The sequence below is a fragment of the Pseudochaenichthys georgianus genome, chromosome 22, assembly GCF_902827115.2.
Source record: "Pseudochaenichthys georgianus chromosome 22, fPseGeo1.2, whole genome shotgun sequence".
NCBI classification, from domain to species: Eukaryota; Metazoa; Chordata; class Actinopteri; order Perciformes; family Channichthyidae; genus Pseudochaenichthys; species Pseudochaenichthys georgianus.
Genome location: NC_047524.1, coordinates 12,695,442 through 12,753,218, shown reverse-complemented (window position 1 = coordinate 12,753,218; position 57,777 = coordinate 12,695,442). Strand labels below are relative to the sequence as shown.

General features: G+C 39.6%; 2 protein-coding genes and 1 long non-coding RNA gene across 4 annotated transcripts; 2 read left to right on the top strand and 1 right to left on the bottom strand.

Annotated features, from left to right (window-relative positions):
• Window positions 1-1,094: 1,094 nt before the first annotated feature.
• LOC117467538 (uncharacterized) lies at window positions 1,095-22,684 on the top strand. The gene is made up of 3 exons (XR_004554395.2): window positions 1,095-1,274; window positions 8,777-8,852; window positions 22,604-22,684. It is a non-coding gene; the product is annotated as an uncharacterized lncRNA (long non-coding RNA).
• An 11,631-nt stretch (window positions 22,685-34,315) lies between these two features.
• On the top strand, window positions 34,316-35,810 carry dio3a (iodothyronine deiodinase 3a). Its single transcript, XM_034111942.1, has one exon. The coding sequence runs from the start codon at window positions 34,356-34,358 to the stop codon at window positions 35,139-35,141; it is 786 nt and encodes a 261-aa protein (XP_033967833.1). The 5' UTR covers window positions 34,316-34,355; the 3' UTR covers window positions 35,142-35,810.
• A 4,229-nt stretch (window positions 35,811-40,039) lies between these two features.
• On the bottom strand, window positions 40,040-57,082 carry LOC117467358 (protein delta homolog 1). 2 transcript variants are annotated; one of them, XM_034110927.2, is made up of 7 exons: window positions 56,835-57,082; window positions 56,691-56,705; window positions 56,308-56,388; window positions 56,064-56,124; window positions 55,360-55,490; window positions 54,545-54,686; window positions 40,040-44,224 (listed from the first exon to the last, which is right to left on the bottom strand). In XM_034110927.2, exons 3-7 carry the CDS (start codon window positions 56,357-56,359, stop codon window positions 43,435-43,437), a joined length of 1,176 nt encoding a protein of 391 aa, XP_033966818.1. In that variant the 5' UTR covers window positions 56,360-56,388; window positions 56,691-56,705; window positions 56,835-57,082; the 3' UTR covers window positions 40,040-43,434. The 2 variants fall into 2 exon arrangements, with proteins under 2 accessions (XP_033966818.1, XP_033966819.1); XM_034110928.2 differs by lacking the exon at window positions 56,691-56,705.
• Window positions 57,083-57,777: the final 695 nt, after the last annotated feature.

The window sequence follows — 57,777 nt, the reverse complement described above, 5'->3', positions numbered from 1 at the left end:
AGGGTTCTCTCATAAAGAGTCTTTCTATTGCTATGCAAAGGGGAGCAATTCAGTGAAACTGGAAGGATACCAAGGTTACAAGGCTACATCAAATGTAAAGGTTAGCCAACCTTAAAACCAGAATGGAAAGTGCTAACTTTTTCTGAATATCTGACCCTGATTTAGGACAGTTTTGACTGCAGAGTTCAATAGACCAGGATCAGTAGACAAAGGTAAAGCCAATGGCTGTAGTTGATTAGTTAAAGAAAATACGTCATATTATTGCTAAAGGCTTTTCCTGGACTTTGACAGAACAATGTCCTTATTCAAGAAAGATAAAGACTGTGCAAATACAATCCAACCATCAATTTATAATAAGCTACACATGTGACAGGAGGGAAGAGATAAGGAAGGAATCAATAAAGCACCTTTACTTTGCTTCAAGATAATTAAACCAGCTCTTATCATGGCTGCCACTTCCATACTTCCACTAAAATGTAGGCCTATGTTATATTTTACGAAAAAGAAACAACACACAATTCTCACATGTGGATATTGCTATTGGCCTCAAAACCAGCAGGGAACCAGATGGAGTTAAAAGCTCCAGAAAATCAAAAAAGGACGAAAGCACAAGCATCTGAGAGGCATATTTGGAATATTGGGAATTATAGTAGCAAAAGCAGCTGTTACAAATCTATTTCTGAATAGCCTTTATAGAAATCAGAACCTTGACAGAATCATCTCATTAAGCTCTAATCATTTATGTAAACATCTGATTGGCTGCTAGACCAAATGTCACATTGCACTTGATCAGTTTTTGTTAAAACAATGTTAGAGGTTTGTAAAGTCTGTTAAACTGTATTCTCATATTGTATCAATCTTATTGGCGAAAAAACAGAAACACTACAAACTAAATCCTTCAGATATGACTGTGATCATAAGCTTTTCACTACAGAAATGTTGCATTTCACTGGTTTATTGCGTTATTGTATGCGTAAAATATCTTTGCATACTTTTCAATCTCGCGGGTTATTGACTCTCCGCACGACAACATACTATTTTCCGTTGCTAGGGTACTGCTGCGCACATTGTCATAATGAAGCACACCTGTGATCAGTTGGACGTCGGCAAATGTGGATACAGTGGGCCTGCTGTCACTATTCTGTAAAAATGTACTTCCTAACATTGTCCCTGGACCTCAAACGCCACTTCAAGCCCAGAGTAAGGCTTTCCTTTCCGGGTGCATGTGGACTGCTTGAGACGACGGATGGTAGCTTCACCTGAACAAGCTAAAGGTAAGTGTTTGCTGCTTTTGCTAGTGTGTGATTGTGGGCTATTGTTTGGGCTGTGTACCGTGTGGGCATGCGTCAATGGTAATACGAATCTGCTGTGGATTGTTTGGTTTGTTTGGTTTGTTTATTTGTGATTTTGGCCTCTACTTATTGGCTGAGTTATTTGTGTTGTTGTTTGGCACTCTTGCTGATTTTGTGGTTCCTATTTTCTGTCGGAGAAGCTTGGCCTTAATTCACAACATTGGCTTCAATCACTGATTTCTTGCTGATTTTTAAGATTGGCCACATGGGAAGTCTGCTTGTATTTTGGTATAGGACAGTAGCTAGCAGAACAATTGGGTTCATGGTCAGCTTGCTTAATATTTCTTCATGTCAGAAAGTGCTGACTGTGCCCCTGTTCGGTGGTTAGATTATGGTGGCTGCACTCATATTATTGCCATTCTTAATGTCATTATCATCACTTCCAAATGTTTGCTGTGTGCTGACTGTGTGCTTGTTGAGTTTGTCTTGGGCCCTGGGATCTAGGTGGATTATCACCTCAATTAAACGGTTTATTTGAGGAAGCCCTGTTGTACATTGACAGGCTTGTGTAGTTCGTTGACTGTTGAATGTTATTTTAGCTTCAAATTGTGACCCTGAAAAATATCAGAACTGATAGATATTTCCAAGTATGCTTCTGTTTATATATGTTTATCGATGCCACCATGGTTTGAGGCAAAAGTGCTATGAAATGTCTCGACTATGTCTGGTTTAGCTGAGAAACAAGGATTACTATTGAAACACAGAGATGTGTTTTGAACAAACTGTTTGTTTTGCCTTTTGCTAAGGGGTCATGCACTAGCAGCTAACAGGATATGGAGCATTTAAATCCGAGCGGAACAAATAATCACAAATTGGGAACACATTTCTGGATGTCTTTGTACTGTGTCCACGAGCACTGTGAATTATGTTTTATTTCTTTAATTTTGGGAACACGGGGCACTGGGTAGATAATCTACACGACCTCAACAAAAATAGTGTGGGTGGATGTTTGGAGTGGTGTTGAGTGTAACTCGGAGCACATAATAACAACGCATTAAAGAGTAATCTTACTAATTAACTTCAGACTTGTTCGTCAACAAAGCCCATTGAAAATGTGCTCTTTCTTCATTCTGTAAACATTTCATAGATTCTTATCGGTATATGATATCAATACAGGAGTTTGCTCATTTACTGTTCACAGGCTTGTTCTTTCAAAGTTTTCTAAAGCAGCATATTTAAAATAGAGAATATCTCCCTGGCCATTTTCACAATTGTATGGCTTCTCATGTACTACCTAGTTATTGCATTAGGTAAAGTCTGTTGACAAACCGTCTCTGATAAACACGTCTCCGATAAACACCGTTCAGCTTGGCTGATATGAATGATTGTTTACAGTGTTTTTAGTGCTCTACACACTTCAGAGCAAAGATTCCTGGAGGCACCAACCCGCAATGTATTCATCGTGGTTAAGAATCATGTCTTCTCATGAAAATATTTAGATTATACACTTATGTTTGTCTTTTCAACATGCTACATGTAACCTATGCCTGAATAGTTTATACGTCACCATAATATATAGTGTGTGGGATGCATTTGAAATATAAATTAAGAACATATCAGTATACACTTAAATACTTGTACCGCCATTAAAGCTTCCTGTTGAGTAAGATAATTAATGGCAATGAGTTAGTCACAGGTCTACTTTAAATAATTTACAGAATTTGAGTGCTATGTGAATTTAGTGGGAATATATTTTCTTTTTAGAAAATCCCTCGCTTTTTTCTTTCACATATTGTGGGGACTACCTTTTTGATGGCTCCTAACATACTGTTTACTGAAGTAAGATTAAACTCTTTATTTATACGTTTTGATTAAAAAAACACTGGAGCTTTCTGCATGTCTGATAGCATTTTTCTGACTTTTACTTGACTAATGACTACCTGGCATGCAGTCTTATGCAAATGTTTTTTCTGGCATTCTCTTTTTTTATTGCATTCATGTCTCCTGCCGGTTTCTCCATACGCTTATTTGTTTAAACTACTGCATGTGTTTTGTACTTGGCCCCTGATACATCTTGCATTGTATCAATCCATCACTTTCCAGTCTGAGATGATGGTGTTATGTATTTGTTTGTATTTTTTGCACACCGGGACAGAGTTGCACTCTGAATCTCATTATACTCTGTGTATAGTGACAATAAAAGGCTTTAACTTTAACTTTAAACGGAGAGTTAAAGGAAAGCATGTTTTGAAAGTTACTGACACCCACTGAATAAGAATTGTTGAAGTCTGTAATCATATAAAAGCCTGAAGGTATGCAATGTTAATGAATACTGCTTTATGAATATAGCTTAAATGTGGGAGGATAACGGCCTTAGCTATAATTATCACCTCCAATGAGAAGGCAAGATGTTCATACCGACACCTCAGTAATGACCATGTTTGTTGAATTATATCCACATCCTACATGGCACGATATACCGTGTCGTAAGTTAAGATGTGAAAGTTGAAATGAATGCTAGAGTTGTTCAAGTAATTAGCTGCCCTCTCATAACCTACAGTTTCTCCTGAAATATAAGGATGCGGGTTAATCCGGTCTTTTATTAGGTGCTAAAGAGGTGCAAATTTCTTTTATGAGCCAAATATCCTGTAGATTTTAATCAGATTTAAGGGAGCTAATGATGTGAAAGATGGAAAGTTCACTCATCACTAACTGTCTTTATATCGTGTACGGTTATTAAATGTTTATATACCTCTTGTCAGAAAATGTTAGATAGCTAACATTCTTTACTGTAATTGCTGGTGCGTTGGCAATGAACTGCCATATCCATAATAACAGAGGACGTACGTATATCTTCAATATTTGTATGGGGAAGTCTTGCCCCAATGCAAGAACATACTGAATGCTTTTATGTCTAAGTGTGACTGGGGGCTTACATCCGGAAAAGAAAATGGCTGCATGATACAAACAAGAATCATGGGTGGTATAGAGACTATTGATATCCATGGGAGTATTTCCTCCATTGCATAACATGAAGTCATTCCTGTTTTCTATGTTGATTTCAAAGTAATGAGCACAACTGGCAGTATACTCCTAATAAAAGCAAATGCCTAACAGGTGTATTCATTTAATGTCGAAACAATCATCTGGTGTTCTATACATTCCTGACTTTCTCTACCATGTTGTTCTGAGTGTTTTTAATTAACCCTTTGTAGCATAACATCTTAATTTAAGATATATTTCATTTTGAACACTACTGCAGATAATTGGCTCACTTTTCTAAATTCTACTTTTAGAGTATAAAATGTGACATTTTGATAATATCTATGATGGAGGGGTGCCATCTAAAAGCAGGAATAGTGCAAACAATGGAAAAAGTGGCTTAGGTGTTTCAAGGTTCTTTATTTGTCATACGAACATAGCTACAGAGTAGTTATGTTGATGAAAATGTTAGGTCACAGGCTTCTCCAACAGTGCAACACAATAATACAGAAAAATGTAAATACAAAAAGAAAATACAGTTTAGTTGCTGTCTGCTGTAGGCCTACTTTGAATTCCTTGAAGAACTTTTAAGACTACCAAATAACAAGTTAATCATGGCAGCAGTCACTCCAACCGACTGCTTTCTGTGTACCATTCCAAACAAAAAAATTCAGATTTTTGCTCATAATTACCAAAAAGACATAATATTATGTGTCACAGTGTGAAACCTTTAATCAATTCCAAATGGTTCTCATTGTTTCTCGAGTGTCTATTTTTGTGACACAAGGATGTCTGGTGAATTCGATGGTTTTTAGATGTCATGGAATAAGGAATATATAAGAGGTATCTAAAAATCATGAACTGGAGTATCAAGTGTGTCAATGCCAATACTTTTTGTACCTTGTTTTGATACATTACATTTTTTCCACCTAAAATATTAGATTTAACATTGTTGCATGTGCGATTTGTAGGGTTAGGGTTAGGGTTTTTCTCTTGAATCTGTGGTTAAATCTATGTCTGATACAAAATTGAAATCTTAATATATTCGATGTGACTGTCACAACAAGTCTTCATTATCCCGGACATGCGAGGCAGTCTAAATGCTGAAAGATGTATGGTGCTTCAGAATCCCAATGAAGTTCCCAGCAGCAATGCTTCATCAGATGCAATGGAGCCATCACGAGAACAGCAGGGGTAGTGAACAGACATTCACTCTAATTATAAACAACCTCTCGCTGCTCAGGCTGCTCAGATTGTCTCTCTCTCTCTCTCTCTCTCTCTCTCTCTCTCTCTCTCTCTCTCTCTCTCTCTCTCTCGCCCACGTCTTCCTGCAGCCAAATAGTCTGGTTCATCCGAGGTAAATCTGCACTGGGCAAACAATCACCTTCATAGGGATGCAATTTAGCTAGTTGGAACAAACCAGTATGCTCCTCTAAAGATGGAGAATTTATAATGTATTTGCCACTTAATAAATATAACCTTAAAGGTAAAATTACGGCTGACACTTTGCCAAATTTGAATACTAAGAGACTTACCTCCTGGAGGACAAAGAAGTGTAAAGTATTGCCTAAGGAGGATGCCACAGAAGTGGATATCTCCGAGCCAGCATGTTCAGCTCTGTCAGAAATGTCTTTCATCATATCGGTTTGTACTCGGTTACGATACGATACGATACGATATACTTTATTGTCCCCGTAAGGAAATTTGTTCTGGGCTCCGTCCAGCAGTTCCGCATACATGTACATAATATACAAACATAGTGGACATTCATACACATATCATCAATCATACACCGTTTGAACAAACACAATACACACAGACGCACATACTGACAATGGCGACCTATTGCACAACCCTTATGGCCAACATTTAAAAAGTACATTTGACTTTTGACCTGTGAATGTTAAGAAGCTTAACGGACATTGGTTGGTCTCAGATAAAATGTCTTTACATTGAGGTTGTTTGTATCAAGAGGAGTCTCTATTTAAAGCTGTTGTTTGGTTAATGAGTTGTTCACAATATTTGTTTTTTTTTCATAGGCTACATATGTCATACTCTAACAATACAGCTGAGGCTTGCTGGAGTTTGGTTAAGTTGGTATGATTAACTGAAATATGGTGGACATTTAAACCTGTTGGTGGCCCTAGATGAAAACTCAGGGCATCAACACATAGACCCAAAATTCATCTTTTGCGTCATTTATGTGAAATGTCAAACCAATCCATCTGATAGTTGTTAAGAGATTTCAATTTAGACCAAATTGTCAGACCAACTGACCAAAAAATCAACAATGCCATAGATGCCCATGCTATGGAAAATAATAGTGGGTCATAAAGTAATCCCTGTTGTTCTGAACATTAGTTTATCTATACAATCAAAGTAATATAGGAAGCACTTTATCGAGCTTTACCTTAATTTCATCTCCTCCATTTGAGATGGTATTAACAGGTCACCATGTCGCGTGATTTCTAATAATGCACTGCGACCAGTGTTGGGAAAGTTCACTTTCTACATGAACTAGTTCAGTTCACAGTTCACATATTTTAAAATGAACTAGTTCAGTTCATAGTTCATAATTCAACATTTTGAACTAAAGTTCATGGTTTCAAAAATGAACTAATTTATAGTTCATAGTTCTTTTTTCAATACGTTGCTGCGAGCTATTATTTGTCTCCTGTACGATGTTAATGGGCCATTTCAATTTTTACAATATCCTCAGAGGGCCGTACAAGTTATTGACCTCTGCTTAAAAAAACTAAAATCACAGCTCATTCATTTCATTCTGTGCAAAGAAAAAGCAACCTCCTAATCCAGATATCTCACCATGACTCGCGTATGCATGCACGTGCAAGGTGTGGCGTGACCACCTAAACAGAAAGATAATTTATGGACACAAGATGTGTGCAAATGTATTTAGTTTCCTATCCATGTGAACATGGTTTAAGTGGGGGGGACCTAACCTCCTCTAGGGGGGTCCGGGGGGCATGCTCCCCTGGCAAGATGTGTTGCACTTTGAGAGCAACATTAGGAGATCTATGGACACATCTCTCAACACCCAAACACAACTGTAAGCAGATTTTCTTTTAATTTATGGATATTTGACAAATCACTACCCTTTCAAACTGTATTCTTCTTTATTAATAACTGTCTTATAGTATTTTATACCTGTTTACTTTATTCTCTTATTTTTTTTATAACTATAATGATCATATAAAGATGTGCCTTTACCTCACTGGTTGTAGACAAAGCTTCTTATATTCGTTAGCATAGCTAGCTAACCAGATGCTAATGACAACAACACAGTTATTATAGTATGACAGATGAGCAGATCGCCACTGGGCTTACAACTAAAGACACAGACACGCAGAAACTGTGGCATGTGTACGGACTTATCGGTACTGCAATTTCTGAAGTGCTGGAGTGGCGTTCTGGTGCTCTCCGTCAGAACTGCACCCCTGTCAGTCGAGACATATACCACGTGATGACACGTTAGGCTCGTGTTGTGTTCAAGGACCCTGACCTTGGCCAGGAAAAACAGGTACTCGCTTGTTTAATTTTTTTGCGGTCTAGATTTCTTTCATTTTTTTATTTTTTGCGTGTGTTTATAAATTACCTCGAGGGCCGTACCAAATTGTCTCGCGGGCCGTATACGGCCGGAGGCCGGAGGTTCCCCACCCCTGCCGTAGAGTCTCACTCTGAGCGAGTGCTGCTGCAGCTGCTCTCGGCTTCGTCCATACTAATTCATTCATTCATTCATTCAATGCTCGCCGGTTCCGCGGTTCCACATTGTTTGTTGTGAGGAGTCTGATATATTTAGTATATTTATATTTTAGTGCGACAGCCAGGGGTGACAGGCGCGTACGCGTCACAGGCAGCTTGCTGTTGCCAGATTGGGTGGTTTTCCGCATTATTTTGAAGCCTGTTTACGGTGTGTTTTAACTGGGTTTTCGGCTGAAAGGCATATGAAATCTGGCACACTTTTGAACGCCGTTATAATACAGTGCTGAGAATGAACGCACGTTTGAACGCCGTTATACAGTGCTGAGAATGAACGCACGTTTGAACGCCGTTATAATACAGTGCTGAGAATGAACGCACGTTTGAACGCCGTTATACAGCGCTGAGAATGAACGCGTTCTCAATTACGTTCATCTAGCGGAAATACAGTACGTTCAGTTCACGTTCGCCCAAAATATGAACGCGTTCATTGAACGCGTTCAGGTACATCACTGACTGCGACTATACTCTGACCTGAAAGTGCAGCTTCGTAACTAGGCCACCATCCTAGCCTCAATGATCTTCCTGTCATGGCAGAAGCCAATGTCTAATGAAATTTGCAAGCTGTCCTTATTTACAACATACATCAGCTGTGCAATGTAGCACAGGGATCTTTTTTTAATGTCTATGTTAATGTTGGGCTAATGTGTAGCAGATATGCTTTGGTAATGCACAACTATTAAAACAAAATCTCCAACATTCTTTTTGTTTTTATCCAACTTTAGACAAAGAAGGATCAGACTAAAACCAGGAAGAGACCTTCAGGAGTCATCAGTGACACACAGCAGATAGAAAAGTCAGGTTAGCCATTGATACATTTAAGCCCTTTGAGTCTGCGTAACCTAGGATGACCCTTAAAACTACAACTAGTAAACAAGCGTGGCTAGACATTTAATTCCAAACCAAAGCACCAACACTAAACCAACCAAACTCAGTGTGCAAGGGTTGTCTACATCATTTCATTTATACTAGAGAATCCTATGGGAAATACTGGCTGGTGCCTGCATCGGCCATAACTTTTCCCTGTTGCCTTTCCAGTTTTACAGACTACAACCTGAGGTGAAATGAGTCCAGAGGAGTGTGGGGGTGGGGGGGGGGGGGGGGGGGGGGGGCCTGCATTGTGGTGGCTGAGTTTAGGAAGGATTTAAACACTACTACTTAGCGGCTCTTAACCTTACGGACCCTTTTGGGACTAATACAATCCTGTTGTGCTAGAGCTCCCTAATTTGTTAAGCTAGCACTTTATTACCTCACCACTACTATGGGCTACTCTGGCTTTTCAAGTCAACATACTGCCAGTTACCACTCACTCAAATGCCTCCGATCTGTTGAGTTAAACCCCAGAACAGATTTGAACATAAAAATACAAATATAACGAGTACATTATGAAACCATGGAGTTCTTAGACTTTAGGTTATTACTGTAATAGATTCCTGATGCTTTCCGATCTTCCTCACCAGGACTTGGTGTAGAAAATCATGTGTGCTTATCACACCTCTGTGTCACTAAATAATGTTTACATGCCACTTTATAATTTTTCTTAACTGACTGACTATTAGTCACCCTGCTAAACATGATGTAGAGCTGAGTCACAACACAGTCAAATTGGGGAAGGTGGGACATCAACAGGCCAATTTTGGAACAACACTTCCCCCTCTTGGATCCTGGCATGAGCTCACATACTCAATGTTCTTCTTCACTAAGGAACGTTTTTTGGGTTCATTTGAATATTAAGCCTTTACTCTTCATGTGTTTAGAGTTTTAGACAAAAGGGCTCTTTTTGCTACAGGCTAAACGTGTCAAGGTCTCTGTAAATCTGAGGGTAAGACGTGACGGAAGCTTTAAGCCTGCATTGCACATTACAGAGAATTGTAGCTGACAGAATCAAGTGGTTTATCTTTTTGAAATGGAAAATATATGCTTATTCACAGATTTGTCATTGAGGGAGAATCTTGAACAAGGCAACTCAACTTTTGTGTGTCAGGCACAACAACCTATTCCGTAGAAGTACTTTGTATGTTTTGAGGGGATCTTTAACAACTGCATACTCCTTGCATTCATTCAATCAAGCACTGTTGTATAGCTTATCTAACTTATACCACACTACCAGAATTAGTCACTTGGTATCCATGGAGAGTGCTGAACAGTATTTAACATTGGTAGCTGGGGATGTAGTCACGTCTCATACCTGACTCAGTGCATAATGTCACTGTAGTATTTACAGTAGCGCATCTTTGATAAATGATGTAATCTTATCCCTGGTTAACCTTAACTTAGCCCCGACGGGACCCTCTTATAACAGTAATCCCCATCTAAGGATTTAACATAGCCTGGACATTCATAATCTGCTTCTCACACATTTACAAGCAGTCTGGTGGATTGTTTGTTACACATAAACCTTTTTGTGTGCCAGCCAATGTATTATTGATAGAAGGTTTATACAATTGGAATACTTAAATAATAAAAGCAAGGAAATTACGAAGAAGTGAGAGGATAAATTCTATACTGCAGCCTGCAAAGGAAATGCACACCAGGTTGTAACTAATTTCTACCAGAATGTAACGGAGGTGATCTCTGGGCCCATCGATCTCGGCCTCCGTTACGGGTAATATAGCACTAAAAACATTGCATGGGAATATATGTAATTTATGTAACTAGTTTGTCTGTCTCTGTTTCCTGGTTTCATGTTAAAAGTGTTCCCCTTCCCCCATGTCTGTGGCTGTTGATTGTGTGCACCTGGTGCCCTGTGTTGTCTCCTCCTCCCCCCCCCCCCCTTGTGTCGAATTGCTGATTAGTGTGTGTATTTAGGGTCTGTTGCCCTGTCTGTTTTGAGGCTGGTAGTGTGTGTGAGATCCCGGTGGCTGCAGGCTGTGCCCACGTGAACAGCAGCAGGATTGAGGCTGTGTGTATTGTGTTCATGCTGTAATAAATGCCCACACCACATATTTGGGACGTGCTGCCTCTGCCTCCTTGCTTGGTCTGGGCCGCTAAATTGTCGGCTTCACACAGAACCAGTGTTATTTCAGCTGAAACTGAGTGAGTCAATGTGTCTTCCAGTAAAAGCATCTTGACTAGTCCAAAGCCCCTACTGGAAACTCGTCCCTTCTACAAGGTATGAGACATGACTGATGCAACAGGAAATCAAAAAGGCATGCCTCCAAGTTTTTTTAATCCTTACAGTAAAAAGCACTAAGAGTCCTTTATCACACAAGTTAGCTTAAGATAAGAAAGAAAGATGCCCATCTAGCTTTTATTTTTGTTTAGCACCAAATGATTCCTTATGTCTGTGTAATCTCTTCTATCAAGTAGGTCAGTGTATCCTTGGCACAGGTTGTCTGTTGCAAATCAATTTGCATACGTCTTTATTTGGCCTTTGTCTCATTTGACAGCATCTAACGCCTATCAGAAAAGCTTAAAAACAATTTCACCTAAGTACTTAAAAACGCAATACTTTTGGTACTGTTGTTGTTGTTTTCTAAACTCACCTCACAAATGAAAACCTGAGCATTTTTGGGTGAAAGGCTAATGTGGAAATTAACCACGGGCTCTTTACTGGTTATTTCAAGGGCAAGCTGTTGGGCTGACATTCAAAAGTTCTTGTTTTGGCAACGGAAGGCTGTTTTTGGTTAACAGCCCCCAGGATTCTTGGAGAGGCCCATACTGTAGGCTTTAGAAAAGAGGGCCTCACTGCATAGTTTATGGAAACCTCAGGGAGCAATTCACACCAAATGCAAGAGACATAACGGAGAACATACGCTGAAACAGAAGGAAACATTTCTCTGTCTATATGCATCAAGCCCGAACATCTGGGAGTATATTCAGTAGAACGATAAGGGCTTTTTTAGCATTATCTGATAAACAAAATATGAGCAGAGACAATATGCTGGCCCTCACACATGCAGAGCACGTAGGACCCCTCCCGCATATGTTCTGCTTCGCATTATGCTAACTTACATGCTTTTCATTATGTCCAGGCCATCCTTCCTCCGGGTCTATACCCTTTTAGCTATTTATGTGTCAACAGAATTACCACGGAGAATCGTCAGTGTCTCCAATGAACGTTCTCTCCTTCCTTAGCCCTTTGTTCTGCTCTGATGTGTAACTCTGTATGTGATCCTTGCCTAATTCCTGATGAGTTCTAAAGGTCCCTATTGGGCCTACATATTCATTGTACACCTTGAATATGTGACAGGAAGGAGCTGTCTGACAAGATTGAGATGTTTTGGCTTTTGTATCATCACACAAACACATCTCAATTTGTTTCATATTAGAGATGGGATGCATTTTGTACTGTCGAATGTCACTCCTTCCCCGCTGTCTGCTGCCTTCCAAAAGACTAATCTCAAGGCAGCGAATGTACGAGCGTGTCCTCGTCTGAACTTTGGGTGGATGAAACTGCAAATACACGGAGTACTGCCGCTGCCTCTCTCTCTCTCTCTTTCTCTGTCTACGTATCTCTCCCTCTGCTCAGCATAAGCTCGCTTTGCTTCATTGCCTCCTGCCTGCACACAGCATGATGTAAACAAGTAAGATCAGAGATATGACTGTGTCAAGTTGGACTCATGTCAGGTCTCAATATGTTAAAGGAATGTCATTTTGAAATCACAGCAGACAATGGAGAGGCAGAGCTGCAGACGGATACAGTCCAACAAGAGACACACATGCATGTGCACACACTGACACTGACGTAAACCCAGGTTGTATAAACGGTAGGCAAAAGCTATCCGGTCATCTCTCTCCTAATGAAAAGTGCACCGATGACATGGATGTAAAAAGGGGCTTTATTTCCCCGGCAACCAGTGCAACGGAAGCAGGAGGAAAACCAAGAATACTGCATTGCGTCATAGCGTCAAATCCCAGTGACTTTGTGTTTGAATGACCACAACCACGTTATATCTTCACACCAGCCCTGATTTAAGACCAAAACAAGGATGATTATGATGATGACGATGATAATGCTGACAATCCACAAAACTAATATAGTCAGCAGCTTCATAAACCAGCAGCAAAGTTGAAATAATCTGTGCAACCACCCCAGTGCATGAGGACATCGTCATACATTACAGAACAGGATGTTGAGGCTTTCCTCAGTGATTTGTGGTATTTTCCGAGTAATTCTTGAGGAACAAACTGATTAAGGTCCAGATGTTCTTTACGTATGACATGAGAGGTCACAAAGTGTTTTTCTGCGCCATCTGCCATACAGCACAGTTTGAACAAAGACATGGTACACTTACAACGTCACATCTTTACTCATCATGGATTGGACCAGATGTTGTCCAATCTAGTGGGATGGATAAGTATATGTTGTTTTAGGTAAATGCATAGGCTACACTTATATTACTAGAATCGAAACGAGTGCATTCAAAATATGGTAATTTATAGAACTAAGGTTTCATGAAATATTTGCATATAAATATAATTCAGGAAGAAAGGAACTGTCAATTTAGGTTGCTTCAATACAGCATCTCATAACTCAACTGGTCCCGTTGTGAATTCAATGATCATATAAGCTGTTGATATTAAAATTACATTACATGTCACTTGTTAGACGCTTTTATCCAAAGCGACTTGCATACTCAATACTGTGGGAAATCCCCACTGGAGCAGTGGAGTTTGAACCTGTTTTTTTCTGAACACCAACGCTCAACCCACTGCACCACACGCCCCCTTATCAGTTAACTACTTCCGAAAACCATCTCTACTGTCTCTAGCTGTCATTTATTTGTAAGAGCTCCCTAATTTATCAATTTACTTATAACTAGGAGGGTGACCTTTTTTTGCCTTGCTTGTACTGTCCAGACAATATATTATAAACGGCTGCCGGCATATTATACACATGGTCTACAACCCTTGGTGATAAATGGCGGCCAGATGATTGCCAGAACAGGCTCACATTTGGTTGCCAATAGCAGATGTTGAATCCTCGAGGGTGTTCACATGATACTGTATACTCTGTATTTGCTTTCCATGTGCAGAAAGGCTCAGATTTTATGAGTCTAAGCAGGAGGCAACAAAACCGATAAAGTGACCGTGTTTGCAGCTGTCACTGCTTCTCTATGAATAGGAAATATAAGGTAGTGGATACAAGAAAAACCTCAGAATGAGTTATGACGAACTTTCTAAGAAATGTCAAACACACTGTGTTGGTTTCATGAAATAACACCTGGGAGATTCTGACTGAGATCTGATAACAGCGGGAGCCAGACTACCTCTGGAGGTCTGGCCGGCCTGATTGCACTTTAGTTTCAGATTCAAAAAGCACTTCAGGACCAGGTGTAAAGTGGTGGAGCCAGGTTTTATATGTTCTTATTTTTGCGATAATGAACTAGATGTACTTTGGTTTTTGTTTTATGTTCCCTCTGAAACATAAATAGTAGGGATGTCCCGATCACCTTTTTTTGCTTCCGATCATTTGATTTTGACAATCTGCCGATACCGATTTTTCCCGATCTTTATGCAATGCATTAAGAGAAAAAAAGGAACAGATAACGGCTGGTCATCCAACGCGATGAATTCAGCTATCTTGGCTGTTATTGTTTGGCATTTTCACTGTTCTGGGGCAGTTGCTCTTTCCTTTTAGAAGTCTCTGAAAGTGTCGGTTGTTTCAGTGCCGTTACCTGAGTGGCCGCTGTGTACTCGTTGTGTTGTTGTTTGTGTTTGTTTCTCAGGTAGCGTATTAGATTGGTCGTGTTGAACGTAGCTCTGTTCTTTCCACCACGCGGAACCTCCGCCTTGCAAACATTGCATCTGGCTGTTACACTGCCTTCACTTTAAATTTTATAATACTTCCAAACTCCTGAAATGTTCTCTGTCCCGACTCCCGAGTCACCAGCTGAACATAGCCTCTCGTTAGCTTACTGCTACTATTAGACACTGCGCCCACTCTTTTGCCAGATTTGAGAGAAATAAGCAACCAGGTCTGAAAACAAGCCCAAAAGAAGCAACACATACATGATATTGTGTCATTTTAAACCAAAACAAAGGCCTCAGGATGACTTTAAGACGTGAACATGGTCATTTTTGTTTTGTAACATTAAATATTAATCAAAAAATATTTTATAAAAAAATCCCGATCCCCGATTTTTTTCTTCCGATCTTTTGAAAATCACGTGATCGGCTCCGATCCCTGATCACGTGATCGGCTCCGATCCCTGATCACGTGATCGGATCGGGACATCTCTAATAAATAGTCAAGGTCTCTGGGGAAAAGTAGCAGGTATCAAATATTTATTTTGAGTTGTTGAAATGTGTTAAAAACTACTCTCAGATTTCTGATTCAAAATGGGGACCACTATCAACTCAGGAAAATGTACAATCTTATCACCACCTGCCTACTCGTCTAACATCTAAAATTACGTAATCGTAGAAGAAAATTCAAATTGTCTGGGTGAATGTAAATACAAAAAGATTGAATTACATGCTGTAAAGCTAAGATGAACTTGTGAGTACAACAAAAAAGGCTACTCAAGTGACAAGTTTTAACCAAAATCACTCAAATGCACACAGTTGGCCTGAAGATTGAATATAACCAATGGAATATCCTTTTTCTTCTTCCTCACAAAATCACTGATCTTGATTTTCTCCAATCTGATCAAAGTGGACGTAATGAGTTTCATGATTTTTGATTGTCTCTTTATAAACTCTTACTAAACCTACATTGTTCAGCACTGTCTTCAGCTCAAACTTCTGAGTTTGCATCTTTCCTTATGGCTCTCTTATTTCCCCTCCAGACAGCTCTAACGCATTGGCTGTTACGTAGGTAGGTGTTTACTAAAAGAAAAACTCCCACATCCCCCACAAACACTTTAAATATGGAATCACAAATTGAAAGTGGACTTGTGTATCCTTATGTAACTAGACTGTCAGGATGTGATTTTTTGAACAGAAAGTTTCTCAGTACTGTGTAGGAGGCAGAGGGCACTGACAACAGCTTTTGCAAGACTAAAACTCATATTTGGAGAAGTTGCTTTTCTTCTTGTAAGAGACACTGGAGTCAATTCTTGTTGAATAACTACTACCTATTCTTCAATCAGTACAGCTCATAAATTACGTTGGCCTTTGAGGCAATCACCTCTATTGGCTTATCTATCTAAACATAGTCTTAAAACTACCTACTGTGTTCTGACAAGCTTATGATTCTCTGAAAGATAAAAGTTCTTTCCTAGAAAAAGAAAAGCACAAGTTGTGTAATAATAGTGCAGCAAAAGCGGTTAGGGAGGAGGTGGGTGTTAAGGGTGTCAGTATGCTTGTAAAAAATGCTGTTGCCTCACACCTTTCCACAACAACAACACACGGCAACTTCACATTAGCCAGGTGTGCGGAAGGAGGAAGTAGGCGTGATTTGAATGACTCTCACTGAGTGTGGGATTGGTATTTCTGTCAGTGTTTCCCACAGATCTGAAATATACTTGGGAGGGGTGTGTGAGACGTGACGTGCAACAACAACATTAAAGTTTCTGTTGGTCGCTTGTGAGCAGACCCTTCACGCGATGGCAGAGCGAACAGGTACAGCCAGGGCCGGACCGAGACAATAAGTCAGGCCGGAAATTATACACCCATCCAGGCAACTACCAGTTTTTGTGCCATTTTGCTGGATTTATTTGTCAATATTTACAGCGTTGCTGTCCATAGTGATAGCCCTATAGTTTAAATCTACTACCCACAAATAAACATATGGACATGGGTTACTATTTAATTTTTTAATTTTTAATTTTAATTTTGGAGTTCAATGCATCAATCTGGTGCATTTTGAGGGGAACATAAAGAGACTAGATCTATGGAAACACCTATATGAAAAAGGACTGTATACATTTTAATAATCATAAAATCATGGCCATAACCAATAACATACCATATCCAATATGAAAAAATACTGAAACTTGTTTATTTATTTATTTTTGGTTCATTTATAGTTGTGAGTGTGTCTGTGCTCCTGAATCAGCCTCGCCTGTCTCCCTCCTCTCCTCTCTTCTCCTCTTTGAGGCAGCAGCAAAGACTAGTTTTAGCTCTCAACAAGTTTTAAAAGTGTATCTTACCTTTTTTCATCTAGTTAACCTTTTTTTTTTATTCATGCATATTTGACTAATCACTCCCCCTTCAAATGGATATATGTGTTTACATAAATGGTGACCAAACTGTTTGAGACCCACTGAGAACTTAGACTAAGTTAACTATCTAAACACTCAGAGAGTCCTTTACCTCACCTGAGCTGAGGTTATCCCGAGCTTGAATGACACAGAGTCAAGAGGCGCATTCACACTGCGGTACTTTTCCCACAAAGGTTCATGCGAACTCTTTAGTTCGCATCAGAGCCATATAATAGAAGAGTTATGACAACTCCGTTCACTCCAATGGACCACTTTTTTACAGCAATGGCGGATCGTGGAGCCTCTCAATCGTTCCCCGGAAGTTAGCGCCAAGGCTAGCAGAGCAGTAGAGTTGCAGGATAATAGACCGTTCGTGACGGACTTTTAAAGGTAAGAAGAAGTTTAAAGATTTATATTGCGGATATTATCAGTACATCTGATTCAAATTAACATGTGTATTAAAGGATGTCAGTGGATTATCCCTAAATTAGTAGATTTAGGGAACGTTTACAGATAACAGATCAAGCTAGGATACCGAAGCAAGTTAGCAACACACGTTGAACAGCCTTTTAATTGTAAATTCCGTTCTCTTAATGTCATTTCGTCCAACATGTTGAATTAGAGAAGAGGGGCTTCTAAACGGGATTGTATGCGGGGGTGGAGGGAGTTAAATATTAGATAAATATAACTGGTGCGTGTAAGAGTGAGTGTTTTTAGCAGAGCCATATTGTGTCCTTGTGATTATGTTGATTATTACCCGTCTGTATAATGTTGCAGCTCAGCTGATTTTGGATTGATGGCAAAGGGAGAGGGACTTAAAGGAGACCTATCATGCTATATTTAAATGATATAGTGTATGACCATACCTATATAAGGTATATTTATACATTTTATTTTTCAAAATACCAAACAGATCATTTTTCAGACATGCCTCGTTTCGCTCATTTTCGCTCTATTCCAAGCCTGTCTTTGAAAATTCTGAGCAGCAGCTGACCACGCCCCCCTGCAGAAGAGCGGGGCGTGAGCCGGCGAGAGTCACGTTACCATGCTTGCTGTGATTACGAGTGTGGAATAAACATGTCATCTCAGAGCAATGCATGTGTTCAAGCATATTATCAATTTGATCCAGAAACTGACCCTGAAGCAGCAGAGGTTTTGGTGGAGGTGCAAAAATCTCGGTTGCAGCAGGACGTTTCTGAATGGTTAGCTGACAAGCTGTTGTCCCTATTTATTTTACTCTGTTACGATGCTTGCTCCTTATTCCGTTCATATTTTGGCTGATTAGCAAGAATGCAATGTGTACAGTTTGTAACGCAAAAACAGCGATATATATATTTATAAAGGGAGACATTCATATTTTCAGCATATATACAATGGCCTCATTGCGTTTATTAATAGTTTACAGTCCTTTTCTTCCAACATCGTGCAACAACCGTTGGAAAGTTCAATAACTTAGGGTGATAAAAAGTATAACTCCAACAACACCTCAGTTGTCAGCAATGTGTGTAGTTTCATGTGTTTTTAAAAGCTCAGATATTGACTTCTTTGTGCAAATTGCGCCACGATGCCTTCTGAACGGAGAATGTGTGCTGCATGGAGATACCACAGGTAACATTTTTGATAGCTTCACTAAGTTGTCTGTTTAGAGAATACATTTTTCACATGTCATTCAATATATGTTTATCACACTAGGTATCAAGACGGATGCAGTAACTTGAGGACTCTGTAACCTGTATGGTGGACCATCCTGGATTGGAGCCTGTGTGCCTAAATATGTTCTCCCTGCAGAATGCGTTGAATATTTACAGAGCTGAACATGGTGGACTACAGTTGAGGCAAATAGAGCAGTGAGTGGTTTGTTTGTTTTGACTGAAATTGTAAAACGAATGCTAATATTGTTCATGGAAATAAATACTGGTGTATATGGCTTTATGCAATCTTTCATTCTGTCATTGTACATGTACTATTATATTATATACTACACAGCAATGGCATAACACACCCATGTGTATGACAAAAAAAGTCCACACGCAACCTTATGCTTTTGAAATCAGAATATTCTTTACCCATCCAAACATGAATAATCACGACACATTTGATATCAACTCGGAACTTTATTGTCAAAATCAACGGTTCTTTGAACCCATAAAAAAAAAAAAATGTAGCCTACTTGTATTTTGTATAAATGACACTAAATATTTGTACAGAAGCTTTGTGAGCTGGTGCTGGGGCTTCCTTGGACGCAGGATCAGAGTGGTGTTTCCGGCCTGCGTTGTCCTCAGGATACGCAGGGAGTTTCCTGATCCGTGAAATGTCGATGTTGGGTTCAGACAGCAGCCAAATTGAACCGGGTAACATACCCGGCGATGACCTCCTCCCCGTCAGGTCGCTCATAATGGTGCAGGGTCCACAAAGACTTGGTCGAAGATGAGGTCCATCAAGTTGGCCACGTAGCCTGTGCAATGTTAAAAAAAGCACAACAAAAAATGTGGTTTAGATTAGTATATGCATGTAAAAAACTGAAAGTTCTTTCTAATTTTTTTATTTTATATTTGTAAATAGTAGTATAATAAATATTTTAAACACTTACGGAATGTGGGGTCAGTCTTTACTGGTTTTGCTCTGCATTCTCCCTTGCTGGCCTTTGGGAACTGCAGTTTATACAGAGGGTTTCCAGTGGATGTAGTGGCTTGTGCACGCTCAGCGTTTTCATTGTAGTGCAGGGCTGCCAGGTACAGTCTTTCATTTCCGCCATGATAAAAACAATGTAAATAATAGCAAAGGATGTACAAATTGTCACTAATTAGTAAGTATGTGAGGTGCTGGCCTGTAAAGAAGAACACATAGTTAGAACAAAATCATCTCAACTTAGTATTCAGGATGAGAAAATACTATTTGGATAAATATAGTCTGAAATCCCAAAAGATGGGGCTAAAACTCTCTATTTAGCAAAGCTCTTTGCTTAGCCTTTTCCAATCTGAGTTAGTTTTGAACCGTAACGTGCATGCTGTGTTTCTGACTCAATGCAGGTGATGTGTTGGAGAGGGGCTGAGCTCAGTAGACTGACTGTAATGAGTGCTAGCCACTAATTAGCCTGTTGCTAGAGGTAAGGCCTTGTCAACAACAACAGACCAACGGGGCTTTAGCTCAGTTTTACTCGTGGTGTGTGTGTCCCCTCGCATACATACACAGTGTTGTATCCTAACACACTCCCATTTATATTCATGTGCGCAAACAAGTAAACACACAAAAGCTTTTACATATAACGCTGCAAAAAACGGCATGTCTCATTAGCGTAGCTTAGCTTACAGATCGATGATATCTGATCGTTCTTACAGACTACAATCACAAAAGCTTTTACATATAACGCTGGAAAAAACGGCACTTACCTACAGAAGATTACGTTTGTTATTATAACTTACTCAATATGATTTTAGAGGATACAAAATAGTAATAAATAGGAGAATAAATACTTGTGTTATCGGCTAGGGCGTGGCTTTACAGCCTTCACACAGATCGCCTTTACGGCAGTATGTCTGAACATGTTAGCAAATGCCTGATAATTCAAATAAAAGACAAAGCAAAGACTGCGGAGCGTACAAAATAAAATAAAATGTTACAAAAACATATAAACACCTAACAGATTACTATTTGGGTTTGAGGTGACATTGATACGGCGAAGCTACATATACAAGCTAGAGATAGCTTTATCAGGAAAAACACCGCTAAATAAAAACTTACAGCTTCAAAATTGGATGTGTCCTCACTGGCCTGTTCCCGGATGGTTGGTATTGATCCCGGGTTTAGCATTAGTTTGGAGGCATATCCGTGTTGGACTTGAGAGAAGTTCATAAACATGTCCGTGGTAAAATGTTTAGAACAACACAAACAGAAATCTGCCGGGGTCTTCTGGCACATGTCCCTTGAAAATGAAGTCTAGCCAGCCACAGATTATTTTCTTTTTCCACTGATGGCATTGCATGCAGTCCCCTGTCCCGAGTCTTGCAGCCAACAACAGCACAACGTTTAACTGGCTTAGACATCCTGGCAAGAGCAGGCAAAAATACAGATGTGACTGGGGTTGATTATTTAGCCTGCCGATAGCCTATATGCGAATGAGAGGTTTGGCAATGCACGTGGACGTGGCTCATTCCCATGATAGGTGGAGAGTTGACCAATTAGCGGAGCACCTCTTTGTGACGTAGAAAAGTGTTGAAATCTGGATCCGTTTTTTTCAGATCCGTTGCAGCCCCTTTTTTAGAGATTTGGCAAAGGAGGAAAATAGAGAGGGTTGTGTTTTCTGACACTTGGTGAGTTCCCTGGAACACCGGGGACACATATTCATGTATAAAGGACGTACAAAGGTGCATTTTGTATGATAGGTCCCCTTTAAGTGAGAGTGAAAACACAAGGTAAGTTTAATACTACTGTTTTATATAAGTAAGCATACTAAACATGTATTCTATCACTGTATTATATAAGTAATCTTGTTAGTAACCTACTGTATGGCAGGTGGAGGGGCAGTGATGTTACAGGTGGAGGAGCAAAACTGCAAGACTGCGAACTCACAAGACAGAGAAATCAAAGTTTGTTCTCCAGAGAAGAGGTTGATTTCACTTCAATTTTTTCATATTTTCTAAAGATGTGGAAATGGCACAGAGCTGTAACCAAGACAACTGTAACAACATGAGTAGAGAGCCACCAAGGTTTTTCAAGTCCCTCTCTTACTCCATTTTGCCAACCCAAACGTCCAGGTACATGACGGGACACCTTGCTTGTTTGTGTTGTTTGCGCTCCTCTGGCTGGGTGCTGGCAGGTGGAGGGCAGTGATCCCTTCCCTTCTTCCCTCAATCTTTGAGACTACTGTAAGTAGAAGACATGGCACTGTAAATGTTCGAACATTTAAAATATGATGCCACTTAAAAATAAGAAATATTACTTTTGTTACTAAGAGTTCATACTTATTATACCTGTGTCACCTTTCACACTATCGCTGTGATCATGAGCTATGGGCTTTGTAGATACAGGGGCCCTTCTCTTTTTGACCACAGGGCGATGCACGAAGATGGTGGGTATAGCCTCTGCTCTCAGTCTTGCCCTTTTTTGTCTTGACAAACGAGTGACTTGAGGTTACTTCACACACAGAACAACTCAGTTTTGTCTGCCCACATACATATTCCATAGTGGTTGAATACACAGTATTAGGAAACACTTTATACTTACTGGACATGTTATACTCATTACATACTGTATATAAAATATGACCAAGAATGTGAGACAACTTTATAGAAATTCATATCACATCTGTTACTGATGCCATTTGTCATACTTTGTTAAACTCACAAATAATAAAGTTCCATAACTTCAGTTGGGAACAAAGACCACACCTTATCTCCCCAAGGCAATATGTGTGCTATATAGGTGTGTATAACCCTTTCTCCTGTCTGTTACTCCCTCTTTCAGCACAAGAACCAGAGGGGGATTCAATGGAGCCTGACTACCTGCACTGAGACCCTCACCCTGCACCCTGAGTCTCAACTCTGTGTTTTTCAAGCCTTTCCCTGTTTTTTTTTGTATTAAACAAAACATTAAGCTTTCCCAATGGTGTGGTTTTCGTTTTGTGAAAAAGTGCAAATGCAGTGTTTGTATATAAATCACATATTTTTTTGCTGTTGGTCGTGAAATTGCTCCTGCTTCCTCCGCTCTGTGTCAGTGGGGAAGCCGTACATTCTTACTCCTTTCTCTGAGCGATTTGAGCATCCCCAGGCAGCACAGCAAACCATGGTGGCGACTAGGAGGCAGCACAGCAAACCAGGACAACACGGAGGAAAAGGCACCGACAAACTGCATGATATGCTATTCAATGTTTATTGAATTCCATGTATTTGCAATGGATGTTCCTAAAGCAACACATTTAACATCATCATCATGCTGCTGCTGCTGCTAGTCCTTTGATAGTCACCTGTCGGTCTCCTGTCCTTTCTGAAAGCCATAGAGATGACATTAGTCATTTAGATAGCTTGTGTCCTCAATTACCATGGGATTACTGAAACTACCATGAATTTAAGAAAATGGTAGAAATTAATCTAATCTGAATTTTAAAGCATTACTTTAGATCCCCTCCTTCTAAATGTATCAATAAACATTAGAAAGTGATGCTCCTGACTACCATACAAGTTTAAGAAGATAATATTGGTTTTAAAGAATTCAAAGCTATAAATAAACAGCAACAGGCTCTTTAACCAAGGCACTGTTAGCCTAACGTGTAAACTAGTTGTTCACACTAATCCTAATATTATCACTTAATATTAGCAAATTCTATTTAATTTTTTAAAACATATTGATGTAAATACATACACATATCGATTTGTTGTATAAATATTGCAAATCAAAACCTTTATTCACTAATAATTACCAAAAATCGTAGTTCCATCTCCTGTTATCATTGCATTCACATTGGCCGCCATGAACTTCCGGGGAACGATCCTCGTCTACATGAACCACGTGACGATAACCGCTTTTGGACTTCCGTTGTCGTAACTCTTCTATTATATGGCTCTGGTTCGCATGAACTAAGTACAGATCGCGTTCACACCGGAAAAAGTCCCTGGGGGTGGATTAGGCAAATGAGGCGAAATGAAGCTGCTGACGTCACTTCTTCTTCCTCTGCTTTGGGTTTACTGGCAGGCCGCAAACCACTTCACGGCGTATACTGCCGCCCAAAGTCCCTGGAGTTGGGGACTGGCTCAAAAAGTGCCACTTCCCTCCCTCCTGCCTATACAAGTGTCCTTTTTGTAGACACGGCTTGTTTCTTTCCAAGAGTTATATCTGCTTCAGCTAAACATGGGCCCTCTTAACCTTGCTGCAAAGCCCTTATCAAAACCACCTTCCCCTTTGCCTTATTGGCACTTTACAAAACAGACAAAATGAGCTCTACTGTTGCCTAGGGTCTTAAACCATATTGCTTACTTTAGGCGCTTGTTTAATGTTATTTCAACCCACCGTTGTGGAATTAGAGAAAAGGGGCTTCTTAACGTGCTTTTATCCGGGGTTGTTTCTGTTTCTATCCGCTTGTTTTTGTTACTTATTATGTAGGTTATAATTGTCCGGCTTATTTGCTTGTTGAGGGCATCGTGTTATGGAGGGCTCTAGGTTGAATAACCCAGTAGTTTTAAATTAGGGGTTAGGCCCACCATTCCCTCCCAATCTACTCCCTAAGACTTGTATACTGTAAATGCAGCACATACACTTAGTTTGGACAAAATCCAGGCAGTGATTACGTTTTTCACCACAATGTAATTGGAAAACTAGATGCATATGGGGAAAAGAGTTGCATACATCTTCTGGGCCATTCTCTGTGTTACCAATATTTTATTATACTTGGCTTCCCACTGTTTCTCCTAAGTGGTCAGTGTGGCTCCTTATCATGGCACACAGTGTTCTTAAAAACAAGGACACTAAAGCAACAAATGCTGTGCCCTCAAAAACACAGGCCACATGCCCTCTCTCTCTTCTGTCTCTTTCAAGTTATGTCTGTTGTCACTATCTCTTGCCCCTAATGCTCCCTCTAACTTGATCTCTCTCTCTCTGCCTGGCTCGTCTGAAACGGGACCTGAAATGACCAGCACACGTTCCCACTGGGGGGCTAAGACTGATTCATGTGGGAGCTGCTGCAGAGTTTTGCAATTCTTGGCTTAATATGTCCAGGCAGATGAAAGGGGGAATAGTGCAAACTGATGGCACAGACCAGTGCTGCATTTTCATTCCTTTGAAATTAGAGTGTGATGCCAGGATTCACCAGGGGGTCTTACAAAGCCAAGGCAATAATGAAGAGTAGGGTAGGGAGGGAGGAGGGGGATGTGTAGTTGCAGATTGGGGAGATGGGGTTAAATAAGGAAAACGAGGACGGATGAAATAAAAAATAAAAAAGCTTTCACTCTCAGCTGCCGATGACCTCAAATTACGAAATTTGGACGGTTTTCATAATGTTAACATCCTTTGAGTGCCTTGATTTATATCGTAATCCTTAAACGAATCATGAAATCTTCTAAAATAGCTGTTAAACCAATTAAAATCAAACCAATGGAAAACAGCTGGATTCGCTGTAAAACCCCCTAATTTACGATGAGTTGTTTGATGACTTTAAATGTTTGCAGTTCTCTCATCACTTGTAAAACACTTGAAACACACTTTTTTTGTTCCACTACTCACACGCTCATGTTATTGCAAGCCTTATTTGATGTAAATTTGAACCATATTATTATCTCCTGCTTGTTAATATTGTTCAGTTGAGCATTTTGGACAGCATTACGATGATTTTTATTGGACTATAAACAGCAAGCTAGACGTAGATACTTTGCATGACACACCAACTAGGGAATGTATAACGGGAAACATTTTACACTGTTTTGGAGATAAGAAAGCTCTTGTTTTGTTTTCTGGGTGTTTAAGTCTTAAATTAATAATACAAATAAGAAACACATGACATCATGCTTTTCAGTCATGTGTTTATGCCTGGATTTGAAGTGGTAAACCATTCGGGGAAAACGTATTTGAAGAGATCTAGTTGCATCCTGTTACTCAAGCACAGTATTAATCTGTGTTTAAGTTTTTAGCAAGTGTAATATAGATATGCATGTGGTCAAATATATATATATATATATATATATATATATACACCACAATGTTAAAATAATGTATTTAAAAACGGATTTAATATAAGATCGAATGAAGAGCCAATAATATGATCAACTTGCACTTAGAGCATGTTCAGTGGTGAAACAAATAATCATTTCCATCTTGAACTGGAAATATAAGACTCTGTTTGTCTACTGAAAACTCCAAAACAAGCTTACTGATCTTTTTCGTCTGTAATTACATAAATCAGGCCAGATTCCTAGAATTTCTTGTTTTTGGAATTCAAAATGTTTTAAAAATGAATGACTAAAAAGGTTTATTGAGATCTTTATAACAATTCCGTAGGTTTTGTAAGAAATGCAATATATATGATAGCCGTGTTTCATTATGAGTTTTTTTCTGCTATTTATTTTCCTTTGGGTTGTGGACTGTTGGTTGATAACACACATCATTTAAAGTTATCCTCTTTCACTCTACAAGATTACAACTGATAATAATGCCATTTCTTCTACATTTGACCTGATAAACGATGAATGAATCAATTGAGAAAAATTGAAAAACAATTGGATTTCAGTTAATGAACAAAGGCATGATTTTTCAAACTGCTCATCGAAGACAAACCCACACAACTAATCCCGTTTTACAGCGCATCTTACTTAAAGTTGTATCCGTTTGTTAACTTGCTCTGCCCTCCATTCGCCTGAAGATCTCAGCCTTCAGTGTTTGCTTCACCTTCCTCTCCAGCATCACAAATGCTGCCAGTTGATGTTTATCCCACTGCTTTAGCGGCATCCCGCAGAGACAACTCGGGGCAGAAAACACATCCTATTAAACACTGTTGAGTGCACAACAACCTCATGAGGACAGCAGAGCTTTGATTCACCTCCTAGGGATTTTGTTTTTGGTAAACTCCTAAACCGCACATTAACCGTTTTGAACATGCAGAAAAAAGGTTTGCAAAAGAAACGCACCTTGCTTCTGGCCGGTTAATATTATTAGCAAACAAACCAGGATAGATGTATTTCGACTTCACTGATGCTGCAGTGTTCCTGCAAACAGTTATTTATAAAGCATTTGCATTCCAGTAGAATATCTTACATAAACACACAGTCAAGGTTTGATAATTGTGTGTGTGTGTGTGTGTGTGTGTGTGTGTGTGTGTGTGTGTGTGTGTGTGTGTGTGTGTGTGTGTGTGTGTGTGTGGTGTGTGTGTGTGTGTGTGTGTGTGTGTGTGTGTGTGTGTGTGTGTGTGTGTGTGTGTGTGTGTGTGTGTGTGTGTGTGTGTGTGTGTGTGTGTGTGTGTGTGTGTGTGTGTGTGTGTGTGTGTGTGTGTGTGTGTGTGTGTGTGTGTGTGTGTGTGTGTGTGTGTGTGTGTGTGTGTGTGTGTGTGTGTGTGTGTGACCCCCCCACCCACCCTATCTTGCCACCATCTGTCCTGAGGACTGGCATCAATGTGTGTACAGACGGGCACTCGCTAATAAGCTCAAACAGGCAGCAGTGGAGAAGCCACATGAGGACATGCTCCTCATCATCATTACGCAGAGAGTGCAAATAAGGGCAAGACAACCGGAGTCATGAAACTGTGTCTCGACTTGCCATGAACACCCAAACTGCTGAGAGAATATCTCACCATATAAATAGCAAAACAAAAGCAATTGCACTACAGGTTTGAAGAGAGGTGTAGTCAAAGATCATCTGCATAGTTGAATCCAAAGGTACACTTAATGTCATTGTTTCTGCTTTCTCTGTATAGAGTTCACCCATAGAGGAAAGACAATCATCCATTTTATCGCCTTTAATATAAATATTTGTTGTAATATATACGAGATACACATTTGGGGTATTGTTTAGAACAAAAGGTTATCTGTGTCTTGAGCAACATTGTTAGGAAAAGGGATTACGCACACACACACAAAATAAACACACACACGTACACACACACACAAAGGATCTAGGCCAATCCAAAATATCTAACTTGAGCCGCAGCACCAGTAGATTTAGACAGTTACTCTCCGTCCTGTGCTATCTGCAAGCCTTTTTTCACGGCAGAAATGTTCACTAGTTGTAGCTGAAAAGGCACGTGTGTCACTGACAACAATAACAACAGCATGTTTCTTTCAAGTGTCCCAGTGACATGGCATTTCGCTGCATGCTTGCTCTCTTGTGCCTCTTGCAGGCAACAACATGAATATTAACCATGTGGTACTACACGACGATATACATTTTGTGCTGCCAATATAGAAGGTGTACAGACGGACTAGTTGTAGCTATCTAGCAATGTAGCCTGCACCCCAACCATGTGTGTTAACTCCAGAGTTGGCTCTTTCTGTTATTCTCTTCCAGTTCTTCAATTCTTTCATTTATCTCTGTACGAGAAAGATTTATGAAGCAAACAATTAATTGAAACTGATTTCAGTTATAACGTGGTGCACGCCGAGGCTAAATACAAATGATTAATGGTTCTGCGCTGGCATGGGGGGCTTGAAAATATGTGTGTATGTATATGTTGTATTATCTGCCAAAGGTGGACCCTGCAGAAAAGACCTGGAGAAAGTCTATTAGTGCCCACTTATGTCTTTGCTCTTGACTTTGTATTCCAATAAACCCACTCTAATATGTAGGCAGTTTCTTTCTTTAGCTTCTTTGTGTCTTTTTAGTATTTTAATCATTCTTTTGTTCCCTGAAAAAGTATTTTTATTACATTGTTTATACGAGGAAATCTTACCTACAACTGATCAGGTGTCAGTGTTTCTTTGAGATTTGGCTCAGACAGGTGTAGTTTTGTTTAGTAGCAGACAGGCAGGCAGACAGTCATCTTTAACGAGGTTCTATATCTGTAACATTACCATTTAACCTTAAGCTGCTGTTGAGACATCAATGCCATCAAAGTCACTAATGGTATAACATTACAATATCATTGACACTCAGAAAACAAGAAGGTGACAAACCATCTCCCTCTATCAGCCCACAATAAAAGGTTTAAAGACAACATTTATACACTTCTAAATCCTTTTATTCCCTTTTGAACTTCTCTTTTTTTAAATAGCTCTCTAGAGATTAGGTTAGTTTAACAGGTTCACACACTGCTGCTTGCCACTGGGATTTTTAATATTAATAGGTTGTTCTTGTTGGAAGAAATGTCCAGACTAAGATGATTATTTGAATGGCCTTGTGAGTGATGTGACTAGCAAGATGAAACTGATTATTATAACATTTTAGCCCGCTCCTCATTGGCTCACCAGTTGCTGAGATACAAACAGCCCACAGGGCAGGCAACAGCAGTTCATTCAAGTTGAGCGTGAACACTAGTGCTCTTTGATTTAGACGGGGTCGTGGAGGGTGAAGTGGATAGGAGAGCGCAACTAGAGAGATATCAGTGACTTGAAAGAGAAGAAGCCAGCATCGAAAACTTATCATAAATCTGTTTTGTGGTTCAGTCTTTATGATATTTCATCAGTTGCGGTTTCTGGAGCCCCGCCAGCACAATAAGTAAGCAGCAGTAAAAGGACTGTTTCCCAGATCTGCATTGTCCTCAGCTGAACCGGCAGCAGCTGCCAAGAATCCAGCAAAGTTTATAAGAGGTAAAAGGCATCTCTGGTTTTCTGCCGAAAACAACAAAAAAGTAATTCCTCAAAGCAAATCTAGGCACAGCAGGTGAGCCTTCCCCCCCCCCCCCCCCCCCCTCACTTCTGTTCTCTCGCTTTGAGAAAGTAAGGATGGTTTAGATAATCATGTGTTAATACATTTCCAAATGTGGGCAAGAAAGGAGGGGTGAGAGCGAGGGGGGCCTGCCTCAAAGGGAAAGAACTGAAGGACAAAAAGACGACGGATCCGTTAAAATGTCTACCAAAAAGGCAGTGAGGAATTATGAGTCAGCTGCTGAACTCATTACAACTACAACAGTCATCTCTCTTTCTCTCCCTGTCTAAATGAGCAGCAGTACTCTGCCATCACTTACAGCAAATAATAGTGAATACCACCAGACACATTTTTACCCCATTTGTTTTGTGTAAAGAAAACAATATGCTCATATTAAGTTTAGTCTGCCCCTGTATACACACTTGAACAACAACAAGCTTGAACAATATTTGATCTGTATCATATAAAATATTGCCAATAACACACTTCCATTTCTACTGATAATAATTTAAGAGTTTTTCAGTCAGTGGTATGGTCTAAAAAGTCTGAAGATGGTCAAAAATGTCCATAATAAATTCCCAGAACCCAATTTGACATCTTGAAATGTATTTTCCAACCCAAATATATTGTACTTAATACTGAAATAGTAATACAAAACGGATTGATAAATCAATACAATGTAACCAATGATGTTTTAATATAGTTACATTTATTCACAGCTGGATTTATCAACACTAATCAATAATAACATTTACAGAAAGTAATCCTACCATATTGGGTCTAATATAATCCAGGTTTTAATCCAAATTGAACACACATTTTAACTGAATTCCTGCAAAGTTGGTTTGACTTTTTAATAACCATTAATGCTATTATGAGTTGAGATAGCAGATGGCGCTTATTCTCTAGTTGGGTGCCATTAAACCATTGCAGTTTCATTTATTAATGTGAGGAATGTTATAGTAAATGTTTAGCTTGTTTCAGTGTAAGTGCATCCGTTGGGTTTATTATGTTGTTGTATTCCCACCTCACTCTTCTTGTTTTGCTTTTGATTTATTGATGACAGTAACTTGGACCTCTCAAAATGCGGTGTTTCAACAGCCCTCATACAAAAAAAAACTATTCATTTTCAATAACAAATAGATGTGTTCAAATCTGAGTATAGAGCCTGAAATATGAGAAAACAATTCAGGGAAATAAGTTCAACAATTTTAATTAATTTAAAAAAAAAATGTGATTATGTAATGACAATATGTTGTTATGAGAACTGTATGGACTCCACTTGTGTGTTTAGGTTAATAAACCGAGACGACAATGCGCTGCAGACAAAAGACATCTTCCCTCCATGTCTGGTTTTCGGCCACCCAGCTGTCAAATATGACATGGATTTACTGTAACAGGAGATTGCGGCTTAACCAATATACCATGGGCTCACTATAGGTCTGGAATGCTTTTGTTGAACAATCACACCAGACCAGTGAATGGCATTTGGCCAGTCAGGGCTAATATGTGTGTCCAGATGTTGAATCCCTGTGAAGCATACAGACGCTGAACAAATCACACTCTAGTACACAAGACCCGACACACACTCATTAACATTAATCAGTGTGTGGAAATGCATGAAATGAGGATATATGGGATCCCTACAGTATCTCTCACCATGTAATATAGCTGTGTAATCCTTGCAGAACCAGAGAAGATTTTAGACACTTAAAACAAAACAAGTTGCCAATTCAACTAGGGAGCTATATTCTTAAAATTGTTCTTTCTCTATTTAGCTTTACAAAACAATATTTGGCACAGTAGAAATGAACTAATATACACATTTCTTATACGCCCAATTCTATCAATACTGAATGAGTACTGTACATACATTTAAAAGATATATCTAATAAAGGTGGCCTAAACACCTCACCAAACGTTCACCTATCGGCAGCATTGTTTTGTACCTAGTGTAGGTCATTGGGCAACCAGCATTTAGCAGGAAAACCAGCCTATTAAAGAGCTTGAAAATGTTTATGGTGGATTGTTTACTGGAGTACAAAAGCTGCATAACACAGAGACATAACCGAAGCTGATGCTATGTGTAAGGAAGTACAAATTATGTGAATTAAGATTAGCACAAATATGATATCTAAAAAAGATCAGCTGATCGTGTGTGTGATCACCACATTCAATTAAGAGCCAAATATAAACAACTCCATGTTAGAAACCGGACTATTTAAAAACCTGACGACACAACAATGACCCGGTCTCTTACCTATCTAGTCCACGCCAGTTTGAGATGTATGCAGATTTAAATTACAGCAAGTCTTTAATTTGTGCAAAGTTTAGATTTGACCCGACAGAGCTGAGAAAGGGAGGTATCCTGAACAACACATCTGTTGTCTTTAGTCAGGCGTTAACAGTCCACAATACTGTGGGTTTATGGTCTTAAAGTCCTCTTATTTTGTTCTTATTTGTAATACTTAAAATATTCTCATTTTATCTTTGATCTTCTAGACTCCCTGTTGTTGGAAAACAACCAGCCGAACTGTGCAGCGGACTTCAGGCAATAATGTGTGGAAGGTTTTTTGTGCAGTGCTGTGAGAAGATGCTTTTAGCCCCTCTCTTAGCTTTTCCTTTGGAAAGCAGTTTGTGGCCTTGTTATACATGAAGCTAATGAAGTTGTTTATTTCTGTGGGTGGATTCTGTGGTTTTGAATATCGTCCTTCGGCTCCCTGGTGAGAGTAAAGCTTTTAAAGCGTTTGTTACAGTTGCCTTTAATAGGTTTCTCTGTAATATTTCTCAAAGTTGTTTCACTTTTCTATAGTTTGTGATAGCTGAGACTTTAAGTATCGCTTATAACAGTCAGCTGAGTTCATTGGAGAACAATCTGTGTTTAGCCGAATAACCACAGGTTATTAGGTATTACAGAATTCGTTATTAATCTCTACTATGACTGCCGAATTTGTCATGTGTTTGGCTTGTGCATTTATTTTTTTCTTGACAATATGAGAGCAGCCATCTGCATGCTGTGAATTTCTCTGTGATCGCTTAATAAGAAGCTCCAGACTGAAGTGCTTTAACTCTTACCGTGTGCTCGAGACCTCATTTCTCCAGATCCTGTCTTAACTCTGCGGTTATGTTATAAATTGTAATCATTTCGGGCTTCATGCTTGACTTTTTTTCCAAGGCTTTTAACAAGGCATGGGACCAGCAGGGAGTGTGAAGACTATGAAGCTCAGGCTATCTTCCAGGAAGCGACTGCTGCATTACTTGAAATCTGTTATTTTTCATTTGAAATGATGACAGTGACACAACATTATTACACCTAAAAATGAAGTAGATATAGTCAACTACAGAGAAAATCTGTGTGAAAATGTGGCATCCATTCCTGAATCTATTCGTGCTGTTTTGAATCAGACCTCTTCAATTCTTTGTATATTCCTTTATTACAGAGCAAGTTCTGGGTGACTGATGAGCTGACATTGCTCTATCCATAAATTGTTTTGCATATTTGTCTGTGAGACAGCTTTACAGCTATATTTAATTGATGGTCTCGAAAGGCCGATACATGTAGCTCAGTCAGTTAGCCCTGTTTTGTCAGATGATCTGTAGTGAAGCTGCCATAAGCCAAATAAGGCTGCACAGATATCTGCCAACAGCAGATCAGGGTTCAAGAACATACTGTTTGAAATGTGATGCCTTGTCCGGACAATTGCTGGTCGGGGGCACATTTAAACTTATTGGGCAAACTGTCACGCAGTGCAGGTACATCTTTTTGGTTTTTGGAAGCTTTCATTACTACTTTGAGAACAATTAGGGTTTTTATAGAGGTTTACTGTTGAAATGCCTCACAGGAACCAGCCTCCCCCGACAGACTCCCTGTTAATGTGTCCTGTGTTTACTAACAAAGCAATATAAAGGACTGGCTTATCTCAAGCCAGTTGAGTAGCACTTGAAAGGGGTTAGCTCTATGAAGCCTGATGTACTTATATGATTCTGTTTTCTTCAAGTTTGTATCTTGTTGGTCGAACGCACTTATTGTAAGTCGCTTTGGATAAAAGCGTCAGCTAAATGTAATGTAATGTGTTTAATGTTACTACAGACTGTTGTTACATTAGTTGAAACAGTATAGCATCTGAGGAAGAGGATTATGTTCACATGAAACACAAAATTCACATTTTCACATACTCTCGTATTCTTACTTAAAATGTCACTTCTGAAATCTCAATATTGTGACTTTCTAAAAATATTGAGACCCTTTTTTCAAAGAATTCAGGATTTGTGATAAGGATCAGAATGAATCACTTCACATAATTCTCACTGCTTTATATTTTCAATACTTAATTCTTGTGAAATTAAAGATGTGCCATATTCATATTCACCTCTGAATGTGAGTGTATTGTACCCTTTAAGTGATGATATTTGATCAGTTAACATCGGTCGACATGGGCGATATGACTTTTGCTCAATGACAAACAGTCAATTGTCTGTTAGTATATCATGCAGTGTAGTAATTGTACAAGCTGTCCTTAAAGTGGAGTAGCTAGTCAGCATCTAACAAAAGTGCTCCAGCAAACTGCCATTGACGTTGCAGTGGAAACGTCTGCAGCAGCACCCACTTTACACCAATAATATTCTGGGTCATTTAAACGATTTCACTGTATATCCCTTATGAGTATTTAGTTGAAAACGTTAAGTCTGATGATAAAATATCATGAGCAAACATCGCACTGCTGTGCCGCATCCTTGGACCTTGGCTGTGGCTCAAAGCTGTGGAGTTGACAGAAGGTAATCCCCACCATGTGAGGCCTCGGCCCCAGTTTGGAGGCGGGGTGTGATTCATTCAAATCTTCCGGTGCTATAAAAAGAGGGGAAGTTGCAAGTAACCCAACTTCAACCCATATGATCGTGGCACAGCTCAATACCATCCGGGTAGTAATTCCAAGTGATAATGAATACTATTAAATCTATTAAAAATGCAATAGTCTGTCTCGTCTTGCTGCCCCGTTTTCTGATGGCAGCAGTCATGTTTTGGCTGCTTGACTTTTTATGCATAAGGAAAAGGGTTTTCTTAAGGATGAAAGAGCAGGAGGGCGATGTCATCGATCCTCCAGTGTGCATATCGGACTCGAACCGTCTCTTCAGCATGGAGTCACTCAAAGCAGTGTGGCACGGCCATAAACTGGACTTCCTGAAGGCAGCGCATCTCGGGCACGGAGCGCCTAACAGCGAAGTTGTTCAGCTGGGGGATCAGCAGCGCAGCCGCATCCTCGATTACGCAAAAGACAAGAGACCGCTCATCCTCAACTTTGGGAGCTGCACCTGACCACCGTTCATGGCGCGGCTCAAGGCTTTCCAGGGAGTCGTGCAGCAGAACGCAGACATAGCAGACACTGTAGTTGTGTACATCGAGGAAGCGCACCCCTCGGACGGCTGGGTGAGCACTGACGCGCCCTATCAGATCCCCAAACACCGGTGTCTGGAGGACCGGCTGAACGCGGCACAGCTGATGCACCTGGAGGTGCCCGGCTGCCCGGTGGTGGTCGACAGTATGGAAAACTCCTCCAACGCTGCGTACGGAGCTTATTTCGACAGACTTTATATTCTGCAGGAGGGAAAGATAGTTTACCAAGGTGGCAGAGGACCTGAGGGCTATCGAATCACAGAGCTCAGAGACTGGCTGGATCAATACAGAGAAACGCTGGGAAAATCCAATAATCTAGTTATTAATGTGTAGATTAATTCTCATTTTTGTAGAGCTGTGACGAAAACAAAAAATGCTGCATTTATTCAGTATTATAACTCTTATTAGATACATTTTTCTCCGCCAATAATGGTGTAATTGTATTTATTTTTGATATGGTTGGATCGAAGTTATGTGTTCAACATAGCAGACAGTAGGTGATTTCATATCATATTGGACATCTAGACATCCTGTTGGGAACAACCTACAAAAAAGGTTCGTTTTTTTTTTAGCTAAATCCGTGAACGAAAGTAGGTATGTTGTGTGTCAAAAGTTTGTATTTCTTTTCCTCGTCTAAATGCGCATTTGATGAACCAGCAGGATGAGATGTGCGCATCACTGTGCTCCTCAGTATTTAGTGAAGGTCGGTTTTTAAACGGTCTAAAACCAGAGAACCGATACTGATGTTTTTCATACTGGAGATCATCGTGAAGGTGCAGCTCTCTGCCCTGCATGGCGCGACTACTTTGTACATATTGTTCCGTTTTATGGATATATTTTTCATACAATAAAATGATTTTATCTACTTATTTCAAACTGAATACTTTAATTTGGTTAGTTGAATCGTTTTTGTTTGCATGCAACATGAACGAGTTGTCTTTTCCCTTTATTCTCTCTTTGCAATAATGTCATGCTGTGCATAGATTTTACTGTAATTTGTTTTTTATATTAAGTAAACAAAATAATGAATGTTCAATTTCCTGCACAATAAAACATGACAGGCCTCTCATGAATTCCTCCAGAAATCTCCTCTCTGAAGGGAAGCCCCTGAAATTGGTGTGGAGAAGCCGAAGATATCAAATCACTTGAAAAATGATAAGATTTCCTGAAAGCTACAAACATAAAAACTTCATTTATTGCTTTATTTTAATGCTAATTCTTTGTGATTCACATTTTAAACCAGGTTATTTTCAAATTAAAGAGCCACACAAATCTTCAAACTTAAAATCTAATTTGAGAACATTGTGTTTTTTTGGCTGAGCCTTTATTTTCAACTTTTCTGAATTACCTGTCATTCACACACAGTACATGCTCAAGTTCTTCTTAAATCAACTATGTCCTGCAAACACTTTCTCTAGGATCAAAGTATCAGATGTGTCCTTGGCAGACAGGCTTCTTTAAACAGTATCGTCAGTGACTATGGTCCACAGCCTCTCTTTGTTCTCCGCAGCCCTAAGCCTTTGACTCCTAACAAATAAGTGAGGATAATCACACTTGATCCTATTATGCCGAATTATATATCCACCTGTAAGGGTCTAAACGCATAAATGTTTTCAGAGATTAGCACACCAATCCCAGAGCAGAAAAACAGTGTTAGGAGTAATTGCAGTTAACTGTGTTAGTATCTCTAAGTAGTAAGTTAATGATGCATTATTGTTCTCATAAGCCTTCAGAATTAAACCTAGAAATACAATGAAAACCACCATGTTGCCAAATGTGCAATAGGTGTATGCGTTTTTTGTTTACCTGGAAATAGAATTTAATTTAGTTCTACTCTCCATCAAAAACTGAAGGAAAATCCCCTCAGAGGCTTCAGATATGAGTAACGATGCAATAAGACACAAGGGTGGGGGGGGGGTAGTGCCTTAGACACAGATGACTCGGGAAATAAGATGATAACGCTGACTCAACCTGTATGCGGAGCAATATCTTGTCAGATGCTTTGGTTCTCCTTGTCTCCAGCTTTCACTGACGCCATTATTCATAGTCAACTTTGGAATATAAAGCCAAGTCACAACTGGGCTTTAAATCACTGCAAAAGTATCACAACAAGGTTTTAAAAAGTGACTACACAAGGATGCTCATTGTAGTTAAAGTAGGTAATTTTACCAGAAAACTGCCTCTAAATCAGGGCTTTACGACACCTTTGAGTAATAGCTAAAAATATCCCTTGATGTTTTATAATAAGTGGTTGTAACAAAGTTGAATGAAATGAAAGCAAGCCTTTATACGTCAGGAAAACAAGATCTGTGTTTTTCTTCAGATCCGTGGCAGTGAAAACATTCCATTTTTTTGCAGTCCCTGGCTTGTTTGTGTTGTACCATCAGTAACACATCACAGCTACTGCAGCCAATTCACATCCACATTATGTCCTCGACACATTATGTCGACACATGAAGAGATGTGTTGATGGATAACAGAGCAACAAGCAGGAACAAGTCAACAGGTTTCCTTTGGTTGGGGATACAGACGTTTCCAGTACCTGCATATACAAATATGCTGCTTTTCTCTTAATATATTAATTACTGTATATTTTGTAGTCTTGGTTAAACAAAACCAGCAGTTTGGCAACCTCGCCTTCAGGTCAGTGAAATTGTAACAGGCGTTTTCAAGATTTTCTGACATGTTCAAGATATACAATACAGTTAGTTGCAGCTGTACACAGAATGCTTGGGGAAAGGAAAACGGAGAGAAATAAAGAAACACACTTCTATTTTTGCTTATTGTTCGTACTAATTAATGATCATCTGTCCCCCTCTGGCTCCCAGAGATTTTTCCTACATAACATTAAAGAGGCCCCTTCATTAGACTAATCATAGATCGATGATAGATGTGCAGTATACTATGGGATAACAAGTAGACATTACATCAGAACAAACTGCATTGCTGGTTTGACTTGGGTTGAAGTGACCTTACTTTCCTGCTCATCTGGAATACATTTAACACACAAACATACATTATTCATGTCGAGCTGACAGTTGACTGAGGGGTATACCTGCCTAAATGAAACACATCTTGCAGTGTTTCCAGAAACAACCCCCCACTGGAAATTCTTTGAATCTGGATTTCTTCAAAGTTTTTCCACGGACGTTAAGTTAATCTTTCTGTGGAGATGAGGACGGGAACAAAGGGTTAAGGGTCTCAGGTTTTGGGGGAGATATTTTACTTTTACTGTTCTGGATTGCATTATGACTCGAGGGGGAGCAGAATGGGTCTGTTGAGGTGGGTTTGTTGTAACTTTCTGGTCAGCTTTGAAGGAGAGGGCCCCTCACTCCCCAGGGTCCCCAAGGTCATAACTCCACAAATGAATGTCTGGTGGTGGGGAATCGGGGCCCCAGCACACTAAAATTCAGGTTTAACATGTTAAGATTTAACCATTCTTCATATTTAAAAACTCAAGAGGCCAGTTTTAGTTTCACTGTGGATAGTTTTCCCAGAATACAAACAATACTCAAGAACTGAAAGTGTTGTCATGCATGATAGGAACTTAATGGAGCCTTAGTCACAGCATTTGTCACAAGCATTGTCTCAATGCGCTGCTGTAAGAGTTCTACTAGTGCCAAGTTGCAACATCAATAAAAGATGGAGATCTATGTACAATTCATGGTGGTTAAACGTTTTATTTTACTTGTATAACTACTGCAACATATTCAGATCCATTGGACAGTCAGGGGCTGGTAAGGACAGCTTTTATAGGTCAGGGACAAAGTAACACAGCAGGCGTCTCCGAGACATTTTCCATTACATTTAGGTCTGGAGTGAGAAAATGTTGCCTAAAGCGCAGAGGGAAAAATACAGATTGTTGCTAAGACGTTTTTTTTGGGTTCAAAGGTCTGTGATGTTGCGAGGAAACAGAACAGTGAAATGGAAACATTGTCTGTAACATCAGCTGTTTTCACATTGTTTATGATATATAATTTTTAAAGTAACATAATATTTTGTATTTTAAAATGTAATGTTTTTTCTTCAGCTGCTTGAGATATATTAATAATTATGAGTGCATTTTAAATTCCAAATATGTCATATAGTCATTTTTGGTGTTGAATTACTTAATAATTACCTTATCGCAGTTAATGCAGCCCTTCACCCTGCACTCCTGTGTCAACAGCCACCCTTCGTCTGTCTGCTTTTAGATGTATGACACCTTGTGGCCATACTCCAAGACTACATGATCTTTACACAAAAATGTAAGACATGCTCTGCAGTGCTCTCTGTTGGCCAATGTGCATTAATGGGAAAGCAAAACAACTGCTGACTCACTTTTACTGACTAGGAAATTCTGAATAAGCTAATTTCATAAAAGTTTTCCTGGTTCAATATTATTTTAAAGTTGAGAAACCATTAACAAATGGCTTGAGAAAAGAACTGCCAGAACACATTGTTATATACGAATCTAAATATTATTCAGGTCATATACTGAAAGAATATTCCATTTCTTAATGTCTAACTATGTCGTAAAAACCTGGTTAGTTTGAAAAGGTTGCAGATCTTAAAAATTGGTTTTACACCAATAGAGTAAACGACGATTGGAGTGGTATGATTTTGCCCAAACAATATTATATAGGGATGCATGAAATATTATATAATGAATACAAAATAAAAATTGATAAAGCAACGTAATTTGTAACAGTTTAATTCCAAATTTATATATTCTTTCCAATATATTTTGTTTACATAAAATGCCTAAGAAACAACTGTGAGACTTTAACAAACCAACATACTGCCAAAACTCTCCAATAATCTGTTAAAAATATTATTTGTATTTCTTTAGATATTATGATTACTCACTTCTATGCAATATCATTGTTTTGTAGGCTATGACTGAGAAAAAGGTGGACCAATCTGACTTTAATTTTAGTGTCAGCTGTATTTCTAAATATATTGCTTATTTAAACTGTCCTGGTCCTGGTGTCGTAGATATAAGATGCACCACAAGGTGGAGGCAGAGACTGCTTTCTCTAGGTTTGGAGGGACAGAGGAGGAGGAGGGGGGGGGGGGGGTGGGCGCGCGCATCGGATGGATCTCATGCTGTGAAATTTACTTAACCTCCTTGTTGTGTCAACAAACAGTCAGAGAGATAGACTTGATATTAATCTGGTGATTTTCAAGACCTGAATAGGACAAAACAGACAAAATAAGATTATATATTTTATTAAAAGCAATGAACAGACAACAAAAACGTATCCGGCCAAAACACAACAGCAAATAATCCTAGACTTGAACACATACTGATAAATATGCAGTGACAGTCACTGCCCCCTTATAGAAATGTCATCTAAAATGATTAAAATGTCATTACTGCACAATGTACTACACAACTTGAAATGTGCAGGGATGACGTATTTACCCGGAAATAAACTGCGCATAGGTTCCCTCGACAAAAAAGCAATGGGATTTCTCCATAGGATTTTGGAAAATAGCTCGAAATAAGGTCTGTGGAAAACGAACCTATTTGATAAATGCACGTTTTGTTCAGCCGGATAATATCCGCATGTCTACCCTACTTTTATAATTTTCGAATCATAAATCTAATTGCCAAAGAAAATGCTAACGTTATAGTATAAACGAACTACAGCAGGGTCGCTGTTTCAACGTCACGCCAATTTAAGATCGATATTCAAAAATACAGATTAAAAATGGTGCAAGTTGAAGCGTTTGTTTGAACAGTTTGCAGGAGGCAGGTACTTGCTTTCAAGCAGAACAGGGAAAACAAATTTAGCGGGAGTGTTTACTGTTCGGTGTAATGACGTACAACGTCCTCGACAACTTCTGTAGTCCTATTCAGCCACATGTTAACAACCATCGTTTTTCAGACACGTAAACTCTTCAAAAATCACAAGGGGGGTCACTGCTGATGTATTTAATGTCGTAGAACAAAACGTGATCCGTCTCTTACATTTGTGTCAACCACAGACCTTATATCGAGCTATTTTCCAAAATCCTAGAGAGGCGAAGAAGTCCCTCCCTTTTCGGTGGAACTCCATGGGACCTTATTTCGGAAAAATTATGTATTGAAGTCAATGCGAGAGAAAAGTTATGCGGTAAGGTGCTCTCACAAATAGAATAAAATGTTGTGGGAAACACTGTACCTTGTTAGTGTTAGCTAGCTTTCATTTAATTTCAATCTTTATTTCGAACAGATTAAAAAAAAATAATAATAACAAATGTGAAAAAACAGAATACCGTTAAAATACACTATTTATCCACATTCATGATACAAAAAAAGTCTTCATATTAATAATAATAATAAAAAAATCATATGTGTCCGAAAGGGAGTAGGAGGAAGCAAATGCTTATTCCTTTAAATCATTATGCAAGTTATTCCTACTTACATTTACATTCATACATACATATACAATCATTTCTCATCTTCAATCACCTCTCTTCATTCTCATAGTTTTCCAAAAAAGTGTTTCTGTACATCCTTTTAAACTGAATTATGCTTGTGCTTTGTTTTAACTCCTGCTCCAAACCATTCCATAAAATCACCCCACAGATTGTACTCATACTTCTCAGAGTTCTTCTGACCTTGAGTTGTTTAAAATGTAGATTTCCTCTCAAATTATACCCACCCTCTCTGTCTAGCTGACATTAACATTACACTCGTTTAACACTCACCTCTCACGGAACCGACTAACTCCCCTTTTGTGTATATACAGCTCTCAACATGCCAAGACTTGTAGTGATGTTCTCCTCGTTTAATACTTTTCGCCTCATTCTGAAATAAAGAGGTGAAATGTGCTAACGTGACGGCCGTCTTGGTGTTGGTGATGTGTATTGTGCGCAACCAGAGTTGTAGTTCATTGAGCGGTTTCACACAAAAAAGTGTTACTTCACAGTTTTACGACAATTTAGTTTTTTTTTACTTGCAAAATTAACTTTTAAATTGACAAACATCATATGTGTAATTCATGGCACAATTCAAACGGGATCAAAAGCTACCTTTTTTCTCGCCATTGACTTCAATACATAATTTTTCCGAAATAAGGTCCCATGGAGGTCCACCGGAAAGGGAGGGATATCGGCTCTCTATTGACCGTGGCCGTTTCTCAATGTCGAGTAAACCGTCACTGCACCACTCTATTATTAAGATAACCACTTTTTGGAGAATTGTGATGGATAAAACAAGCTGAATTTCATTCATCATTGTCAGAGTAATGAGAGTAATCAGTTAATTAATTGAACATTTTAAATTAAATATGTCCCACATGTTCATCTCCTTACTGGGTACATAGATGTGTTTTTTTTTTTCGGTTTTCCAGTATTTTAGTATTCATGAAATCACTTCGCCCTCAAGAGTGGGTGTCCATCTCATGCATGATGAGACAAACCAATATAATTTAACATGTTACAGTATTGATTTCTGGACTTAGTGATGAATGGTACATAGGCTGTGAAATTCACACACTGGTGGTAAAAAGAAAAAAAGCCTCCCACCTCTGAGACACTGCAAATGAGTTTGAGTGTGATCGATAGGTGAAGGTGTAAGGATATTCATGGCATGGATACGAATAGATGATCGAAAAATAAAGTGGCAGATCTTAAGGAACTGTGAAATTACATCTACTATATAACTTTGACACCAACATCTAAAGTAATACACCTGCAGAGAATTGGATGGTATATGGGAAGCTAATTTACTAGAGGAACATACTGTACAATTTTTACGCTTCACAGGAAAAATATCTAGCTCTGCAGAGTTACTATCTGCAGGATCTAAAAGTACAGCTCTTTGGGTAGCCTGTGATATTTTATAAGTTATACACAATTGAAATGCTAATACTTTAAAAATCAAAACAACTGATTTTGCATTAATTATAAAATGATAAATTCACATTACTCTGCATGGCGATATATATTTACTTGTCAGAAAATAGTGAAAAACAGATGTTAAAATATTGCACGGCCTAATGTAATCTATATCGATAGCTTGTTTTTTTATATTCAATTTACAATCAAATAACCTGTAGATTGACACTTTTAAGAGAAGTATTGACTAAAATGATGAATACATTATCAAAATATCTGCTGAATATTTTTCTGTTAGGGTTAGGTTGATTCAGGGTTGTAAAATAAGTGAAAGATACAATTTGTTTACAAATTAAATATCAATGATTACTTGGTCACATTTCTAATACTGAAAGAAAAGTGCTCTGTGTGCTCTGTTCAAATCAAAGTCTAATTTTGTAATATTAACCCCATAATGATATTCCAAATCATCCTGGTTCAAAGAAGTTAAACCAGGATTGTGAAGTCAAAATCTTAAACACCTGACGACGACATCCATCCATTTTTAGCAGCTATCAAGGTAGAACATCATTTCACATTTCGTACATTTCTAATCTGTAGTTTTCAACAGTACAATTAAAAACTGATTTTACAATCCAGTGTCGTGGCTGTCCACTTCGTCCAGCAGACTATACATTCAAATATTCTGGTGTAGTCCAGTATCTCTCACTTTAAAAACACAACTGTACAACAGTCATAGTATTTCCTCCGTGCCTTTTTCAGACATTCATCTTGAACTCCTTCCAGAGGGAGACGGGAAGAGGCACACTTGATTTGATCAGATGGAGGTGTAGTGTCTCCCAAAGCTGGTGAGTCTAATCTTCTCCGGCAGGATGATGTTCACGGAGTGCTCCGGCTCCTCCTGGCTCGTGCCGCCTGCTTCTCTCAGCAGGTGTTCCCTCTGCTGCCGAACGAGCTGGCTGTACTTGGCGTTGGCCAGCCAGGCCTCACAGCGGCCAAAAAACACGATGCCTGTGGTGCCCAGGATGACCAGGCAGGTGAGCAGGGCCAGCATGCCGAAGCAGACCAGCTGACCGTGGGTGACCAGCAGCCCGGGGGAGTGGACTGTCTCCTTCAGGGTGATCTTCAGCAGGTCCCTCTCGGGCGGCCGTAGAAGCTTGTGGAAGGTGTGAGCAGGGAGGGAGTAGTGCTGCGGAGTGAGCGCAAACACTCTGTGGTCCACAGGCCTGGGGCCCACCGGCTTGGGTCTGGCCTTGAGTCTGTGCTGCAGGGAGCATGTGGGACCTGCAAACCATTTATGGCAATTGCACCGGAAGTATCCGTCAGGTTGTCCAACACACGTGCCCCGGTTGGCGCAGGGTCTGCCGGCGCAGGGCGAGAAACTGTTGGTGTCATTACAAGTGAACCCAGTGAAGCCAAGAGGACAGATGCATGTGAAGGCCAGGCCGTGGTTTGTGCAGTTTCCACCATTGAGACAAGGGTTAGGCTGGCAGCTGTCAACGCTGATCTCACAGAAGTCTCCGGAAAATCCAGGGGGACATAAACAGGAAGAGGAACCAGCTGAGCCATCGGGATCCCTACATGAGCCTCCGTTCTGACAAGGAGAGCTGGAGGACAGAACAACACAATGTGAATATACAGCAGGGGAAATAAAGCTTGCTATCTAGTAGTGCACAGCTTTACTGTAGAATAGTTTATCCTTTGCTTATGAAGCAGCCATCAGTGATGCAGTCTAATCCAATTTACAGGTTCATTTCGCAAAGTGGATGTTAATAGGTTGCTTTCATAGTCATAAATCCATAATTTGCGAGGTCCTCCAGAGGAGTCTATGGGGTCTTTTTATTATTTTATTTTTTACTTTCGCCACACTGGTTATGGTTTCAGCTCAGTTTTTCTGTCTGTAATTTGGTTTGTCTGTTAGCAGGATTACAGAAAAAAATGTATTAGAAGGTTCAGCATGTTCTAGTTTTGGAGCTTGTCCAAATCATCAGAGCACAAATGATGTGATAAGGGAATTCTCAGGAAAAACAACATCCTAACTTGGAAAATGCATCCCCCGTTAACAGCTCAGACACAGATTTATATTTATGTTCACTCAAAGCAATAAAATACAACACATCCTCTTACGGAGGCAAACATGATTGGATTTCAAAATAAAATGAAGAAAATATTTTCAAACCCAAAACAATTCCATTTCCTAAATCATGAGACTAAGCAGCAAGTCATTAGAGCTGACTCATCTTCAAAATATGTCTTCTTTCTTCAAATTTTGACTTGATTTATCGATTCACTGTAGCTCGTTTCAGCTCTAGAATAATAGACTTATTCATATTGTGATGTGGATGGTATGGAGTCAGATTTTGGTCAATATTCTAGCGCGTAAAACAAGCTACTCACGAGCGGAAAATGTGATTTTACACGCGCATAAAATGACCCTCGCAAACAGATTAAACCCCCGCGAGCGGCTATGCGCTCGCTCGCGAGAGAGACAGCCCTCTTGCTCCCTCGCGGGAGTGTCAGCCTCGCGGAGTCTGTCTACGCGCGCGTGAAAAGTTTCTGGCACTTTGGGGCGGAGCCACTGGACTTTGATTGACAGCTGCAAGGAAGCCCGGAGTTGCCAGGTTTGATAAATGCCTGAACTACCAAGAGCCGAGGAGTGACAGCTGCAAGATCAGTTGGACGAGATTGAATAGTAAAGTTGTCCATAAAAAACTATTATATTCGTAAAGTGTACAGCTAATATATATATATAGATATATATATATATCTCAATTAATTTGATATAAAAAAAATGACATTAATTATAGGAGTGCATTACTTTTACAAACACTATAGTAATAATATGCATTCATTATGACAATATCATGCTATTAGGAGTGTTCTATAGTGTGTTTAAAAAACAACCACAGAAACACTATATTATACTATAGTTATACTATTTAAAATAATATAGGAATACTACAAAGATCTAGATACAGTGTATTACTATTGAAATATTATGGGGCTACGATAGCTAATAAAATGGCACTACAGAAAAAACTATAGTAATACAATAGCTGGTGAAAAATACTACAGAACTCTACAAACTTACTATAGGACACTATACAACTCTTATAATATAGTATAGTAATACTATAGTTCATTTATAGTTCATTTCGTAAGGGAGGTGCATACAGCAGACAGTAGCTAGCAGTTTTCGACAGATACAGCCCACTCAAAAATATATTGTTTTATATAAAATTAATTTATATATATATATATATATATATATATTAGCTGTACACTTTACGAATATAATAGTTTTTTATGGACACATTTACCATTCAATCTCGTCCAACTGATCTTGCAGCTGTCACTCCTCGGCTCTTGGTAGTTCAGGCATTTATCAAACCTGGCAACTGCGGGCTTCCTGGCAGCTGTCAATCAAAGTCCAGTGGCTCCGCCCCAAAGTGCCAGAAACTTTTCACGCACGCGTAGACAGACTCCGCGAGCGAGTGAGGCTGACACTCCCGTGAGGGAGCAAGAGGGCTGTCTCTCTCGCGAGCGCATAGCTCGAGTCATTTTATGCGCGTGTAAAAGCACATTTTCCGCTCGTGAGTAGCTTGTTTTGCGCCCTAGAATATTGACCCAAATCTGACTCCATAGATGGCAGTCATTTTTCCCAGCCCAAATGAGAAACTTCCTTTCTTTTTAAAGATAGCTGCAGATTTTTTTTCAGAAAAAACAAAAAAAGTCAAAAAAAAATTCTGTATTTTTTTTTTTTTTGTACCCCATTTTTTTTTCAAGAATTTTTGGAATTACATACATGTTCAAATAAGTGTAGACACCAAGTTTAATTTGTCAAATGTATTGAACTGGTGATCACAGTTGCACAGCTATAGGCCTACAGCTTTCATGTGCGGAGTTGATTCACAATCAGCCCAGCTGTAGAGAAGACCCTCTCAGCTGGAACGGAGGTTGCGGGTATAGCATGTATATATAAATGTAACTCTTCTTAGAGTGTAAATAATTACCGGACTATGACTGGTAAAATATGTTGAATACCAGCAAAACTAAATCTCTCCAGTCAAAATGTCTAGTACTTTGCCGCCACACACGGTTGCCAAGCAGCGCTTATTGTTGTTTAGGCTGGCCATGTGTCGCGAGTGTTGACAGGGGGCGGGGGAGCACGCTCATGAACTGTTAGCGCCGGAACCTTGTAACGGCTGCGGAGCGCATTTGCGCCACATTTGGGCCTAAGATGAGGTTTGAGTCTGCGTGATCTGCGTGTAGGGAGGGGCAGCAGCCATATCATTGGCTAGAACTAACTAGATCTGATGGATTTGGACATAAACACGAGTGAAGTATAACCGGACGCGAGAGAGAGAGAGATCAGCACCTGCAGCTCTGCCACGCTGTGAGGGACCGGTGAGCGGAGCAAAACACACCTTTACGGCCCGTCCACACAGCGGCGTGCGACCAACAACCAATCACATGAATCTCCCGCCCCTGACACACAAGCAGCGGTTTGATTGGCTAGAGCTTGTACTGGCATATGATTCGATTGGCTGACGCTTCTGCTGAGGCGTCAAAAGTTGAACATTGCTCAACTTTTGCAGCGAGCCACGCCAGCTACGCTCCACGTCGCTTCCCACGATGCATTTCGGCTAAAAGTGACGTCACCCCATTCAAAGTGAATGGTGAAGCGTCAACGCACGCCGCTGTGTGGACGGGCCGTTAGACGTCACCTAACACATTTAGCTATGGCACTGTCGTATATATATATATATACATTGAATTATTCAATTTGATAATCAACTTAGGCATCACTCCCAAAAAAAAAAAAATTATAAAAATATTCATAACTCATATTCGAATACATGAATAATTATTCGAATACCTGAATCATTTCGAATATTCGAATATTCGATTAATCGTTCTCATCCCTAGTACAAATGACATCCTGTCAAAACATCAGTCAGGATTCAGAAAGAAACACAGCACCATCACTGCCACAATGAAAGTGGTGAATGACATTACTAGTATTTTAGATAATAAGCAGAGTTGTGCAGCTCTGTTTATTGACCTTTCCAAAGCGTTTGACACCGTCGATCATCGCATTTTAAAGCAGAGGCTACTCAGTATTGGCATATCCAGCCTTGCAGTGGGGTGGTTTGTGAACTACCTCTCTGAAAGGTCCCAATGTGTTCATTTTGATGGACTGTCTTCTGAGTGGTTAAACATTTCTAATGGTGTACCTCAAGGTTCTGTTTTAGGACCACTTTTATTCTCCATATATATTAACAGCGTAGGTGATAATGTGGATGAAGCTACTTTACATTTTTATGCAGATGATACTGTAATGTATTGTGCAGGTCCCTCCATTAAAGAGGCTGTTGTTAAATTACAGGCTGTTTTTAACATTATTCAGACTCAGCTCTCTGAATTAAAGCTTCTTTTAAATGTGGATAAAACCAAGGTAATGCTCTTTTCAAAAGCAAAAAAGACACCAGAGCCTGTTTTTGATATTGTAACTACGCAAGGAACGAAACTTGAAGTTGTTGCCTGTTACAAATACCTTGGTATCTGGCTTGATGATTGTCTTACTTTTAAACTTCAGGTCACTAATCTGCTTGAAAAGCTGAGGGTTAGGCTAGGTTTCTTCTACAGGAACAAGTCCTGTTTCTCATTTGAAGCCAGGAAAAGGCTAGTCACTGTGACCTTTTTACCTGTGCTGGACTATGGTGATTTGATATATATGAATGCACCTGCCCATTGCCTGGAAAAGTTAGATGCTGCGTATCACAGTGCTCTGAGATGTGTTACTAACTGTAAAGCACTTACTCATCACTGTACCCTGTATGCCAAGGCAGGTCTGCCTTCACTAACTGTACAGAGGCTCAGTCATTGGTACATGTTCATTTATAAAGCCATGTTGGGTAAACTACCTTTTTATATCTGCTCTCTGATCTCTCGACGAATTGAAAGTACATATTGCCTGAGATCTCATGATGTTGTTTTATTAAATGTGCCAAGTGCTAGGACTGTCTTAGGGAAGAAAGCTTTTAGATGTGCAGCTCCACTAAATTGGAACAGTCTGCAAACCTGTTTAAAACTGAGCACTTTGGTTCCCCTGCATCATTTTAAAACTCGGCTGGGTGACATGCTGTTTGATACTCATGGTACCTGTCACTGTAAATAGAGTTTTGTAAACTGTACCCTGTACATTATGTTGTTTGTCATCCTTATTGTTGTTCTGTTGTTTTTATGTTACATGTGTAACTAATGTCCTGCAGGTCACCCTTGAAAAAGAGATCTTTTGATCTCAAGGGGCTTCACCTGGTTAAATAAAGGCTACAAACATACAAGAAACAGTGTTAATCTGATCTACTGCAAATGAGAAATCTGTACCAGTAATTATAACAACAGGATATAAAAGCATTCCTGCTGTAGTGTTGGTAAACAGCATACCCGATTAATGCTTCACAAACTAAATGCACAGATTAAAACTCTTGGATGAAAACAATCAATATCTCTTCCAGCTCTTGTTATTACACAAGTCCCTAACATTCTGTCTGTGAGTCAAACAAGTAATACCTTTGGAAAACTGTTAAGACATCTCTGGTGTTTCTTAGAGGAGCTGATTAATGAAACCTCACACAGGCCTTTTTAATGGAGATGAATTTCCCTGGAATACAATTGAGGCTCCACTCATCTCTTAAAATTGTAGTAAGAGAAAAATATTATTTTCTTTTAGAGGATAAGGAGAGAAGCCAATGACATTGAGCTGTAGGCAATTTTATTTTAAGTGTATTATTTAATACCAGGTTTTCTGACAGAGGACAAACATGGTGGGGTTCAATGTCAGCTTGCTGTGTCTCCACAGAGTCTTTCATGTGTATCTGATGGACAGGAGCAGAACAGTTCAAGCTTGCCTGTTTTTCAGCATTGAAAGAGAAGCGATGAGGCAAAGGAATGAGGCACTGCATTTGTTGTGGAGGTTTTTTCTGAAGCAAAACCGTTTTTTTTTTGTTCAGAATGATGTCTTGAGATCAACAGAAGGCCTGGCTGAACCAGCTCCTTTACCGGACAAAACCAGCGGTGCATTCAGGTGTTTCTCATCGACTCATTACGCCAAACATTTCCAGGAATCTGCTCTCCAATGGCATAAATAATAGTACACGTCAACAGTAAATATGGCTCAATTAGATGTACAGTTTCAATGGTTCAATATTACATAATGAAGCCATGCCACACATTGTGGTTAGTACTAGTAAATGTTGTGCATCTATATAACTGGTATTTATCTGTGAGGCTCTGCTTTAACATGCCATGCCTAATTTACTATATCTGATGCCATAGTGTGAAATTTGCAATGTCTTCCTGCTGTAATTCGTTCAGTTTATACACCTTTTTTCCTCAGCACAATATCACCACCTGAGGGCAATTTCTTTGTAAAGGTATTGGTAATGTAATAATTTGGGAGGAAAGGACTGTCTAAATCAGGGGTGGGGAACCTTTTTCCTCTCAAGGGCCATTTCAATTTTTACAATATCCTCAGAGGGCCGTACAAGTTATTGACTTCTGCTTAAAACAACTAAAATCACAGCCCATTCATTTCATTCTGTGCAAAGAAAAAGCAACCTCTTAATCCAGATATCTCACCATGACTCGCGCATGCATGCACGTGCTGGGTGTGGCGTGACCACCAAAACAGAAAGATATGGACACAAGATGTGTGCAAATGTATTTAGTTTCCTATCCATGTGAACATGATGTAAGTGGGGGGGGGGGGGGACCTAACCTCCTCTAGGGGGGTCCGGGGGCATGCTCCCCTGGGAAGATTTTTTTTTTTTAAATGTTGAAGTTAAAAGCATCAATCTGGTGCACTTTGAGAGCAACATTAGGAGATCTATGGACACATCTCTCAACACCCAAACACAACTGTAAGTAGTGTTGCACGGTGTACCGATACTTGAAAGGTACCGCGATACCCTGCCGTTAAAAACGGTACGATTCCTCCGTTTCATTAGTATCGGTACTTTAAGAATGACGGGGAAAAGTACTCCTGTGAAAAAGCGCCGTTTTAATAAGAGCCGTGTGTGTTCAGCGCTCTGCTTCCACTCCCTGCACTGCAGCCGTGCCTGCAGTCCCGCTCCTCTCAAGCACGTTCTAAGTCCCTCCCCTCTCTCTCGTGCATGCGGCCACGCGCTAGCTGCCAGTGAGAAAACAAGAAGCATGGCCGCTGCGCCTCGGCTTGTTGACAAAAAAGACGCCAGAAGTCTGTGAACGGGCCGTTCAGGTGTTCAGAGCAGAGCTCCCTGTCGGAGCGGCAGAGCGTGATGTGCACTGAAAAGTTTTTCTGTCGCAATATTATCGTTGAGCAAACGTAACTAGCAAACTAGCATCACTATCTGCTAACGTTAGCTTTAGCCTTCGTTTTCTATTAGTTTTTTTCATAGGCTATAAACGGAGGTGGTATAAGTATATATCTTGTACTTGAGTAAAAGTAGAAGTACCCAGGTCTTGTACTTGAGTTAAAGTAGAAGTACCAGAATGTAGGAACAATCCTGCAATCAAAATGTTCCTCAAATAAAAGTACAAAAGTATTATCATCAAAATATAGTTAAAGTAGCGACAGTAAAAGTAGAAGTACTCAGGTCTTGTACTAGAAGCACCAGAGTGTAGGAATACTCTGTTACAGTAAAAGTACTGCATTCAAAATGTTCCTCAAGTGAAAGTAGGAAAGTATTCTCATCAAAATATAGTGAAAGACAGTGAAAGTAGTCGTTGTGCAGATTGGTCCATTTCAGAATAATATATGATATGTTTTATAATGATTGATCATGAAAGTGTTCTCAAAGCTGGTAAAGGTGCAGCTAGTTTGAAGTACTTTGTAGACTGCAGGGTAGCTGGTGGATTTACTCCAGGTGGAACTAAAGTCTGATTCAACACTTGATTAGATTTCACATCATTCATCTGTGAAGTAACTAAAGGGATTAAATACATGTAGTGGAGGAAAGTACACCATGTACCTCTGAACTGTTGTGCAGTAGAAGTACACCATTATTTCTGAACTGTAGTGGATTAGAAGTACAAAGTAGCAAAAGAAACATTGAAATACTTAAATAAAGTACAAGTATCTCAAAATTGTACCCAAGTAGTACTTGAGTTTATGAACTTAGTTACTTTACACCAGTGGCTATAAAGATAGAAAGACTAAGCCTTGCACAGAGGCATGAAAATACATTTTCAAAATGCTCAACAGTGCTGCCAAAATGTTAAACTCACTGCTACACAATTAAAATAAATGCTTTTATATATATTTATATTAGATGTGACTCTTTGGCGTTTCTGTTCTTAGTAACACTGCTGCTTTAGTTGTTCTGACTGCTAAAATCATCTGTTATTCCTAATTTTAAAGCCGATATTCCGTGTTTCCCTTTTTTTAAGAAAAGCATCGAAAAAGAATCGGAATCGCAATTCTTGACTTGGTATCGGTATCGAAACCAAAATGTTGGTATCGTGACAACACTAACTGTAAGCAGATCTTCTTTTAATTTATGGATATTTGACAAATCACTCCCCTTTCAAACTGTATTCTTCTTTATTAATAACTGTCATATAGTATTTTATACTTGTTTACTTTATTCTCTTATTTTTTTTATAACTATAATGATCATATAAAGATGTGCCTTTACCTCACTGGTTGTAGACAAAGCTTCTTATATTCGTTAGCATAGCTAGCTAACCAGATGCTAATGATAACAACACAGTTATTGACTGTCTGATCAGTATGACAGATGAGCAGATCGCCACTGGGCTTTCAACTAAAGACACAGACACGCAGAAACTGCAGCATGTGTATGGACTTACTGCAATTTCTGAAGTGCCGGAGCGGCGTTCTGGTGCTGTCCGTCAGAACTGCACCCCTGTCAGTCGAGACATATTCTTTCACACACAGTGACGTCACGAGCTACCCACAATGCAACGCGCGCCATAGATATATATATAAATCCGCCATTTTCCTGGAGGTGCTAATATCCTGGAGGTGCTAATGTAAACAGCTAGCTAACGTAGCCAGGCAGAGCGCACTAGGTTTTATTTCTGAATTAACAACCGAAGAAATCGCTGCATGTCTTCGGATTACATCTCTGGACTTGAGGGGTGTGCTCTAGGTCGTTACCAGCGTAAACTAGAGCTGTGTGGGTTGTCCGATTGCCCTTACAGACTGCCTGCAGATGTATGGAAAAACGACCCTCGAAAGTGGCCTTCGTCGATTTTGGCAGCATCTACGTCTATATTCTGGAAACACCAGGTGAATACCCCACTTGTCAAAATAATATTATCATGCCAATGCATATATGTGGTATTTTAGAGTTGACTAGATATTGATTAAGGCAATAGACTATGATATTCTGCTTGCACCTCGCGTGAAATGGCGCATACCGGAAGTACGGTGTCGCCCTCGGCCCAAAACCCGTATGTGTGTGTGAAAGAATACCACGTGATGACACGTTAGGCTCGTGTTGTGTTCAAGGACCCTGACCTTGGCCAGGAAAAACAGGCACTCGTTTGTTTAATTTTTTTGCGGTCTAGATTTCTTTCATTTTTTTATTTTTTGCGTGTGTTTATAAATTACCTCGAGGGCCGTACCAAATTGTCTCGCGGGCCGTATACGGCCCGGAGGTTCCCCACCCCTGTTCTAAATGTATCCTTAAACAACGCCTGGGGAGCAGTGGATTGTGGGATACTGGCAAAGTATCGCATAAATTGTCTCCTCTTTAGATAAATGAAGAATGCATTTCTGGTGCTGAATAGAGAAGCTTTGGAAATGTGGTGCCCGATGACTTCAAAGGATCTCATTATTGCGATGCAGCTTGTGATGCTGTCCATGTTTACACCAACAGCTGCTTCATAAAGGTGAAGAGCACAATACACATGGCTGCCGCTGTATATTTATGACAGACGGGAGCTGCAGCATGAACTCTATGAAGCCCCTTTCCTTTCTACATCAAAGGATGTGTTTGAAAATTCAAGCCTGCAGGAAAGTTTGTTTTGGCAATGTACTGTAAGCCCAGTAGAGACGCACTTTGCTTTTGTTGTTTACAATGTTTTGCAATTGCTGACTGAAAGAAAAGCTGCCCAAAAAAAATACAGATGCTTACAAATGACCCTTTAAATAAATGTACCAACAGATGCCAGGGCTGCATTCAGATTATCATTCATTTTAAATGGAACAACCTAAGAGAGTGAATATTGAAATTACATCATCCACCGGAAACACAAGTTTAAATTACTCAGGACTTTTCTCTGTTACTGCTGGATGTGTAAATCACCAAAAAGTGCTAACAAATTGACTTTGTAAATGATTAAAAAGAGAAATGTCAATGTTGACAAGAACAAATTAATTACATTTTCCCCGAGTTGGTTCACTTCTTGTTCCAAGTGTCTTGAATATACCTGATTGCAAGTATGTTATTTTTTTTTCATTTGCAGAGTTGTAGAGCTCAACACCAATAGAGTTAGTCCTCAAAGTAAAGTTGACTTTGCAACAAGAAATAATGAGCCGGATCCCCATTCAAGTGGAGTTTTCCTTCAAAAAGTCGGCACCTTGCCAGTTCCCACACTTTAGCATCTCTGTGGGAATTGTGTCAAACTGAGCGTCTCTGCTAGTCTAACAAATGTGCAAACACCCACTTGACTCTTTGAAGTTACAACAACTGCACTGGCGACAGGTCACAAAGTTAAGAACAAAAGAACATGCCATATTTGATCTACTAACTGCCTGCTACCAGTATACACAAACCCCAGTGTGGGATGGTTTTGATGTGCTGCCTCTGCGTTACAAAGTGAGCTGACAGACGTTGTAGACGGAGATATTGATTATTGCTCTATTGGAGCGTTCATTTTCCTAAAATAGAACCTCAAATAAAAGCTGCTGGTACCTGTTTGTGAGACACATTCCTCCCTTCAGGTGGCAGTTTTCACCGGTGTATCCGGGGGGACAGATGCACAGGTACCCCCCCTCTCCTGTCTCTATGCAGGTGGCATTACCAGCACAAGGCCTGGACGAGCAAAGGCGGATATCTGTTGCGAAAAAAACAAGCATGCTGTTTTTAGATCTTGTGTGCACTCGCTCCAACTTCCAGTCTCTGCCTGTTTTTCCCTCCTCTGCTATTTCAATTCTCACACTTGCACTCCCCACCGCGGCATCTTTTCACAGAGAACAAAATTGAGAACATAACGGACCATGTTGCGCAGCAAAGCAGCTCATATGCTCCAACAGAATAAGAGATGTACTTTGTGTGCTGATAAGGAGGTCAAACTGAGCCAGAAGCAAGACATTGCTCTCTGTTCTATCTTTGTTTCTTCTATCACTCTAGGGGCAGAAAGTAATTTTCCATGCAATAATGTTAATCACAGATGCTAAAAGAATAATTGCTTAAGTGGTTTTAAATCGGTGTGTCAAGTGGGAATGTTACTTGTCAATTTTACATTTCTGCAGCGTCATCATTTTTTAAATTGCATGTTTCTTGCTCATTAGCTAAACGTTTCACAGTTATTGTGTTGCATAGTCTTCATTATTAACCCATAATAAATGTTGCCCGTCTAAAAATATGGTGGAATACATCCCAGACACAGACCTCATTCAGTGTTAGCCAGTGTGTCCCTGAGGCCATGTGGCTCACCCTGACCTCTGGGATGTCAGTGGGTGTTAGGAGCAGAGTTATGAGTATCAGGGGAGCTTAATGAGACTCACCTTGGTCACACAGGCTGCCCACCCAGCCCTCCTCACAGACACACTGCCATGCCTTCTCACATGTGCCGTGCAGACAGCCGGGGAAGGGCACGCACCGGTCACAGTTCTCTCCTTGCCACCCCGGTTTGCACCTAAAATAGGAGAAAAGGGAGCAATCCTGAGCTATACATATACCACCCACAGAGCTCTGTCCCCATAACCTCTTTGTTTATTGCACTTATTGTAAATCACTTTGGGTAAAAGTGTCAGCTAATCAAGATGTAATGTAATTCATGCCTTTTTAAAAGTGTAATGATGGATTAATGTCATGTTTCGGCATAGTGCACTAATTGGTTAAATGCCTTTAACATACTAACAGATGAAATTGTTATTTTGGCCCAAAAGTAGTATACAGTAGCATTTGCAAGAAATAAAAAAAACATTACAGACTGGGCATGGTTTTCAGACAGAAGCTTTTGAGCCGTTCGTTAGGATAACAGTGCTTTTTACTGTTGAAACAAAGGGCTGATTTGGCAGATGAATAAACACAACATAGGTGCCAAACACATCTACAAGAAAGAAACGCAGAGGGTTCCAGTTGGCTGGATTGTGATTGCGTTTCTCTAAGGGATGAACATTCACATCTCCAGCAATGGAAATAAGGTTGCAAAAGCCCTAAGGACATAGTCTATCATCTACAACGGAATCTAGAGTCGTTTTAGTACCTGCACTTCCCGAGCTTCTCACAAAACCCATTTTCTGTGCACCCAGCGTTGCATTCCCAACCTTTGAGAAAGAAACAAAGGGACAGCAGCAGTTTGCATCAAAACATAAAACACTACGGCCAATAAAATATTCATCCATTATACTTTTTATTCTATGGAGGAGAGTCTATCGACTCAGAAAAATGAGTTTGTCGTTACGACTCAATTGTGCGTTTCTGTCAGTTTTTTCAACATTTCAGATTACCTTTGGCGATGCCTGTCACGACCAGAATTAAGACCACTGCTGTGAGATGCATCGTAATTGCGAGCAAGACCCCCGTTTGTTCTGCAAAATATAAAGTGGATTAAGTCGCTAAAAGAGCTGTCTTTTGTGCAAAATGCTTAAAATATCAAATTACGCACAAGTTGTATTTTAGGGAAAGAAAATAAACCTTAAATAGACAATTCAGATGTAGGCCTATGCTTTACAAAGATGGCAAATGTTGTACATAGCAGCTGTAGGGTGTTTATGTATGGAGTTTTAAAAAAAGTTCATTTTCATTATGAAAATCACGCTGCACATTTTAATATCATTTAAATAATTCTGTGTTACTGTTCTCTATTAAATTAGGTCTATAATTGACGCACCTGAACCAAATACTTCTGCTCCCAAAGGCATCCATTACGCAAAAGCAGAAAAAGACAAAACCCATTTCATTTAGTAGTTTTCACATTTGTATCTAAACAACCTCTTAAACTGATGATATTGTAGCATCCAGAACGCTGCCTTACCTATGTCGCTCCTGCGCTCTGTCTCAACTACCTTCGGTCATGTTTGATGGGTTTATGAGACTCATTTTAATCCAAGCGACGCGGTTGTAAGTGATTCCAAACTGGCACGAGTGGTGCGGCTCGCGCGAAGAGGACCTGGAGGTTTTGACGGGACTGCTGCATCGCGCGGCGTCCCAGTGCAACATGCTCCTCCCACCTTTTGAGAGAGAGTGTGTGCACCAGTCTGACCCCCGAGAGAGGGGCTGGAGCTGTAGAGAACATAGGTGCCCATGTTTTATACATGCATTATTGCTTAGAAAGTCTTTAAGGAGAGTGAACAAGTCCCTGTAAGTTATTCACACTACCATTACTGCTACATTTTTTACACTTTCATTAAAATATTTAATCACTATCTAATCCACTTTTTGTTAGGCTGAGTCTGCCATGAGTGGAAGATACATTCAGATCCATTATTTAAGTAAATGTAGCAACACTATAATGTACAAATAATCCTGTCTATCTATTCAAATACCTTAACCGTAGAACAAAATTGAATAATCTGTATTGCCATGCCGATGCTTGAACATTTGTTTATCCTACCTAGCATAGGAAAAACAGAAACGCATGTACAAAAAATCACAATCTACGAAAAATATATAATCCAATAACATATCCCTTAAATGTATGTATAATGCATCCAAATTTACATTTGGACTGCGACATTTTTGTTGATGCATTCATATGAAATATGATGTATAAGCAACTTGCTGTTGTTGCTGGTTTAAAAATCCTCTTTTTTATAAGGGAATCTAAAGTATCTAGTCACTATTAATTTCAGATAAAGGTAGTGAACATTTTCCTGTATTACAGTCAGTGAGGAAATGTCAAATTCCATCCTTGATCTCTGCGGACCATATCGTAAAAAAAAAAGCATAAAGGAAAATGTACCAAAGACTGCTAATTT

What these genes read in the sequence shown, in the direction of transcription:
- LOC117467358 (XM_034110927.2), bottom strand. Translation starts at nt 56,359, where the DNA reads ATGCATCTCACAGCAGTGGTCTTAATTCTGGTCGTGACAGGCATCGCC. An exon ending in GGGCAGCCTGTGTGACCAAG is followed by an intron (nt 54,687 to 55,359) that starts GTGAGTCTCATT and finishes TTTTCGCAACAG; the next exon opens with ATATCCGCCTTTGCTCGTCC. An exon ending in GGAATGTGTCTCACAAACAG is followed by an intron (nt 44,225 to 54,544) that starts GTACCAGCAGCT and finishes TCTGTCCTCCAG; the next exon opens with CTCTCCTTGTCAGAACGGAG.